We start from the raw sequence: 72,089 nt of genomic DNA on the forward strand, positions 1-72,089 counted from the left end.
GGATATATGTTACAATTATGTGTGGTTACTATTGATCATATACACTCTGTGATTTAGTGCATGGATTAACGTGTGATTGATAACTAATAACTGCACTTCCCAGTGCTGGGATGTGTTCAGGCATCAATGAGAACAGTGGTTCTCAAAAGTGCGGTACTAGTAACACTAGCGGTCCTCGGGCTCTCTTTAGTGGTATGCAGAGGAATCACTAAATTAATTTAAATTAATGTTAACACAATGACTGTGCAATGACATGACTATCTGTCATGTCGTCGTCACGTGGTCGTAGTCACGTGTTTGCAAAGGGTCTTTCTTTAGAAAAAAATATCTTATTTTTTATTCAACATCTAATTTATTAACAAACAAACAAACTATGGAACATAAAAGCATACAATACAGATATGTTTCAATGTTTCTTAAAGCAAAATACAAACTGCTTTTACACCATATTTTTCACTTAAAAAAAAAAAAAAAATTAATTTAAATGTCATGTAGTGTCATTGTGGACGACAACCGATGCCACATCTGCTATGCTTCATACCCCACCACAGAAAGACAGCCATGTTTAATTTTTTCCATCATCCATGAGTTTAAAAAAAACCTTCTCGTCTCATAACTTCGCATCCCCACTCTTACCAAAGGTGTTGCACAGAATCAAGCTGAGTACTGGCACCTAGTCTTGGGTACTTTTGAATGACGAGAACATCATCAGAACGAGTACAAGAACTGGACTCTGACTCCTGACAGACCGATCTTCTTCCTAGAGGATTCTAACTTCAGTCTTCATCTTCAAGATTGACAAGGTACAGATAGGATCCATGATCACTGAGCTCCTGCTGATTGCGTGGAGCTCACATCTCAGAAATCATCAAAACACATTTTTAAATAGGTGCTGTCTTTATAAATAAACCACAGATTGTTTTAATTATATTCGAATTTAAAATGCATAATTTCAGTTAAGGTGAATATAAGCTTTTTGCTTCTATCCTGATGCCACAACAGGGCGCATCGAACAAAATATTACTAATGCACGTTTAATAAATGCATTAGAATACACGACTATTAATTGAATAATATTTAAAATTATATATTTATAAACCAATTATAATTTAGTTGCTTAAACAACTATAAACAAAACAGCATCATGTATACAGTGGGATGGGAAAAACCCACCATAAGTTCTCCAGATAAGTTTTTAAAAAGTTAATATTAATTTTACATGGCTTTCTAAACATCCGGCTGTCATGTGAGAGACACGAGTGTGTGAAATGCGTTCTATGTGAACAGCTTGATTTAGGTTTTGATGTAAACAACGTCTTCTCCACATTGTTGTTCTTTTTTCCGCAATATTTTGAAAGAACATCGCTGCAGCACTGCATCTAGTGGCTTTAACTGGAAAGGCTAAATTAAAGAAATTAAATTAGAAAATTAAAATGCAATGAAACTTACATGGTCATTGCATCTCGAGCTGCACTGATAAAGGCCAAAATATACTTGGGCCATCCGCATCCACGCTGCAATATGTCATTTTCATCATCAAGAGGGCTCGGGGGCAGCTGCACACCCCGCCCGTGTGCAGGCAATTTATGAGACGTACAACAGTGCATGCACGAGGTGAATGATGAGACAGAAGTGGTACTGCGTGTCGAGCTCATCCGCCTTTGGAAAGCCTGGAATGTGAAGTATACCCGGGCAGGGCCTTAAAGCAGCCTCCTTAACGAACACCTAAAAATGTGGAGATTTATATTTAAAATTCGACGAATATTCGAAAATCTTTTTTTTTGACAGTCCTAATGTTACTAGGCATTTCCAGATACTGTTTTTATGATAAAGTTATGTAAAATAACTGCTCAGTGCTGCTGCAACAAACAACTCTGCTAATGCTAACTTAATTCTACAGTATATAACAGCATAGGCCTATTAGTTACTAGCTTAAACTGGACGGAGACAAGAAGCACCCTGTAATTCACTGACCTGCCAGCGTTCACAATTCACACGGTTCAGATGGGAGGGAGAACGGCTGACTACACAGTTTATGGGACTAAATTGTTTATTTCCTCACAATTGTCACAAAAAAACTAACTAAACTGTCTGTCTACCATGGTCTCTGCGAGTTGCTTTGAGAGATCATGCGGCGCAATTTTTTTCCTCACTGCTGCACGAGTCTGCGTGAGAATATGGGGGTGTGGCATGAGAGCGTGAGAATTGGGTCGATTGCATGAGTCTCACGCTGAATGCGTGAGAGTTGGCAGCTATGCCCTTAACTAAGTGTTTATACTAAGCGTTTCAGAGTAGTTTCTGACAACATACGGCAAAGATCGCTGCGGTTGCTATAGTTACTACCTCTAATGGTAAACAGAACATAAAGAACCACAAAGACAAACCCTTGCTAAAATCACACTTGTATTAATATATTAGTGCTATGGAGAGTACAAACATAACAGAAAACAAAAAACGTAAACCAAACTGGACAGAAGACGAAAAGGCCATTCTTGTAGAAGTATTCACAAAAAGAAAAAACATTCTCCAAAGCCGCTATAACCCATCAGTCACTCATTCACACAAATCGAAAGCCTGGCAGGAGATAACAGAAAAAATTAATTCAAGAAATCTTGCTGTCAAGCGAACAGTAAAAGAAGTTATGAAAACATAGTGGTGAGTTCAAGAAAAGAAATAGCCAATAATAAAAAGAAACTGGAAAGACCGGTGAGTAACGTTCATGAGCCTCGTGCCTGATAAATTGTATCAAAAAGGTATCGCACTTGGTATGGAACAATGTTATTGTTTTATTGTGTAAAGGAGGAGGGCCACCGCTACAAGACCTATCCGACACAGCGAAATTGCGAAAAAGCCCCTGTGTGATCCATTCTCACTGCGATAAATGTTACTCTCTGATAACACGCATGCGTCATGGGTACTCCCAGGCCACTCAGCGGTAACATTTCTTATTCTGCAGTCTGGATCACATATTAGCTGGACATTTATGGAATGGAAGTTTTTGCGGTTAACAAATTGATCTTCATATTGGTGAAGGGCCTGAATTTGGACGTGTGTTCCATCTATTACTCCGCAAATGCGTGGGAATCCAGCGACTGCAAAAAAAACGCTCCGCTATTGCATCCTCCTCGTCTTTGGAAGGAAATTGTATGTATTTGTCAATTTGGCGACACAGAGCTAAGGCCACACGATGTACAGTTCTGCAGACAGTAGATTTGTGTACTTTTAAGACGTCGGCGATGACCGAATGAAGAGTACCGCAAGCAAAAAACCGCAAGGCAATTAAAACTTGTAGAAGTGCTGGAATTGCGCAACTTCGACGGGTTTGGTGCTCAATGTCATGTTCAAGCGTCACAGTGAGACGAAGGATTGACTGGCGGTCAAACCGATACTCTCTCGATAACTGCGTATCATTCATCGTCTCCAAGGGATTATTACGATCTTTAAAAACAAGCATTGGTATTTCCTCCTCTTCAATTAACACTAAATCAGCCATCGTATTTTGAGTTTGAGTTGACTTAAGGGAGCTATTTTGGTCCCTAAAATTTATTAAGGTGAAATGGTCACTAAGGACTTTGTAGCAATGCTTAAGGGAACACTTAGATAATTAAGGGGAAAAAACTTAACAACAGCCTTAAGTTCCTTAAGGAAACCCTTAGGGTTTTTTTCTTGCAACCCAAGTTTCACTAAGGGTACCCTTAACCTTATGTCTAAGGGGATTTCTTAGCTTAAGGAGTTTCATGCAACCGGGCACTGGACTTTTATATTTGTGTTCCTGATCTCCTGTCTTTTGTTCCTTTGACCTAGTTTTCCCGAGTTGCCCTGATTATTTCATTCGGTTCCACCTGTTTTTCTTAATTATTTCATCTGTCTCCTATTCTTTAATCCCGGTTTTGTCCTTGCTCCTTAGTTACAATATGAATTTGTGTTTATTTCCTGCGTTTCTTCGGCCTCTGGATTGATTAAAGGGCTAGCTTGTTTATTTCTATTCCCGTGTGCTTTCCATAGATACATGTGACAACTACGTTATGAGGAATAATCTTCCCGAAGATATCCTCATGAGACCCCACAGACCATCAAGTAATGTTTTATGCTGAAGAGAGGAGTTGAAGATGGGCATAAAAAAAAAAAAAAAAGACTTTTGCAGAGCACCATTTAAAATGCCCAAATCTAAGATCCACAGGACAGTCCCAGATAACAACACTAAGGAAACATACCTCAAATGATCAGATTGTGGCTATTATTAAATCTGCTCATTACAGAATTTGACTCTGCGACCCCATCAGAGATTATGTGGAGAAGTGATTGTGGCGTTACATTAATTGTAAGATAACGCTCGACCAGGATTTACTGAATCTTGCACATGCAACTGAATCTTATTGTGAGAAAATCTTTTGATGACATCTGCAGCTTTTTCAAGCTAATCTAATGTAGGAAACTTGTTACCTATTTCCGAACCAGCATTACAGCAGATAAACATCAAATTTTCATTTCTGGGTGAACTATCCCTTTAACTGTACATTTAATAATTCTTACAATAAACTTAGCAATTTCTACGTCTTGAAAATATTTTCTGTACTTATTTATTAGGAAAGAAATAGACTAGACTACTGCACATGACATGCCCTAATTAAGAAGTTGTTAAACTTTTATTTTTTATTAGTTCCGTAATTTTAGTGAAAATGTGAGCACATTGTATTATTTCTTTCCCATTATTAAACGAGAAATGAATGAATAGAACCTGGCCACGAATTTGGCCAAAAGACATTTTATTAATGTCCAGTATTTATAGTTTCATTATTTTCAATTTAAACTCACAAATTCTCTCAACAAAGAATTATAAAACAAAATAGTATTTTGACATGTAATAAAGGGGTACTAAATGGTTTAATTTAAATATGGGCAATTCCAGCTTACGGATATTTGCAGTCAAAACCTAGAATATAAATGCTTATAAAATGTATTCATTGTCAATATACTGAACCATCTCTTTATATTTTCCTAAAACCCTGAGAATAGGGAGCTGATATCTTAAGAGTTTTTAAGAGAGAACATATTTTGTAGATTTGCTGTAATTTACATTGCACAAACCAGAAGCAACAATATTTGCCAAATGGAGAAGGGTTGGCAATATACTAATGCTTTAAAAACTTTAAAATAGATGTCTAGTGGGTATTTATTAGGTCTGCCCCCCACTAAAGATTTTTTAGTTAACTAGGAGTTGCTCGTTGAAGCCATTATTCAACTAGTCGCACATTTATATTAAATCAACTACTAATCCATTATGAGCTCTAATATATTCCGAGCTCAAGCACACACATTACGTTTGCCATAAAGCACAGGCAAAGTTAACAATGCAGTCTTTTTATTATTGCGATTATGTTTTTACTTTTCATGGAGCAGATAAATTACAGAAATAACTTAAATCTTGTCTGGACATTACAGGGACAGATGAGCACACGTGTGCTAATATGGTGGAGAGGGGCTAATGAAGCCCTCTTTACCAGAAAGAGAAATTGGGGCAAAAAAAAAAAAAAGATTTCAGCGATCAAAGGATTTGAGTCAGTATACAAAGAGTTATTACAGCACTTCTCTAATTCTCTAATTCTTGATTTCTGTGTCTTCAAAGAGCTGGATGGAGAGCCCACAGCAGCGTCCTGGAGATGGTATAGTGCCATGGATGAGACCCTCCATCACTCCACCTGTCCTTGTTGTCTCATCTGGTCCGGATGTTGCTGTGGCCTCTTCTTCCTCAGTGAGCCCAGCCCCAGCAAGAAAAAGAACAAGGAAAATGGAGGATTTGATGAAATAGATGGTGGAGAGGGAAGCAGAAAGCAGCTGAGAGGGAGGAGGAAAGAAGATGGAGAGAAATGGAGGAGAAAGAATACCGTCGAGAACGAGAAAGACAAGAGAAAGAGGCGCGATGAGAAAGAGTATCCAGAGAAAGAGAAGACCGATGGCGACAGGAAATGCGTGAGAGAGAGGAAAGATTTCTTCGCCTCTTTGAAATGAAACATATGTTACTATGCCAAAATTTCTTTCTCGCAATGCATTAATACAAATCAGACTCAGTGTGCAAGTTCTCTGTGAGTGACAAATGTTTCGGATCAGGAATTTGAAAAAATGCACGCAAAAATTTTGGACTCAAATTTTGGTGTGCAAAGGCCTTTAGTCTCAAAAAGGCATGAGTAACGCTGTTTGGCTTGCGCGTCTTGAGAGTTTGGCACCGACAGGAGTTTGGCCATCTAGGCAGGGGAATAGACCTTCCGACAAAAAAGATGAATTAGTTGTATCAGGAGGTAAGTTTTGCAGCTAGATTCATGGGTGAACTAATACAGTCGTACGATAATACATTGTGCTATTTTTATTTATGTGTATGAATAAGTAATTATTTACCATGTAAATACAATCTTATATTGATAGAATTATGATGATTTATGGTTGTTTTGAGATACCGTGTCAGAGCTATAATTCATGTTCACAGATAGAAAAGCAAATGAGGCGGCAGACCACCCTTCTGAAGGAAGCTCAGAAATGTATTTGTGGATTTTTTAAGGTAACTTCAATTATCCTAGATCAAGTTGCATAAATAGATAGAATGCAACTTTGCACTTTGTGCATGCGTCACAGGTCACCAGTCATAGTGGATGCATCACAGAGCACCCCAGCCCAAAGCACACCCTCAGTGATGTGTCAAGTCCTGCAAAGAAAAATTTTGAGCAGTTTGAAAAGGGTTTGGAGGCTAACATGTGGCAAAACGAAACCAAAATTTGAGCGCCCAGAGGAAAACCTTTGAGGTTAATATAGAAGACATCAAGACTTTAATAATGACATCATCACTTTATCACTACATCATTTTTATTTAATTAAAAACATGCCAATCCCCTTAGATTAATCATGTTTGACTCCACAGACGTTAGTGCACTCTCTGATCCTCGTCCTCCTCCATCACCCAAACCATCATCCCCCAACAGTCCTTCTGTTCCTTCATCCACCTCTTTCTCTTTCTGAGACTGCTGTTGTGAGGAGCCCAGTAAAATGTAGATCGAAAAATATATACACGCCTTTGTCATTTAGTGCTCTCTTGGCTTTTATTTAAACCAGTATTTTTGATAATATCAGCAACTCAGGTGGAGATGGATCAACAGATTACAACATGGAGACAGAGACCCTGATCTGCACCAGGTGTGGAACCAGCTTCCTGTCCTGGAGTCATGCTGGACCTGGCCCATCGATCTGAATTCAGGGTCATCCTCACACGCAAGTCATTATTTTGCAGACATGTTCACTCAGGTGCTAACTTTTTTCATAAATATTTTCTACAATAATTAGGTACCTGATTATAAGATAAGTATGAGATGGGTCAGGTGCTTACTGCCAATGAAAGGGGTTGGGTTAGACCTCATGGCTGCAGGGCTCACTGATACCAAAAGGCTGGTGTTGATCTTCCCACTGTCATTTATGTGGACTGTGACTATTGCAAGAAAGTGTAAGGTGGCGCCTAGACATTTGGCATTTTATATGAGATATGGCAGTAGGGTCCACCACTGACGGCCACCAGTTGTACCCTACTTTTACGGCTAGGCTGTCATCTTGTATTTTTGAGTGGGACGCAGGGGATCTCACTCTGCTGAGAGGGAGCATCTCACCCAACAGGGCTGACCTGTACTGACAGAAGCAGAGCTGGACCATCACTTCATAAAGGATGAGCTGCTCCAGCACTGCAGGAGGAGAACACGAGGAGAGGAAACCACTATCCGCCTCCATGATATGCTCATCAGAGAGCTCATGGGTGGCAAGGGGAATGATATCCACTGCTTGACGGTGTGAGAATGCAGCACATCACCTGTATCCAGGACCCTCCAAATGTGCTGTTCTACACAGAAACTTGGACAATAAACAAGGGGTGATTCTGGAAACGTATCGGTGTGCCAGAGTCTCCACATCCCTGGGATCATTTCACTGACACCTAAGCAGATTTATTCCAGGTTTTCATGTCAGAATATACCACATCTTGCCACTAATTCCTGTTTATTTAGATATTTGCTGATAACAGATAATGTTTTCTCTTTTGCATTTTCTCAAAACAATATTTGGCTGTAGTCAAGCCACTGGGAGCCGCTGTTGTACCTACGATGATGTGCAGGATTTCCCTTTAAATACGCACAACAGGATGTTTTATGGTGTCTCCTTTATCTATACACCTTTTACCTGTTTATTTATTATTCTCAGGTAGGTAAGGAAAGTCGACCCTGGACAAAACTATAAGCATTTCAAAAATACTTACAACGTGCTCAGTAGACTTCCCTGTGGTCAGTTCTTACTTACGGCTCTTAAATTATTACTCTTGCAGACCATAATTTGTCATTAATAAAATACAAGTTTTATTAAAGTTAACAAAAGTTATATCAAAGTACAATAGTAAAGTTAAGAAAATCAAGGTACAATCAGCTGGTATCAGGCGTCGAGGGATACTGCGCTATTCAGTATCCGTCCGTCAAGTCTCTCTCTCAGTCTTTTATACGTAGACGTCAAATGCTGGTTCTACTGATGTTATCACCTGGAGTGCTGCCAACTCCTCTGCCGAGGCTTTCAGTTGTTTACTTCGCATTACTTTAGCCCTTTTCTTCTTTTTCCTCTTAACCGTCGGTGAAATACACATGAACTACTATATTGTCCATTTATCATAAAAACTATTTCTAATACATAATTGTTTCTACTCTAAATCAGTCACTTCATACATTTCATGCAAGTAAGCAGTTTTCTTAATGTTAGTGAAGTTACACAATACATTTTCCATATAGCATTAATCACAGGGTTACATCTTTGTACTTAAGCAAAAGCATTATTACTACTTAGGTTACAGTACATCTGTTTATAGCAAATTAAGCATTAATCAAGACAGTATAATTGCAAAATCATCATCTCCATTAACACCCACTGCTTTGCAATTTTGCTGGCTGATTTCATCCTAACATCTTCAAGCTAAAGTACTGTTCAACATGTTTTTAAAACTTGTTATATTTTGCAAGAATCATATACACAGTGCCATCATGCATCAGTAATCTGGTTTGAAACACATCCATATAGTTTTCAACCCAAACTCCAGCATTTTTTCTTTCCCCTTGCACTCTTATTTTAATCTCATTTCCAGATACAGTTGTATCAGGTGACCAAATCTTTATGCTCCGCTTGACAATGCTAAGATAGTGTCCAAATCTTGCTCTCAACAATCTTCCGTTCGTAATTTCATGTACACAGGCCCCAATAAGACGCCCCCAGGGGTCCTCACTCAGAAACGTGCAGCTCTTCCCCTCTCTCCCACATCCTCTTCAGAAGCCAAGAGGGGATCTGGCATTCCAGGCATACCTTCTGGTGTGCGAGCCGCTTGTTTGATTCTTATCACCTTGGGACGTGAAGGCGGGCTGCGTCGGAGTTAAATCCTCCTTCTCCAGGAACTCCACAAATTTCTCTGCCTATAATAAAAAGCAGTTAATCAAGTTTGACCACTTTTACAACTTCAGCTGTAAATTTATTATGCAAGCAGTGCACAAGAATCTAATCCCCTGATCTCCAATCTGTACCAGTCTTTACGTTTAAAAAGATTGTAAGTTTTCTTTTCCCCCCAAATGTCTACATGCACTCCAGTCATTAATTCATAAGATCCAACATTATATTCTGCCTCATCATAGTCATTAATCCATATAATGAATGTATTCTTGCAGAAACATTCCTGGCATAAATCCCCCATTACAAAATTACATACAATTATCTTGCCCAATAACAATCCAGTAATTACATTTTCTTGTCAATAATTCTCCACCTGGGGCTCTCCTTAATTCCTATATGAGTATTAAAATAATTTTTTTTTTATTAAATTGTGAAAATTTGAAAAAAAACACGGCCGCCTTTCGTTAATAATTATAATTACGTTTTACTATGATATCGAACAAGTTAGAGAACTGCATTTGAAGCTACTTTATTCAGCTAGATATAGAACAGACGTAGATTTACATGAGAGCTAGTCCATCAGCGTTTTACACAAGACATCATATCGTTTCACAAAATATACGGATAAATAAAGATAGCTGAATGGATGCATACCTGTTTATCACAATGTAAGCGAGTTCGGCATCTCTCTGTAGTTTCAGCTTGTCACGAAGCTCTCTCTATCTTGGAAATGCAACTCCAATATTTACCCGTGTCTTGTTGCTTCTCTTGTCCCAAAACCATCTCGTGTCATTTATTTCACCCGTGCGTTTGCGCTTCACGGAACGTGCAGGCAAAGCATAATCATGATCCATAACTTAGTTATTGATTGAGGTTTAAATACGAATATAAACAATATAAATATAAAATATAATAGTCTCGATCAAGGCTACTACTTTTTCTTCTTCGTCTCGTCTTTGTTTCTGTTCACCTTTGTATTTGGCGGTTCCTCAGGAAGTTAGATAAACTAGAGGGGTCAAAGTTTATATGACGCCATAGACGGGCGACAAAACGGAAATAAAGAAACGTGCGTCTTTTAATTAAACTATAATTTTCTCCGGATTTGAAAGTTCGTGGAAACTGTCGAGATGATGTAAGTACACAACTAAAAATATATATATAACATAGATATAGTGATTTCTGCTATTTTTAAAGCAGAAAAATTACATATTGCGCCTTTAAATTAAGTAAAAAAATAATAAAAATAGAAAATAAATACTTAAAAACATATGTATGTAACCCCTCTTTTTTATTTTAATTGATATTATTATTGTTTATAATTCATGGTATAAAGAATATAATTCATGGTTTATAAATCATGGTATAAAGGGTTTTCGCCAGCATTGTATTTTCCTAGCCCATTTCTCTCTCTCATCTCCGTCTTGTAATTTCATCATTCCTGAGAGAAAAATAAAAATAATAATAACACAATAATTCAAACCACCCCCCTTCTGAACCTTTTGTCAATTTACTCACTACTTAATCGTGTGCCAATTCAATGTCAACCGCACATGCTAGAATTTGTGGTTCAGAAGTGGTGGTCATATTTACAACAACTTTAAACATTAGTTTAATTTAGACAAGACTACGGTAACCCCTCCATAATTGGCTTCTTGCCCGGAGATAATACAGCAGCTTGCTGGCTGTTCTGTCCCCATAATGCAATCGGGACACACAGAACTCTGCTTCTTTTCACTGTTAGTGTATTTGGACATGTTTCTTCATCTTATTGTCCAAATTGGCAACGCACATTGCTGTTTGAGTCATCGGATTCTCCATGTCTCAGAAAATCAATTCTAGGTGCCATTATTCACTCCCCTATATTACTTTCTAATAGCGTTTTAGCAATGGTGCCTACGGACCAGATAATTCCAGTTCCCTTATCTGGCCGGCAAAGCAAGTTTTCAAGCACTCCAGCTCCGTTCCCAGACCTTTGGGGTCAACTAGGAGCCATTTACTTTGAATGTCATCCATATTTCTCTTAATACGGTATGACCATAGATAATCGACGCCTGAATTTTCCAGCTGTTGTTGATAAGTCATGTTATCAACGTGCAATCTTGAACCTTCAATTTTGCCTTTACTAGATAAATCACCAAAGGTCTTGTTCCAAGACCGAACTTTATGTCTGCCATGTACCAGCAATTTACGGTGTTTAATGTCATTGAGACATACATCGCATTTAATCACATATTCCCTGTCCACAAACAATCACAAACGGTTTACTTTACTACAAGCCGCTGTGTCATTATTACTTTAACTTTAGGGAAAGTAATTCTACATTCTTGGCAGTGAACACACAAAGCTGCTTTTATTCCTCCAGGAGTTTTGTAATATTGATCTCTCTGTATGTTCGGCATAGTTAGAGGTTTACTATTTTTTTTAATTCCTCCCTGGATTTGGGCTTGCTTATCGCTGGTGCTTCCCACCACAGGTATTCTCTAAAACTACCGCAAATAGCACACATTCCCCCAGAATATGCTATATCACATGTCAGTTTAACAGGTTTATGCAATCTACCTGTCTGTCTGGCTTTTTCATGCTTAATATCCTTTGCTATATAATTAGCGTCACATCTTGTCATTAGATTAGTTTCAATTCTAATCACACCTCTCTGGTAATTAATCTCAACCAATTTAACGAGCTCATCCTTATCTCATTGATAATATTCCTGTTTGAATTAAATTTTCTTGTCCTTGGTTTTTAACCAAGACCAAATTCCTCTTACTCCAGAGGCCATTATCTGCTAATTCCACATTGTTTATCAACTGTTTTAATTATTTGATCATTCTTACGTGATTAAATCTTTAAACGGTTTATTTTTATGTTTATTGTCTATCCTGATCCAGATGTGGTCTCCTACTCGGCAAGAGTCTTTCTGGCTGGTCTTTTGAAGTTTTATCTCTGTAAGATTAATATAAAACATTACATTTTCCATATATTCATCCCATCTATCATGATTACAATTGGCCCGTTTCCAGCTTTTTAGAATATAGGTCTCTCAGCTATTGCGTTTGACTCTGGGAAATATCTTATAGATTTAATTTAACTGATATGTTTACACAGTATTAAGAATCAAGTGAATGTAAACTTTTGAACAGGGCCATTTTTATAAATTCAACTATTATTTTCTCTTATGGACTATATGTCAAGTCAAGTCACCTTTATTTATATGGCACTTAACAATAGATTGTGTCAAAGCTGCTTTACAGTGTTAAATAGGGAAAACTGTGCAATAATGCAAAAATATGTAAACATCTTAATGTAAAATATCGTATTCAGGTCAGTACTAAATAAAAAAACAACATGCCTTCTGTATGATCTCTCTTATTTTGTTAATATTATTAACATTTTGCAGATTCTGCCATAGTTTCAGGACCGAAATTGCTAGAAGTCATACTTGCAGGAATGTAATCTAAAACAACAATACAGGAGCAACCATAAGTAATAAAAACATCTGCAGACCAAGAAAGATGATTTGGCCTTTTTCACCAGTGAGCTCAGCTCATAGTCGATGTTCAACCCTCTTCACTATATCAGTGAGGACATTAACACCTCATATGTATAGTCAAACATATATACACACATTCCTGTTACCCAGTTTCATTCCTGTTACTAAGTAGTTTTTCTGAATACATTTAAACCGCTATTTTTTATTTAATTTGTTACATCATTTATCCCATTGTTTAAACAATTGCATCATTGAAAACTGATAAACTTAAGGTTTGAGATGCCCTTAAAATTAAATTAAAAAAGGGTTTGTGTACCTTTAGAAAAATACACCATGTTGTAAATAAATAGTGCTTTTTTATGATAACTAATATTTTACCATGAAACCAACAATTTCTTTAAAATAAAACTTGTTGAAATATTTTTAAAACATGTTATTTTTTAAGAGTTTTGATAACAGGACTGAGAAAAAAAAATGCACCTATCTTTCACCTAAAAACGTTTTGCGAGATTTGGGATCAAATGGCACCCATCCGGGTAGAATGGCCAATGTAAACTTTTGACTTCAGCTGTATTAACTGTATATATGTCTACAAATGTTCGTGTTTAAACCTAGCATTTGCTGTCCCATATATCAAGAATCAGGGATGTTTAATAATTAATAAAAGAGCCTTAAACGATTGGGGATTTGTTGTCCGTTTATGGTTTTTACAGTAAACCAGTAAGTAAATGTAAAAAATTATTAGGGGCGTGTCTCTTTGTCGGCCTGTGACGTCACCGCTGTCCCCTCACTTCTTCATTCAGCGTCGAGTCTGAGGAGAGGCGAGCAGCTCAGGTATTTATCATATTTTTTTCTGTATTTCAGCGCTACTTGTGCGTGTCTTTACCGAAATAAACATTTAATGAGGCAGCAGCAGCGGGCATGTGAGGAAAACAGTGTTGAACTCATTCAGAGCACGCTTTTGTGTTCATTTGTGTGATTGTTTCGATGTTTACAGTGATGACTGTTACTGAAGGGCGAGTGAAAAGTCAAAGTTTGAGATCTGTGAGGGGAATTGACGGTCAAATGTTGCTGCTGTGATTTTTATTTCTAATTTCTAGATGTCTTTGCCAGATCAAACTTGTTAGTTAACTTTTCTTTATTAAAACATGTAACAGAAAAGGCTAGATACTTCACATTGAGCCAATAATGAGCCACCGGAGACATTTTCAACCTCTAAATGAGTAACGTGAAGTTTTAACAATGGAAGCATTAACTATAGCTTTGCAGTGTCCTTTATTTTGAAATGATTTATGAACATTGTTCTTTCTGATCTAATTTCATTATTGTAATTATGTAGCTATATGTGTTTGCATTAATGGTTTCATATTTTGAGAAATAACAGGATTTTCTTTCAGTAGAGCAGTTTAATAGGCTTTTATCTTATATCCTGACTTGTATAATTTCGTTTTTAATAGCAGATTAAAATTTAATATCCTTCCTTAATGTCAGTATTTTTCCTGTTATGACCTCACTTATGATGCTGATGTCTTCAGATCTCTTGTTAATCTCCACTTAAAGCTCATTTCTTTGATATCAACAGATGGAGAGTATTTGTCACTAAACTACATTTATTTATGATTTTATGCTTTCAGCTGGTTTTCACACCATTATTTATACTTGAAAGAACTGGCATCACATTATTGTCTTTTCCAAGTTTCTAGATAATCTGCATTTATTTTAATGAAGCAGCAGAATGATGTTAGGACTAGTGTTAGGAATAAAAATATTTAGTGAATTAGTGTCAGTTACTTTATGGTAGACTGATTGAAACACAAATGCTTACATGTGACAATTAGTATATAAACAAACCCAGTAAGGTTTTTTTTATTATTATTTTGGCAGAACAGCTCTTCCAACAACAATCATGTCATCGGTGAAGCATTTCCTACAGTGAACACGTTTTCAAGGAAGCTTCTACCAGTAATATTCATTATACATATATATTATATATATTATACAATATACAGTAATATTTAATTTAGATTTAATTTAATACTCCCTTCAGCCTACAAGTATAGACTAGCATCAAAGCATCAGGAGGAGTGGAGTAAAAGAAAGAAGATGGGAGATCCAGAACCCTGCAGAATGAAACACGCTGAAGATAATCAAGAACAAACAGGTTGGTGTTTATTCTTCATATTTTAGAAGTATAAGGGGTTGAGTTAAATATGTAGGACACTGATAATGGTAATAAACTGCAATGATTGTGATTAGTGGTCGACCGATTATCGCTGCCGATATTAAGCACTTTATCGGATTATTGGTTATTTTCACAACTGATTTGCAGATAGAATTATTTAATTTTGAGATATGTTATTTGGCTCTGATGCACTCTCACACTGAAAGCGAATGTTAACTGGAGCTGCTTCATTGATCACACATCAGTTGTCTCTCAAAGGCAGCAGCAGACGTTGCTGAAGTTGCAATAAATCACAATCCACTACACTGAAGTTTCAAAACACCTCAATATTATCTATTTATGGTTGGGGTGATGGGTAAAACAGACTGAATTGCGGAATCCAGTCATATAAATGGAATTTACATGGAATGTCACGAAATTTGTCAAAGTTTGGTTTAGGGACGCCTATATAGCTTTAATCAATTAATTGTCGATAAGAGATGAAATCGATTAAAGATATCAGTGGTCAATTAAGCTATTTAATTTTGGGATGCGTGCAGCTCAAGTGCAAAAACGTTTGAGCGGCTGTGAGTGACGGGATATAAATGAATCATTCATTCATAATTTACAAATTAAGCTTCTAATGTGATTTAAAACTTTAAAATTACATTACAATAAAAACAACACAAAGTTATTCAACATAGAAAGCAATATTATTGTAGCAACTTAAGTAATTTCCCTAGATAAATCTTTCATATCGGGCTCTGTGCTTTGCAGGGACAGGACAGATAGACTAGATTCATTCCTACAACTTGTTAATTTTTTCTCACGACTTATGAGTTAAAGAAAAATACAAGGACCTTCGTTTTACAACATCTTCCAACATAACTCACCACCCGGGCGCCGCCATGGCGGCAACATCCTGGCGTGAATAAGAATTATAACACCTTGGAGACTATCCAGAGATACAAGAGCGAACTTCAAAGGAAAGACAAACACCCGCCCTTTTCCACAGAACAGACACATACACATTCACAAACAGGCACGAGCATTTTTGACTAGCACATGGACCTTTTACCATAAAAACTACCTCTAAATGTATTTTAATGTCTCTCTTTATGTGCTCAAATGTATGTATGTGGCTCTGTATACTTGATTTGCAAAATCATAGTTTTTGGTGTCTGTATAATCGTAAAAACACGACTGTAACGAATCTTGATGGCAAATTACAAAAAGATGCATTGTTTCAGAGGAACAATCTTGCTTAGGAAAAATGTTTAATTTTGTCATCGCCATAAATTAGACCAGTGGGCTGAAATCGGCAAACAAAGATTTGCAAAGCCTCAGTTTCTTACACTTAATTGGTTCATAAGGAAAGATAGGTGTAAACCTATTGTTACATAAAAACAAAGGGGAACCCGTGTTCTTGGCATTCCGCCAGAGAAAGAGGGGGTTCTCAGCTTCGCAACCGGACTTCAAGAAGTTTCTCCGTTTGTTCTTCTTTACTTTTTGTTTTAGTTTATTGTCTTCTGATATTTGACTTCGTTCAATTGTCTTCATGAGGCAAACGAACTTAAGTCTAGTCATCTTTTGGCAAAGTTTACATTCGCGTGAACCATGGAGCTCGTGCATCATCTGCTTTGGAAAGAACCACGCTGAAGCCGCACTGACGGACATTTTGAACTCAGTTACACACAAGAGTCAGATCAAAGCAATAACTTTCTTATATCACAACTAAAATTGCTGTTTAAGGTTGTCTAGGCTATTGCATGTTTGTGAAATTATTCAATGACTTGGGGTCTCTTGCAAAGTTAACTGTTTGAAAATTGTCACGCTGTCTCATTACTATTCTTGTTCGTTTATCTTTTTTAAATTGTACTGTTCATTTTGCTATATACTCATATTTACTCCGTATGAATTGTAGTTATGTAATATTTAGTCTGTTTTTATTAAATACCATAATTTGCTTGAATTTAATTGTTTTATTGCAATCGAGATTGAAGTCCCTGAATCGTGTGATCTAAGCTATAAGCTTTGTTTTCTTTGTATTAATTTCAGTAATCTAAGTAGTACAGACAAAGAAAATATTGTTTTTTCCTGATCAGAAGATGAATATTTCTTGGAGTTTGTAAGAAGGGTATTTTTATTGAATTTTGATAAGGAAGTCTAGCTTCCAGTTCGCGAGACGAACAGATTGTCTAGATTAACTTAAATTAATTCCTGTAAAGGTTACCTTTAAATGATTAAATATTCCCTCTTTTGGTAATTTAATATTTGTAAGCAATAAGCACGTTATATTCATAGACTCATGAATATTCATTTCATTTGAGTTAATCCCCAGAAAGTGATTGTTGCTACACACGGAACCAGATTTACTGACTAGATGCGCATGATCATATCGGTCGATATACCAGCCCTAAATAAAAAAATTCTAATACACAAAGTTTTTATACCACACTTGTCATAATCAGAGTTAATCATTTGTAAATAGTTGCTGGATTCAGAACAGCAATTGAAGGCGCTTTGACCCACATTGATAAAGCATTGAATGATGTCACTAAATGGTGATGCCAAAATAAGAGAATCGTTTCTGTTTCTCTGCACCTAACTAGCCTAGGGCACAGGTTGTCTAGCCCTGGGATATTTAAGGAAAATGTACAGCCTATGTAAGTAATGAGTTAAAATAAAAACTAAAAGTTAAATACATCTGACTTAATTAAGCTAACATTTAAAACAAATGTGACATGGCGCTCCATAAACAAGTTCACAGAAAGGAAGGGATGACGACGCAAATTCTGTTTGTTTGCTTTATTTTACGAAAGCAAAAAACTTGTTTTTATTGTGAGTGTGCAATAATAAAATAAACTCTATTGCGGATTATATCTTACTTCAAAAACGTATTATTATTTTTTTTTTGATTCAGCTGTTTGATCGCGCTGGCACCTCGCATGCGCACACCCCACATATTCTAGAAATGTAAATTTAGCCCTGAAAAACACACATTGGTTGACTCCTAATCGTGATATGACATCAGTTAGTGCATCTTTTTTTAAAAACATAAATTCAACATTAGGGTCAACGTCGTGGAAATTGGTTTAATCTCCAACACATGTACCAACTGTAACTTTTTAAAAATATAAGTTATTTGTAATTTTTCTTTCATTCAAAACATCATGTGGTGTGACCGTCCGTTGTAAAAACTGTTGTTTTGGAAACATCTTTGAAATTACCCTAAATTGATTCAGATTAATTTTCTGCATTGTTTGGCACGATTCCCAGATTGTTTTGTAATCCTGTATAAAATTGCAAAGCATTTGCATTTATATTTGCATTTACATGTTATTTTGAGTGCACACAAAAAAGAAAACCCTTTACAGTTACTAATGATTTATTACTCTTATGAGCAAAAATGATAATTTTGATAAGCTGTTGGACATGGGCTGGGCTAGGGCCTGAGCGTCTCGGACCAGGGCCAGGCTAGGGCCTAAATTTGAGGCCCTTGCAAGAAAGTCATTTTTAATTTAATACTTGCAGTTTCTGTGCCATGGTGTGTGCTACAGAGTGATAATTGTGTTCATCAGTCGTTGATGCAATGTAGGAAACACTACTTAAACCTTAAATATTTTTTCTTAATCCAATGGTCAAATTATATCGCCACCTGAATAATGACTGATCATCTCTGTGTGAATGTCCACAAAACTGGATTTTCTGAATGTTTATAAGCAGTAGGCTGGAAAAGAGGAATTATGGAGAATCCATAAATTATTAGTATTTTGTAAATAACACGCAATCATGTAATCCGTAAAGTAACTGTAGTCTGATTATGAGTGTTTTAAAATGTAATAATGTAAATGTAAAACATACTGTAGATAATTAACTAATAAAAGTTCATCATAATGATCACTATTTTAAGGCTCATGTTTCTGTCTACTCACTTTGTTTCTCTCTATAGATGTTCATGTACTAAAAATGAAATTCAACAATGTTTCTTAAATTTCAGAGGTAATGGAAGAGAATGAGGAGAGTGAAGAACTGAGCGAAGTGGAGGAGAAACATGTCAAACCTGGAGAAAAACATCTTGGTCACTCAAAGACTACAAAGACATTTGTAAAGAAAAGAAAAGCCAAACAATCTTTAATCTGCACTCAGTGTGGAAAGAGTTTCACATTCAAACAAAGTCTTAAGCGTCACATGAAGATTCATACAGGAGAGAGACCATTCAAATGTGATCAGTGCGATAAGAGCTTCTCAAGAAAAGAGTGTCTTGAGATTCACTTTAGGATCCACACTGGAGAGAATCCCTTCACCTGTGATCAGTGTGGAAAGGGTTTCCCACAAAAGCCAAGTCTTCAGATGCACATGAGTGTTCATAGAGGAGAGAAGCCATTCAGGTGTGACCAGTGCGGGAAGAGCTTCACACAAAAACCACATCTCAGGAAGCACATGATGACCCACACTGGAGAGAAGCCATACGCATGTGATCAATGTTGGAAGACTTTCAGACGATCATCACACCTTAAAGAACACATTAAGATCCACAGTGAAGGGAAGCCGTTCTCATGTGACCAATGTGGAAAGAGTTTCAGAGAAAAACCAAGTCTGGAGCTTCACATGAGGATTCACACCGGAGAGAAGCCATTCATATGTGGTCAGTGTGAAAAGAGATTCTCACACAAAAAAAGTCTTCACGTTCATATAAGGATGCACACCGGAGAGAAGCTGTGCACATGTGATCAGTGTGGGAAGAAATTCACAAACAAAACAGCGCTTCAAAAGCACATAAGGATCCACACGGAAGAAAGGCCGTACGCATGTGATCAATGTGGAAAGAGTTTCAAATTGTCATCATGCCTTAATTCACACATGAGAATCCATACTGGAGTGAGGCCATTCACATGTGATCAGTGTGGGAAGAGTTTCGCAAAAAAATCAAGCCTTAGGGAACACAATAGGGTTCACACTGGAGAGAAGCCATTCATGTGTGATCACTGTGAAAAGAGATTCACAGACAAAAAAAATCTGGTCATTCACACGAGAGTTCACACCGGAGAGGAGCCGTTCATGTGCGATCAGTGTAAGAAGCGATTCTCAAACAAAAAGAAACTGGAGCTTCATATGACGATCCACACTGGAGAGAAGCCGTTCACGTGTGATCAGTGTGGCCAGAGTTTCACGCTATCACAATACCTTAAAAGACACATGAAAGTCCACACGGGAGAGAAACCACACACATGTGGTCAGTGCGGAAAGAGTTTCTCGCAATTGTCAAACCTTAATGTTCACATGAAGATGCACACGGGAGAAAAGCCATTCAAGTGTGATCAGTGTGGAAAAACTTTTCTTGCAGCATCAAAGCTGAAGATACACCTGAAAGTTCATACAAAGGAGAAGCCGCATTCATGTTCTGAATGTGGAAGGAGTTTCTCACTGCTGCAAAATTTAAAATTACATCAGAAAATACATACTGGTGTGAGAAATCATATGTGCTTTGAGTGTGATAAGACTTTTCTTTCAGCAAGCCATTTAAAAAGTCACCAGAAAATTCACACTGGCGAAAAGCCTCAAAAGTGTTCATACAAAAGATTCAGTCGGTCAACAAATCTGAAAACACATGAGAGGATCCACAGCAGAGAAAAGCCGCACACATGTGATCAGTGTGGAAAGAGTTTCGCTATAAAAAGTCACCTGAAGCTCCACATGAGGATCCATGCAGTGGAGAAACCAAGTCACCGCAGTCTGAGGTCACGGTAAGTAGAGAGAAGTCTCTTCTGTGTACGGTGTTTAAAGCTAAATCAATCAAACTGGGCTGCTGCTGGAAGCGGTGTAAGTGAGTCACTTTGAATCTAAAGGCCTAAGTGTACTTAGTTTTTGTACATGCATGCAAACAATAAAACGCTTAGCTTTTCAATGTATACTCCCATTTTAAGTTATGCTCGAACGCGTGCGGTAGACACATGGGCTCTAGAAAGCTTAATCCACGTTCGGTGTCTCCTCTATTTTTCTCCATTAAAGGGTTAGTTCATGTTAATCTGCTTATCCCCAGGGCATTCAAGATGTAAGTGACTGTTTCTTCAGTAGAACACAAACAACGATTTTTAATTCAAACTGTTGCAGTCTGTTATTCATATAATGTAAGTGGATGGGAATCACAGCTTTTTAGAGTAAAAAATAATAAACAAATCCAAATTAAACCCTACGGCTCGTGACGATAAATTGATGTGTAATGACTCAAAATGATCGGTTTGCGCAAGAAACTGAACAGTATTTATATAATCTTTTACCTCTGATTTATGCAATGTCTGAACTATCCTGAGCACGTTCTCAACAGCCTAGTTGAGACGGTCCTAATTGAATATAATGTGCTTAAGTGCGCAATCCTCCGTAAAGCAAGAAGAAGCGTCATGTGCTGACTGTTGAGAACATGCTCAGGACAGTAAGAACATTGCGGTAAATCAGAGGTAAAAAAAACGGTAAATACTGTTCAGCTTCTTGCACAGACCGATTGTTTTATGTCTTTACACATAAATATATTGTCACCAGCCGCAGGGTTTAATTTGGTTTTGTTTGTTCTTTTTTACTCTCAAAGCCGTGATTCCCATCCACTTCCATTATTTGACTGACAGACTGCAACGGTTTGAATTGATGGTTTGTGTCCTACTGAAGAAACAAAGTCACTTAAATCTTGGATGTCCTAAGTGTAAACATAAACATCACATTTTAAAATTTTTGGGTGAACTATCTCTTGAATGGAGAAAAATAGAGCAGACACTGAACATTTATTAAGCTTTCTAGACCCCATGTGTCTAACACATGAAGTCCTCATGAAGAGTGGGACTGTATTCCAGGTATCTTAGCCTAAAATTGGGTGAGGAGAGAGCTCTGGGTGTAAAGTAGTATAGCTCTATAAATTCATAATTCATTCACTAATTTCTAAACAACATCACTGAGTTACAGGACATTTTGTTGGATGATCTCATATTCTGTCTGTTGAAAATTTATCCGTTTTTTTTTTTATTGTTGGTAGAAATTCTACAAAGCTATTGGAAGGAGATGACGAAGAGAACTTGAGTTATCCAGAAACCTGCAGAAAGAAATAGTGAAAAGTGAAAGTCATGATATTTGCCAAGTTTGGTAACCCATACTCAGAATTGGTGTTCTGCATTTAACCCATCCGAGTGCACACACACACAGCAGTGAGAAGTGAACACACCGTCAACACACCCGTAGCAGTGGGCAGCAACTGGGGGTTCAGTGCCTTGTTCAAGGGCACTTCAGTCATGGGTATTGAGGGTGGAAGAGAGCGCTGTTCATTCCTCATTCATAGTCCTGAAGAACATGCTGATGCTCACAAGATTTAAATTGTTTCATGACCAAACTAGTTATTCCTAGTGTTGTCAAAATGAGCAAGTTTACACAGGCAATATACTTTTTTGTTTGTTTTTACACGTTAAATATATTTAATGCAGTTAACGCAGGAGTGGGGCTAGGGTTGACATCCTCACTCACAATTGCTGACTTTTTAAAAAAATATATTTGAATGAGTTTTTCTGTGCTGAACACACTACTTCTGGGTTCGTTCAAGTGTAGAAAGAAGTTATTTTTAGATCATGGGTCTTCATGATGTCATGGGCACTTCACACATCGACCAGAGCAAGAGCAAGAACACACACACACACATCAATGTGCTTCGTTCAGCAGCACTGCACAGGACTTTCTCCAGAAATGTCTCAAAAGAAGTGTGTTATTGGTTGTGAGGGAAAGATTATCTTGTTTAGCTAAATCTGATTAAACTAAATACTTTTTGAAGATATGATGGATGCAATACTACTCTATAGGTACTGAAGATTAACATGAGATTGGGCAAAACTCTGTATTATGCCTACTAAAGAAAATTAGACAAATTGATGTCAGTGTCAGCAACAGGAGCCAGGGAGGAGATGGGATGAAAACCTCAGCAGAAGACACAGGACGCAAACCTATGGCAGAGTCAAGTCGCCTTTATTTATTTACAGATCACTTAGCTTTACAGTATTAAATATGAAAATAGTGTAGGATGGTAATGCAGAAGGACAATGGTAAACCATGCTGTAGTAAAGTCACATTGTGCAGAGGACTCATATGGTTCCTGTGGTCTTGTCCCAATGGCTGTCTAGGTCTTGACTGTGGATCTGTCTCTGGGGCTCATCTACAGTAGGTGGCCAACCAAAATGAAGTTTCTACCGCCGCTGTAAAGTGCATTTACAGCTTTTGAACGCTGAGTGGCGATTTAATCACAAGTTATCAAACAAGCGCATCAAAGCACATTTTCACAAATAGCCATCAGTTTTGTCTAGCCGATGTGTTACATTTGACGGCTTCAGTCAGGGAAAATGAAAGAGAAACACTGTAGGCTAGTTAAAATATTTAATATTCACAGATGAAAGTTTAGCCCTTATGAAGTTATGTACGTTTCTTATAATGAATTCAAGCAGGATAAATGTCAAGCATATGGCCCTGTACACCATATTTTAGATTTGACACATTTAATAGGTGTGCAGTATTATTTATATAATATGAGTTGTGTTTTGTTATTCAAAATAAATTGTGGTTTACTTTTGCATTGGAGCATTAAAAGTGGTACCCTATTTTAGTGAGCTAGGCTTGCGATTTTTTTTCTAAATTTTATTTTAGTAAAACGTGAGCCACCGTATAATTTTGCTTCCATTATTTAGGCCCAATTTAAAACAAGAAACGAATAAATTAAACCAGCATTATTTAAACTCTAAAGAATGGATGGATTAATAAAACGTCTTCATGTTTAAACTCTCATTATAATCAACAAAATGCACACTTTGTAAAAATAGCTTTATTAATTGACAGCTTCAATGATTTTAAAGGGTCTTCTTTACTTGCTTTCATATCATTTAAGTAAAGTAAGAAAAATATATATATTGCAGCCGCATTTAAATGCATGTGTGTATCATATTCCTTAAAATATCAGTGCCAGATTTGAGCAGCATTTAAAAAAAAGTGACATGACATTCAGCCAAGTATGGTGATCCAGTCTCAGAGTTCGTGCTCTGCATTTAACCCATCCAAAGGGCACACACAGAGCAGTGAACACAGACACACACACACTGTGAACACACACCCGGAGCAGTGTTCATCATTGATGCTGCAGCGCCCAGGGAGCAGTTGGGGGTTCAGTGCCTTGCTCAAGGGCACCTCAGTCGTGGTATTGCCGGCCCAAGATTCCAACCCACAACCCTAGGGTTAGGAGTCCTACTCTCTAACCACTAGGCCACGACTTCCACACAAATTTATTCTTATCTATCTACATATTTTATCATCATTACAAATTTTGTTTGGTTTTATTTTGGATAATTGCATGTACTTTGTAATGCATATGCAAATTGTGAATTATTATTATTCATATGCAAGTGTTCGGAAATTATTAATGCGCATTCATGGCAGGGACGCACTCTCTCAATCACTTGATATCTCGATCACTCTCGATCCTGATAATGAAATAACTTAAAATTTGGGTGTCTCACATAGATGAGAAATATATCTAGAGAAAGCTTGAAATGTCTTTTAAACGAATCAATTCAAAATGAAAGCATTATGTAATCTGTGAAGGATGCATTTCTCTCTAAAGGCTCGTCCATATGGATTGAGTCAGCACTGTGAATTTCATCTCGCAGCTGGCAAGAAAACATTTGTTTATTAATAAATAATTAAAATGTCTCCTTTTTCACAATTATTGGGATACTTCTGATTGAGATTTATGGAAAACTAAATGCATGTGCTTGAGCGAGGAATGTAATAAACCTGCAATTAGTTGAATACTGACAAATGAACGGCTAGTAACTAGAAAACTCTTACGTGGTGGCAGAACTATTAAATACCTTCTAGACATCTCTGGAAGTTTTTAACACATTTAACCCTTGTGTTATGTTGTGGGTCAATTTCACCCGTTTAGATTTTCTAGTTGTTGGAAATACTGGTTAACCTATGTTTTTTTTTCTTGATATTACGTGACTTTTTCTCATTTATCATCATGAACATGCATGCAAAGTTTCAACATGCTGGTGTTTTTTGACATATACAAACAAAGTTACTATTACGTTCATGATGTTCGCGGGTCAATTTGACCCACATATTTTAATGCTCTATGGAAACTGTACTGAACCAAAATAATAACATTTATTAGTTATATTTTGTTATTTTATTATTTTACTACTTTATGAAGCTAAAAAAATGAGGATTTCCACACTTGACCCACATATTTTAACGCTCTATGGAAACTGTACTGAACCAAAATAATAACATTTATTGGTTATATTTTGTTATTTTATTATTTTACTACTTTATGAAGCTAAAAAAATGAGGATTTCCACACTTATTTCAATACATAAAAATATTTTTGTAAGCCACAGATGGTAAAAATTACCTATCATTTATTTTTTCAAGCTACCTGAAATAATATTAAACCTTTTTTCATTTATAGATATTTTGTGACTTTTTCTCATTTATCATCATGGATATGCATGCAAAGTTTCAACATGCTGGTGTTTTTTACATATACACGCAAAATTAATATTACATGTGTGATGTTCGTGGGTCAGTTTGACCCTCATAAACAGCCATTCAAAAGAAACTGTACAGACACAAGATACATTTTTTTTTTTTTTTATCTGTCTGGCATCAGCTCCAGTTCTAAAGTGTACGTCTATCTAAAAGTGCTCTAACCCTAACCAAACACACTTCAAAAAGCTAAATCATGGTGTTCAAAGTTAATGGCAAATTACAAATGACAAACCTGAGCTACCCAAAGAGATTCTGAACATGGAGGGCAGAAATGTGCATCTGGAATCAGACCCACAGAAAATAAAGGAGTGAACACAGATGATGGGAGAAAAAAAAATGTAAAAGATGTGAGGTGTGCCCATTCAAGCGCAACAGCAAAACCAGCACCATATGTGTGAAGTGCGAGAAATTCATATGCCAAAAGCACACACTTGCTGTGTGCTCATCATGTCAAAAGTAACTTCATGACTTTATGAAATGAGTTTACAAAACAGACAACTGAAGAAAATAAATATTTTCATTATACAGCTACATTCAATTGTTCAGTTATGATGTTCTGAGAAAAAAAACCCAAAACAAATGTATATGCAAAACAAGTCAGCATACTGTTTATTTTCAAATTTTGTCAAAACAAAATATCTTTAAAAATGGTTAAAAAACATTTTCATTAAATCATACCTTCAGATATATTTTTGGGGGACTATTTGACAAATGTTGATAATAAAAGTTTTCAGTTTGTACCTGAATCTTTGTTGTTTTTCATAGTGTGATTTTTGAGGAATTGTATTGAATCCAATTAGGGTCAATTTGAACCGCTCCATAAAGGGTGTACACAGAAATCGAACAGTGCACAAGGGTTAATACTTGTTTGCATATATTTTTCTTTCAGAATGGTAATGGAGAAATGCCTTAACACAGGTTTTTCCTCTGAAACACAAAAATGAAAATTTAAATAAAAAATAATTTATGTTTTGAGAATGGCCAACCCTCCTCTGCAGATGTTGCTTCTGGTTTGTGCATTGTACATCAGAGAAAGTCTACAAAATATAATGTCTCCCAAAACATGTTTTTTGTCTTGTTTTTTGTTTGGGATTTAGAAAAACATAAAGAGATGGTTCAGTATACAGTATTGGTAATGAATTGGCTACATACTGTGATAATTTATATTTCATCACTCTAAAAAATATAGTATGGATGCAACAAAATAAAATGAATGCAACAGTTTGCATCTTTTTTGTGAGTTAAGGCAACTTCCTCTGTAATTAAGTTTTAATAACTTATAAACTTTATGCGCTATACGGTCGTCAACATTTGAAGTGGATCAAATCTTTAAAGTTGTCCTTAAACCAAAATGTCCTATAACCTGCTCTGCAAGTTTGAAACCATAAGACACTGTCCATATGAAAGAGCAACCCCTCCAGCTGTACCAAATTCGGTCTGTTTTCATGTTATTGGGTTGAAACATGCTGTCTGCACTCTTTTTATTCATTATTTTCTCACAGCCCATATTATTATTTTCACAAGACCATAATAATAGCACATTATGAATTAATAATTAATCATCATTTTTGTGAAAATCATTATTATTTGTGATCGTGGGTGTGTGAGGAAGGCAATAAAACCAAGTGGAATCCTCCTTCAGCTGCTCTGCTTCATAGCGAGTGCGAGCGCTAACTGACCCAACATTTAGCAAGACAGGAAAACATTCAGTCTACCTGAAGGAAGATGTATTTATTTGAGCTAATGATGTTGAATAGAGTAAAAAAAAACTACTGTAGGTTATTCTTAAACTTGGAGCTCATTATATTGAAGTACAAAAGTACAGAAGCAACCTACACGGTCTTAAGTGTTCATTCATTGAAAAGTATGCATTTTTTTTATTCACAGGCTATAACGTTGAAATAACATTATTTTAATTGAAAACTTCAAGTGCCATTGTTTAAAAAAATGCTTTATTGACTAATGTTTCATGGACCTCAGGTTGTTATGCTTATTTTTACAATAATTTAGCAGTCATTTATTATATTCTTTAATATAATATTACAACAACATCTGCTTATTTTGTGCATCAACCATCATTTCTACTTCAATACACTTGCGCAAAACATTTCTAGTTCAGTTTTCAATTTGATCAAGTCTTTACATGTTCTATTAAATTGATTAGAAAAGATTTATACCACCCTTTTTAAAGGTTTGAGCATTTTTATTTCAATTGATTTGTTTACATGGAACATATTATCCAGATTCACACAGCTCTAACTTAAGTTATTAAAACTGGTTATTCAAATAAGGTTATTAAATTTTTTGCAATCCTTAGTCCTGACATTAAATATTTTAATTTAAAAAAAATATGTTTACAGTGAAAATATGCAGAGACATATTGTGGCCTTGATTACATTTTTTTTATAAAATCTTTTCTGGAACCAGCATACCTCAAGTAAGCAAGGTTTGGGTCAACTGACTGAGAGAGTATATGTGACAGTAAGTGAACCTTGCTTTCTGGAAAACCCCTAGACCTTCTGTGAAGTTCACAAGAAAAAGTATTTAATGTGCCATTGAAGAAGATTCAATAAAGACAAAAACACTTGATGTGCCAATTCAACCAAAATTTTTATTAAAAGATTTATAAAACGCCTGTTGTGCCAAATCCCACCCTATACATTTTGCACTAGCTCAAGTATAAATATTATTTTAACTTCATATTAAAATTATCGAATTATGAAAATAAAAAACAAATATCTTACTGTTGCAATAATAAAAAATTTAAAATCAAGTTTCTATAAGTTCCTTGTGCGTGTTGCATTTAAAGCCATTAAAAAATACTCAATTACCGTCCATGATTCCGTCTATTACTGCACAAGTGTTTATAAAGGGCATAAGCCCTGTGATTTCAGAAAACAACAACACCCCTTAGCAGTTCTGAAAGCACTGCTAATCACAGCATCACAGGGCTTACTGCTTTACCGTAAGTGATTAAGCCATAACATGATTTCACTTTTATTGGTTTAAATTTCTATGATTTAACAAAAATAAATATGAATTGAGTCGCAAACTGAGAGGGGCACAGGTTTTGACACAACACCCCCAGTTAGCAAGCCAGTGGCGACGGTGGCAAGGAAAAAACTCTTTGAGATAAAAAACCTTGAGAGGAACCAGACTCATCAGGGGGAACCCATCCTCCTCGGGCATGGCGTACACATTGTAAAAACATTCTTATTCAAGCTAATATATGAAAAAGTAAACTGAGACCAATTATTTAATATAATAAGATAATAAAAATTTTTTTATTAAAATTAATTAATCAATCATCTAATGATTAATGACTATCGGGTATAATGAAGGATCTCCCGCCATCTAGCCGCTGGATCTGACATGGCAAACAGGCTGGACACCCTGAGATAGAGGAGGTAAAACAGATATGATCATTTTAGTGAATTGAATTGAATTTTTTCATTCTGCAAGACTTACAGAGAATAAACTTTCAGCTCAGATGTATGTCTTGTAAGAGACATTTCTGCTCTCTCACTTCTGAGAACCATCATACACTTTAAAATCTAAGCGTTCACATCAAAGCACATGCCTCTGAACAAACACACTGTATGATAAAATGCACTGAAACACTAGACCTTTCCAGTATTAGGCAAACTTTACCTCATTGCTTTAATGTGCTTCTTCCGTTGCTTCTTTGGTCTTCAGCATTGCCTTCAACTCCAAACACATCTGGTCCCGTCCTCTGGCAATGAAATTCATAAATGAATAACAGGATCACTGCATACACATTTACTAATAAACTAAAAAGTAATCACAATCATTATTAAGTAAACTAAAACTTACTGAAAGAAATTAGCACATAAGCTGGTATCCAGCTCATCATCATCAGTGGAGAAGCACACTTGATCTTCTAAGACATTCTGACTCGCCGGTTCCTGAAAAACATCAAAATCAAAATTAGATTAAAATGTTCCTTTAAATGTGGTTATCACATGCAGTAGCACAGTGACTGAAGTGACATCTTTTAACACTTACCTTTAGATGGTATATTGCACACTCATATCCAGTGTTGCACAGGACGGCTATGGTCTCCAAAATCTTCCTGCAACTTTACAGAAGAGCACATATCAATATTAGAATAGCAGAGGACTGCAAATAATACATCCAGTACACATTGTACAGATTTAACACAAAATCATTTGAAACAAATGTTACGTTCAAAATGTTAGGTCAAAATCAAATACATCACAACAGCGTCTTACTACTTCTCACTTAACCTTACTGTCTTTTATGACTTACTGCTGCTGTTGCTCTCACTGTCTGTGTCTTCCCTGGAGTTATCACACTAATCCTGACTGCATCCTGTATACTGCTGCCTTCACTTCCTGTCCTGCCTGGAGCTGCCACACTACTCCTTCGTCCTTCCTGCTGCTGTACTCTAGTTAACTCAGGGACACAACACCTTTACATTACCACAGACAACACAATAAAAGCACAACGTCACGGTCGTCGATGGAGGAGGTTAAATGGAACCTCAGTTCCATATGGCTTAAGGCCAAGACACCACTCATACAGAAGCCACTGGGGAACTAAGGCTGTTGTTGCCCCACTGTTGTCGTTAATGCTGATTCAGTGGCCCCAGTGACCTGGTATAGCGGGCAATTCACCTATGGAAAAAATATCGCAATACACAGTACACAGGATTGTGGTTACTGTGGTAGGTCTGTAACACGCCTGATTGATGGCAGAAGTCCGGATTTGAAACGTAGATGTTGTCAAGTAGTGTGTGCTTTTCCGTTGTTGCTGATGTAATCAGTTGCGTGTATCCTTGAGATTGAAACAACTCCAGAATAGGTTATTTTCCAGGGTGTAGGAGGTCCTTGTTGAAGTCTCCACAGAAGATGACGAGATCGTTGTGTGCAAGGTCCAGATAATCCAGCATACTGTTCAGGTTGGTCAAGAAATCTCCAATACTGTATTGTGGTGGCCTATACACAGCTACGACTGCTGCTTTTATTGGGGAATCTAATTTGATTACAACAAACTCCAGATCAGTCACATTTTGTATATATTGCCTGGGCTGAGTTGGAATGTGCTCCTTGCAATACATTGCGACTCCACCTCCATTTTTCCTTCCAAGTTCTTGATGTGTGGAGTAGGAGACATGCCTGTTGCGTGTGAACAAGTTGTATCCTTCCAGTTGGAGATCTGAAGGAGACGATCCAGTCAGTTGTGTTTCTGTTAAACACAGAACATCGGCGAGTTTGTAGCTCATGATGGCATCTGATATCCTCCATGTGAGATGCCAGTCCTTCCGTGTTGTGATGGATGATGGTGAGTGTCTGTTCCTGCCTATTTTCCTTTACGTGCTGCAGAACTGGCATGATTTCTTCAACTCTTGCTCTTCTCATGCTTTGCAAAGAGGTTGTGATTTCAGGATCAGCATATATCTTCTTGTCATCGAAATCTGTAATGTGTAATCCTTGTAGGAATGTTGTTCTGCTGAGGGCAACGTAGGCCATTCCCGGCTCAAAAATCTTCTTCAATGACACTACTGCAGAGTGCATTGTCATGCCTTTTTTTATTGGCTGTGCAGGCGTAAGCTAGTTTGATGGGAAATTGTCGACGAACGGCTCCTTTCCTCAGACTTTCTTCACATCTCTCAATGTAAACCAAGACGTTTTCTTCACCACGTACCTTTTTGCGATGTTTCTGACCAGAATTCGGGTTGTCGAGTTGAAGTCCTAGCATTTGTACTGTGGCAATTCCATCTTTTGTTTTGGTGACGATGTTTGCAATCGTGCCAAAACATCCATTGACAATTCCGTCTTCTACATCCAGATTCCTGGTTACCATAACACGAACTCCCACTGCAACTTGCATCGTGTCCAGCAAGTTGTCCTTTTTTCCGGTGACAGGTTTGTTTAATCTCTTCATCCTTCCTGTTCTTGGGTTTTTCCTGTAGTTTTCGGCATCAATTGTTATGATGTCAGTGAAAAGGGCCTGTACAATCTCGGTATTGTACTTGTCAACTTCTTTGTTAGTGGCAAATATGTGCAGAGCATCAAGCGGGCAGTCTTCGGGCTTCTTCAAAGCCTGGAATAACAAAGCTCTATCATCTGCCCTGAGAGCTTCAGTCTTCTGCCTCACTCGTAGTCGGTTCAACAGTTGAGCGAAAGCGAGGTCTTCTTTCTGGCGCATGATCTCTGTGAGGGTGACGATTTGAAAATGGTCCTTCCAGAAGTCCAGCACATCCTCTTCATACACACAGAGCGGTTTGGCTTTACCAAGCGGTGGCAGTTGATAATAATCCCCTACGACGAGGCAAGATATTCCTCCAAAAGGTTTCTTGCTGCCTTTGATCTGCTGAAATCTCCAGTTTACGTATGTAAACAGATCCTTTGAAACCATGGATATTTTGTCGATGATAAGAATCTCCACGTCACGTAATCCTGCTCTCACTTCATCAAGGGCGTTCCCAAGCCCTTGATAAGGTGGCTTCAGACTCCTTGGCAGTTTTAAAAGGTAATGCAGCGATTTACCAGAGATGTCGAGTGCTGCAGTTCCATTAAACGCAGACAACAGCACCGTGGGCACGGAGAGATCCCCTTCTTCCCGGAGTCAAATGAGTTGTCGCAGAATCTTAGTTGCTTCTGAGTGTATGCTCTTGATGACGTGCGATTTCCCACAACCTGCACCGCCTGACAAAAAGTTAAAAAACTGCTCTGGATTGTGACCCCACACACGCTTCTGACACCACTGGCGGACAGTGTAAAAAATTGCTGCCTGCGTCTCATTTAGACTCCTAAACATCTTCCTCAGATATTCATAAGTCATCTGTGGTGCCTCAATCTGTGGTACGACTCCGTCTCCATCTTCATGACGAATCTTGTATTCTGGAACATCATCCTGTTCATCTTCTTCTGGATGGACGTGGATGTTGTTCTGCAATACCCTCCATCCGATCAACGTCGATTTCAGGTGCAAAAGCACACCAAGCATTCTCAGATGGTCCTTCCCGCTGCAGCTGATCATGCTTCGTCCACTTTTTTGCCATGCTTTTCAAACTTCTTCTGTTGTACTTTAACTAAGCCACGGACAGGGAATCAGAGATTGGGGTGTGACGGGAGTTTCTCAAGTCCTCTTCTGTAAAACTCCTGATATGTTGGAAATCGTTGAGGTTTCAGCTGTTCGTTGACACGATGTGGCACGTAAAGTTTTACCATTGTTCCGCAAAACTTCTCTGGTTGCTTCTCCTCCGAAAACCGAGCATACCTGATAATTGCAGCCTTACCAACAGTTCTCTTCTGAATGAATCCCATATCGTTGAGGAGTGGGAGGACATTCTTTTCTTTAGTTTGCCGACCATATACAACACAGTAATTTGACACAAAATCTGCAAGGCACATCTTTTCAAACTCCAGTGTTTGAGGCCTTGCTCTGTATTTATCTATGATACCTGACATCCAGACATCCTCTGAATCAGGATCTTTGCTGTGTAGGACACTACGGGGCAAACTCATCCTCAGGGCATCATCATCCGTCGGTATAAACACAACATTTCTTGAACACTTCTTCAGTGGTAAGCTGCATGTTCGTGCCACAGACTCCTGAGCACTGACTTGCCGGTGTTTTGAGTAGGCCTGCATTATCTGCTTCATTTCGTCCTCTTCGTTTACGTTGGTTTCACGAACACCCTTGTTCATTTCATGTTCTGGCTTGGAAATGTAGGACAACATATACATGATGCAGCTGAAAGAGTCAAGAACGAACTGAATGTCCATGTTGGCGTTCCATGCCCTCAGCAAATCTGGGTTGTATCCCTTCACCCAAGCCTCCTTTGGATCACACTTCAGCAAAATCATGTTTGAAGTGGACAGTGCCTCAGCGTATTTACAGTAATCATCCATGGACCGATTACATTTGGTCAGCAAGTCTGACAAGTTGTCAAAAGAGGCCTGGGGATCGTTTAGCAAGTCCCACACTGGCTTGAGTTTAGTCCTGGCTTCGTTCATTGCTTTTCGAGCAGCGTCCTGTCTTCTCTTCTTTCTCTCTTGGTGGTGTTGGTCTTCGTTTTCATCTTTCTCAGGACTTTATGGTCGTGGACGGGTGATGGTGGTGCTTGACATGGGAAGTTTAGGGAACCCATATCTACACAACACATTTCCTTTCTTGCAAGATTTGGAGTGCTTCCTACTGTGAAGCTGAACTTCTGTCACAATTTTATGAAGCTCGGGATCGGTGGTAGGGTCTGGCAAATGGCAGGTTATGTAACGGTCAATAAAGTCACACACTACTTGGTCAGACTGATTTTCGAATTCGGGTGCCCCCTTTACCCAGGCCAGCAGATGAATATGTGGGCTTCCTCTGGCTTGAAACTCCACGCGATAAAAGTAATCCTCGACTTGGCCGATGGGTTGACCAGGTGACAAAAGCAGATGATTCATTAACGCATCCACTCATTTCTCAAACATCCGCATGACGGTGACGGGGTTACTTGGGAGGATTTCACATTTAGTCATCCAGTCAAGCTCTGAAAAGGTGACCTCTTCAACTTGCTGAGCCTTGATTGCCGTTATCACTTCTGGCCATCGCATTTCGGCTGCAATGAATGTGCAAAAAAAAGTAGGATTCCCTAACTGCCTGATCATGGCCTGTAGATCTCTCAACGTTTTCTCCCAATAAGATGGAGTGCCTCTTAAGGGTTGCATAAACCTTGTGGTGTCACGGCTGTGGACCAGTCTTTCAACCTCAAGATCATCCTGAAGAAGCTTGTTGGAGTTTCTACATCCATCTTTTGTAACAGGCTTTCCTTTTCGCAAATGGATAGACATGCTGTTTCTAGCCATGTGTGTTTCAGTTACAAACTGCGCAAAGAAGAGATAACTCTGGTCTTTGGCAAAACGAGTGTTCACGCAAAACAGTCTAGCATTGAAATACATGCTTGGTGATTATGCAACTTGTCGTGCCTCATCAATTGTGTTCTGTCCAGTGGTAAACTGTACGGGGAAGGCCTTGGCTCCTATTTTGGGAACCTTGAAAAATCCGACTGGCTTTTTCCCTTGAGCAGGCGCAATGCTGAAGGTTCCCTCGCCGAACGACAGCAAGTCCTGTCCGATGTCGAGTGGCTGCATGCATGTGTCCAGAGTGAGCCCAAGCCTGAGCTCATCCTTTTCTTCTGTGCTGACATTCTGGTCATCCTGCTCAGAGACAACAACTTCCTGTTTCTCCTCTGTGGCATCCAGCTCATCATCAGGGAGAAATTCAAATGTGGTAGCGTCACTAATCGAGATGTCCCTGTATTCTGAATGCATCGCTTTCAGTTTTGTTAACGCTGCTAGCACATTGTGCATATTCACTGGTATGGAAGTGTTGGTATCCTCTGAACTAGATGTGTCTTTTCAGCTTCACCTGTAGGAGCTGGGACTCACTGTTAGGCCTTGGGAGACAGTTGACTGTTTTCTCCACCTCAGACGGCACACACACAACAGCACCATACACTGATCGCTGCTGTCCTTTGGGCAATGCAACTATTTTTGCGAAAGGAACAATTTTGGCGATAAGCTGACGTTCAAGAACGTTCAGCTCAAGCAGTTCTGCAGGGATGGGAGGCAATTCAAGTCTGTTTGCCGCTGCAATAGAAGGCATGGATCCTCTCTTCAGATGGCTGTCACAGGTGTGGCAGATCCACTCCTGTCTTCGCTCTTCTGGAACTGCACAAGAAACTGAGCAGGCACTGTCACAAGCATGAACATATTTCCCCGTTAAGCAAGAAGCTGTAATATGAACATTTTTGACGTATCGTCTTCTATTACACATCTTGACTTGATTTGGAAAAAGGGTCCTGTGACAGACTGTGCAGATGTAAGTTGGACCATGCAGAATTTGATGCCGAAATACAGATATGGCCTTTTGAATCAAGCTGTTAGACACAGGCTTGTTTGTCGCATCAGAATTGGGTGTATTCTGACTGAAACGAATGTACGGCTTGTATTTTCTCTTGACCTTTAATGCACATCTCAATTTGTGAAGAATGTGGAATCCAGGATCAATGAGACACTTCTGTTTCTTCTGGAGTGTATAACGTAGAATGTGATGTGACCTAAACTCTGAATCACTTGCCGTTCTTCTGGCCATGTAGTCCTTCATCTTATTCTGGAAAAGATCATCAGTGTTGTACCTCCTGACCATGTAGTCCTTCATCTTCTTCTGGAAAAGATCATCAGTGTTGTACCTCCTGACCATGTAGTCCTTCATCTTCTTCTGGAAAAGATCATCAGTGTTGTACCTCCTGACCATGTAGTCCTTCATCTTCTTCTGGAAAAGATCATCAGTGTGGTACCTCCTCATCATGTAGTCCTTCATCTTATTCTGGAAAAGATCATCAGTGTTGTACCTCCTCACCATGTAGTCCTTCATCTTCTTCTGGAAAAGATCATCAGTGTTGTACCTCCTCACCATGTAGTCCTTCATCTTCTTCTGGAAAAGATCATCAGTGTTGTACCTCCTGACCATGTAGTCCTTCATCTTCTTCTGGAAAAGATCATCAGTGTTGTACCTCCTGACCATGTAGTCCTTCATCTTCTTCTGGAAAAGATCATCAGTGTGGTACCTCCTCACCATGTAGTCCTTCATCTTCTTCTGGAAAAGATCATCAGTGTTGTACCTCCTCACCATGTAGTCCTTCATCTTCTTCTGGAAAAGATCATCAGTGTTGTACCTCCTGACCATGTAGTCCTTCATCTTCTTCTGGAAAAGATCATCAGTGTTGTACCTCCTGACCATGTAGTCCTTCATCTTCTTCTGGAAAAGATCATCAGTGTTGTACCTCCTGACCATGTAGTCCTTCATCTTCTTCTGGAAAAGATCATCAGTGTGGTACCTCCTCATCATGTAGTCCTTCATCTTATTCTGGAAAAGATCATCAGTGTTGTACCTCCTCACCATGTAGTCCTTCATCTTATTCTGGAAAAGATCATCAGTGTTGTACCTCCTCACCATGTAGTCCTTCATCTTCTTCTGGAAAAGATCATCAGTGTTGTACCTCCTGACCATGTAGTCCTTCATCTTCTTCTGGAAAAGATCATCAGTGTTGTACCTCCTGACCATGTAGTCCTTCATCTTCTTCTGGAAAAGATCATCAGTGTGGTACCTCCTCACCATGTAGTCCTTCATCTTCTTCTGGAAAAGATCATCAGTGTGGTACCTCCTCACCATGTAGTCCTTCATCTTCTTCTGGAAAAGATCATCAGTGTTGTACCTCCTGACCATGTAGTCCTTCATCTTCTTCTGGAAAAGATCATCAGTGTTGTACCTCCTGACCATGTTGTCCTTCTTTTTCTTCTGGAAAGGATCATCTATCTTGTACCTCCTGACCATTTAGTTTTTCTTCTTCTTCTGGAAAAAAGCATCAGTTTGGTACTTCTTGACCATGTTTTCCTTAATTTTCTTCTGGAAAATAGCATCAGTTTGGTACCTCCTGACAAATTACTCCCTCTTTTTGTTTCTGACAAAAGGATCTTGATTAAACTTCTTGGAGACATCCCTTTCAACCGGCAAGAAGCTGCGAGGGAACTCTCAGGAGGACTGAGGGTGTCCAGATCGCACAAATGTATGTCTGCAGTGTAAGCAGTACTGAGAAATGTATAGTTATTGCTGCTTCTAACTGTGCCTGTTTTTTGTTTTTTTTACTTTAACAGTTACATTGGTTGTGACAATTAGGTATCAGAAAATACCTTAATATGATGGGTAGTTTCAATAAAATTGAAATTTTAAGAGATTTCAGTCTCACTGTGTGCTCTATTGCTTTAAAAAAAATTCAGGTAGGCATTAAGCATATTGTCTTGTTGGGCCCACCCAAACACCCAGATAGGTTTTGCATAATATCCCCCCAATTGGCCCCCACCCAGTGGCTGCTCCAGACAGATTTGATTGGGGGGCAATGGGGGGGGGGGGACCAAGAACAAAATGCAGTGGACACGGCTAATAACTGCATATTACTGCTACTAAACAAAAATGAATAAAAACCTCACAATATCGGCTAATACAGTTTTAAATTTGTGGCATTTTAGCTCAATAGCAGGTCAAAATTAAACCTTTGTTGTTCACTCATGGAAGTGTTAGATTAACTTTTACTGTACCCCAAATTACCTTGTTTTCCTTGTTGCAGGAGATGAAGAAAAACTATATATTTAAAAATCTACACATGATTTTTATAGAAATTATACAATATTTACAAGCTTATTTGTTAATGTACTTTTGAATGGTTACAAATTTCATTCAACTTCAGTTTACATCAGTGGCGTAGCCACGGGTGTGCCAGGGTGTGCCTGTGCCACCCAGAGTGGCAGCTGGCACACCTAAAAATAGATGCAGAATTATTTTTTATAGTCTCAATAAAAAATGTTTACTAAACTTGGACTATTGTTGTTTACTTAGAAAATAAATATATACTTTAAATCAACGTGTTTTTTTTTTGTAATTTAACGCGTAAATTACAAATATTTTAACTGACCCCTTGTTTCCATGGCAACGCGTCATTGTCACGTGACACGCCGCGGCCACTAACAGATGTATCGGTATTCGGTTTTAGTTTTTCATTTTTTATTAAAATGTATACACAAACTTGCTTACCATGTCAACTATCTGATATTCAGATTCTTCGTTTAAAAACCTTTATAAATTATCTTGCTCTATAACGAGATGAGCGCTGCAGTTCAGAGTCCTGTCAGCCGGATTTAACACACAGCACTTGAATTCCCCAGTTTCTCCCGAAGTACATGAAAGTAAGTGGCTGTTGAACTGGACGAAGAATAGAGTAAACTTTATTTTTCTGCTGTGTCTGATATATGAATAAAACACGTCTGCAAATTACTTTTGATTAGATAGTTTTTGCTGCTTCCATAGACATCAGTGTGTATTTTACAAACTACCAATGTGTTGTTTTACTAGTGATTATGTATATTTAAATGTATGAAACCTAAAATAAACATTATGTGGTTGAAAACACTGATATATGACAAGCGCTGAGCGCGTCCGTCTCTGGCTCAGTGCCAGCCAACGCTCGAAAGCTGTTTGAATCTGGCAGTTCTGTGACGCCACTGAACATTCTAAATCATACTCTCGGGCACAGAAACAAGAATCCAATATATGGCGCAATAATGCTCAAAATGTTAAAAATTTTAAAATGTAATTTACATTTTGAATTATTTTTGTTAAAATATATCTGCCGACATTTGGATATGATCTATGATCTAATAGATCTTTGGATCTATGATATAAACAGATAATTTTTGATTGCACGTTGCTAGCTAGCAATATGTCGCAGAGCTCCTTTCTTAATTTTTTTTTTTTGCAAAAAACCTTGGCTTGATGAACAGCCGGACACAAGGCCTTAACGTTACACCTGATGAGGATGTTTTTCCCTCCCCGGGCCCAACATCAACAGACAGTGTTGCCAGATTGGAAATGTCCAAGTATCGTACCAGAAGTTCAGAATTATTGTATTTGGAAGAAAATTATTACATTTAACAATTAACTACATGTTGGCACGACCTGCAAATTACCACTAGGAGTATGGTTGGACGGAAGCAGTGTGACAAAAATACTATCCCATAATTTTGCACAGTAATATGGCAATAAATGTGGCACACTCAGATATTCATATGCACACCCAGAGTCTCTTTTCTGTCTACGCTATTGGTTTAAATATTAACATATCAACTTCAGGTTACATATAAGCTAATGCTTATTTTTACATTTACAAATGTTGTGAAAAAATAGCTTATAGGCACTTCACAAACTGTTCATTCAATACATTCATTAGTTCATTATCACAGTCTGTGAAGATCATATATTTGGTCTTTTATTGTTGTGTTGACTTCTACTATTTGCACATCTAAAATAATTTACTAATTATATGTTAATGTTTTTGCTGTACCCAATCTAAATTGGAAGCTAATCATTGATGGTAAATGTTTATAAACATTTATTAATCATTAGTACCTTTTCTTGAGCAGTCGTTTTGATGGCAAGAAGTGTCCCAAATGACCCGGAATTCACCCTATTTTCACATCTTTACAAATCATTTATTAATCATGTTAATGTTTTTGCTGTACCCAATCTAAAGTGGAGGCTATTCATCTTTAGAAAATGTTCATAAACATTTACAAGTTTTAGTGTCTTTATCGGCACTGGACTTTTATACATGCAAACATCAACAGGAGGGAAAACTATTTTTCAAGAAAATTCATTCATGAAAACAATGCAATATAAACAGATTGATTTGTGTTCCCTGATAGAAATTAAATTGACCCCTGTACTGTTGTTGACCTCTTACCCAACCATAAACCTACACATACCACCAAACCTGAGCTAACCTTATCCATATCACACTTCAACAGCAGCAAAAGGGGTTGTGCACCAAGCTTTGCTTTTTGGGGGGCTGCAAATGTACGTAACTGGCTGCTGTCCCGTTCTTATTGTATTTTTGAGGAGCACTTGGGTCTGGGCTAAACGACGAGCTCGGACCCCTCTCCCCGGCCAGCAACCCCGAATACACAAAACCCTATATTACATTTACACGCCTGACCAAACAGTGGCTATTATCAAACCAAACCTGTAAGCACTGAATGTATTATTATTATTATTATCACTTTTAATGAGAGTACACTATTCTGTACAATAATAATAGCCTTTATTTCTGTTATTTCAAGATATACTTTTATTTTGACAGGGTGCTGTGAATTTATTTTCCTGTCTGTATTTGATACGACAAATGTTGATAGTTTTATGAAATTAAACAGTGACAAACTTGTGGAGTATAGATCAGCTCTTCAGATGAAGTTTATGTTTAGAGGTTGACCCTTTATACTGTACTTCAATCTGTGTTTTCTGCGTCGCTGAAATCATCTGTCTCTACATGGTGTTTGTAACAGAGCCCATCTATAGTCACTGTGTGAGTTAATCGGTTCTCTCCTCTACCATCTTCTGAAGGCTCAGTACTTGATGACGGCCAGCTTTTTTCCTGCTGGTCCATGATATGTTTTTAAGCACTGCAGGTGTAGGGGCGTTATCCCGACTCGAACACTGTGCTTTCTATGTTTTCCAGATTTTGCAAGTATAGGGCCCTTGGGAGTGTGGACTCTAATTGCTTGGCCAAAATATCCCTTTCGTCAGCTTGCACGTGTCGTCTTCTCAGTTCTTCTACACTGTGACACACTTCATCACCTTGAAATGTGACGATTGCTTTCAGGGTACTTTCATGTGTTATTGTGACTTCAACACAGACAGGGCAGTCTGCAAACGTACAGTACCCCAAGCCGTGGAAAAGGGGTCCCTTTCGTTTAGATCCCTTGATCTTCACATGGTGTCTTTTGAAGGCAATACTGCAGTAGGGGTTTACTAATGCCTTTTGAAATGACATTTGTCCACTGAAGATCTGTGAATTGACACTGCTTTTGCCTTTTACTTAGGTCTCTCCAGATTTCTCTGTTCAGAAAAACAAAAACAAGGATGCCTTGGCCATTTGTGTCGGAAAAAGAGGTCATCATTGCTGACATTACTTTCTTCCGATGTTGAGTCAGTATGTGTGCCCATGTCCTGTGAAAGAAAAGTTCAATTTTCATTAAAAAAATTTAATTGAAAAAAAAAAAAAGTATACCGTATTTTCTTGACTATTATTATTTTCCGGAGTATTATAATATGACAGATGTAGACTGTGAGTGAGTGTTAGATTCATGAAGTGGAGAGTGTTTTTATGATCTGAGTGGAGTAATGCTTCCATGTATAATAATGTAAATATTTTATGAACTTTTGTAAATGTAACATCTCTCTAGGGACAGTGGGTGGAAATTAGCTTTTTTTTTTTTGGCTATAACCTGGCACATGACATCTCTCCTTTCTAGACTAATGTTTTTTGTGCATTGTCCCTGATTAAATAAACTGATTCATTCATTCATTCAACCCTTTACTCAGTTTATTATATGTAAGTGTGAACTGCAAAGTTTACGACCGTAGTAAAAGCCATATATTTGCAATGTGTCGGTGTAGATACAAACCACATGTGAAACTGATGCAGTGTGTTATGTTTGGCAGAAGTGTGCATTTCATGGATATCATCTACATGCCTCAGCTAAAGTGATCATGTTTATTACACACCTCTGGTTCCTCATCACAATAGACCGAAAACTTTTTCTACCATGACAAACTATTTTTTTGTTTTTTTTTTTGTTTTTTTGCCTAGTAAAACAAACTACTTTTTATATTTTGAGTTAGGTTGGAAGATATATAATTATCTGTAGATAAAAGAAACAATAGGAGTCTGTATAATATTCCCCTTTAGATAGCTTGTGTGTGTGTGTGTGTGTGTGTGTGTGAGAGAGAGAGAGAGAGAACCTAAAACACAGAGACGCCGATTGATGTGTCTGCATCGTCTGCACTCGAGCATTTCAGTGGGCTTAAACAGATCACTCTTTACAGCGGATTTAGTTCCCAAACAACTGACAATTTTGACCTAAATATGATTTTCAGTTACAATAATTAATCCTAAATTTCGATATTAATAACTTTTAGCCACATCAGACGCACGCGCGCTCACAAGATCTCCCGGTTCTTACTGACTCGCACTAAACGATTCATTTGAATCAGTGAGTGGTCGACTCCAGAACAGCTGCAATCGGATCATTCTAATTCGTAAACTAATCGTTTGGTGCGATTCGCGATCCGATTTAAAAGTATATTTTGAAAAGACTCAGTTTGTTCATGATTAATCAGACACCGCTTCTGCGTGTCGGAGCACGTGATATATTATAGGGAGTAACGATATGTTTTATGAAATGTAGTGAAGTTAAAAGTACGATCTTATGCTTTGGAATGTAGTGAAGTAAAAGTAAAAGTTACTCAAAATAAAACTTCTCCAGTAAAGTACAGATACTTGAAAAATGTACTTAAGTACAGTAACGAAGTAAAGCAACTCCGTTACTGTCCACCACTGTATGTGATACAACACGTTTACGTCACCCACAAAACAGAATATATGTCATTGCACACATCAAATCACTATATGGACTTATATCTGTAAATATTAAGCCGGAACAGTCTATTTAAATATGAACCCTGCATGTTCTGCGTGTCTCTGTTAATGAATGGAGCAGAAGAGCTTCTTCGGTTATTTACAAACACTGAAGCACGAGTGATGCTTGCGGTAATTTCAGCGTCTGCTGTCTCACTAAATAAGACGTGAACACATGAACAACATCTCCAGAACTGCTCTAACAGTAACTTTATGAGCATTTGACCGTTTGATTTGAGTAAAACTAGCGTCACATCACATACACAAAACTGTAAAGGTACATCAACCCATCAAAATAAAAGTCTGGTTAAAGACTATTGTTCAGCAGAATGTACATAGCCTACTACAAAAAAAAAAAAAAAAAAAAACATTATTTTTTTTAAGGTTTAATCCCACAGCATTTCTTTCATGTTTTATTTTCAATAGTAAACCCCCTTTGTTTACCAAAAATTACATTTTCAATAATTAAAAGATAATTAATGTTTTATGTGTTTAATGTTTAATGTGCATCTCAGAAAATGCTTTATTTAAAACCCCAACTGAATGGCACTTAAATGCACTTAATTAATCTGTCAACTTTGTTGTCATTGTTCACAGTACAAATACAGACAGAGATTTTGGATGTATGCATTGCATTCTATGCATTTAAAAAATACAGTTTTTTTTTTTCTAAAAAAGAAAACTTAGTTGTTCATTTTAAGAGACCCAGGAGTCTTATTTTCTCTTGCATAATTAATATTGCACTTTAAGCAAAAACACATTTTATCCGATTAATCGATGGAATTTTTGGTAGAATACTCGATTACTAAAATATTCGATAGCTACAGCCCTAGTTACAACAATTGACTATGTCACCGTCCATTAGCAGGTGTTGCAAAAAGTAAGTTTTAGGCCCTGTTTATGTCTCATGGGCATCAACAAGTCTTTGATAACACACACCACATGACTCACACATACATTGAATAAGCACCGATTTGTCCCCATGTAGTGGTTCTTGTGTTTCCGCTAGTTTCGTCTAATTCTTTTTGTTTATCTTTCCTTAAATGATTCTGCTTGTTAACAGCATGTATCACCACTAATAATCAATTATCACTTAATTAATCACTTCATTATCTCATTAAATGTTGCATTGCTTCAGTGTTCACTGTAGTGTGGACACTGAGCAGCGTTGCTGTGTATTTTATACATTTCTGAAAATGTTTATTTTTAAACATTTATTGAATTTTTCTGGAAACATCTTACTGAGGCCATCATTAAAAATATTTTGGTTTGCAGTAACAGTATTTTTTATTTTTTTTAAAGGGTCTGTAGGTTGGTCTATATTTTTTTTTTTCGGGCGTATCATTGCAAACCTCATTTTGATGCAGGCTATATAGACCACAAACAACTTTAAATCTTTGTCAAAAACATGTTTATTGCATGAATTTCAGGTGAGAAAAAAAGAGGTACTGTTTTACTTGCATCCACTGCTATGTATCAATGCAACCTATAAATGAGAGTATGTTTACTTTGCTCTTTTGGGTTGTCACTTTTGTGAAAAAAAAATCCTGTTTGATTCGAGTGACGAGTGTTCATTGAATCGATTGTAAAATCGATTTTGCATGTCGAAAGTTTTATACGGCAAATAACACCAAATATAGGTAAATCCACGGACAACAGGCAGGAGGAATGTAAAGATTCAATATATTGGTAAAGACCAATATTTCTGATGATTTATTGGCGTGAAGTTACTTGCACAATGACAAATAGGAGTGCAACATTTTCGAAAAACAATAAGCAGAGTGGACTGCCATAATGTATAACATTTACTGCCGGCTTTAACATTTACGATTAAATTTCAACAACAACCACAAAAAAAAAAATCGCATAGCCGATTTTCCTAGGCTGTCAAAAAAAATCTTTTTTCGAATACTCGTTGAATTTAAAATAAAAATCCACATTCGAATGCGCATTCAAATTTTAGGTGCACATTAAGGAAGTTGCCTTATGAGCCCCGGTACGAGTTCAATTCCATCTCGCCGTGCACACAGCTGTGTCTACAAAACTTTCAAAGGCGGATGAGCTCGACACGCAATATCTGCTTTCTCATCTTTCACCTTGTGTACGTGCACGAGATGCGATGAGGATGTATGTGGCATTGCATTAAAAGGTTATGTTAGCCTATCCAGTTGAAGCCACGTAAAAAAAAAGAACATCAATGTGGAGAAGATCTTGTTTACATCAAAACTGAAACCAAGCCGTTATCACAGAACGCATATTTTGCGCATTTTCTAGATGGACAATGTTGGACTCGCGTCTCGCACAAGAGAGCCGCATGTGTAGAAAGACATGTTAAAATAATGTATTAATTTAATTTTCTAAAAATATCTCGAGACTTTATTTTGGGTTTTTGTTCCCCATCCCACTGCATCTCATGTTTTTAAATGAAAAAATGTATCCTGTGTGACTGGTTTTCCGCCCTTTTTATTTATTTAACAATGCATGCATACATGATGCTGTTTTGTTTATAGTATCTATCTTGAGCCTCAGAAGAGAAGCAAAAAGCTTTTCTTCACCTTAACTGAAATTATGCATTTAAAATTCTAATACAATTCGAAAAAATTTGAATTTAGTTTTTCAGCTATTTTGACAGCCCTAGGCGATTCAAGCCCGAAACTGAATCAGACTGAATACCGGCAGAATTCACATTTCTGTTGTAAAAAGAGAAACATTGTGCAGAAGTATTATTTGCTGTTATGCCTGTTTGTCCGAAGCTGCAGTTGCTGTGTGACGCCTGTTCAAAAAAAAAAAAAAAACCTGGACGCACTCCGAGAGAATGTCGTTAAAATCATTTTCTTATTTTCGTTTTCTAAACTTGTGTTGGTTGATTCCTGCTTGATTCGAACAGATTTTCGAACATGAAGTGACAGTCGACACGGTCACGGTTTTCGACTAGATGGGAGAAGGGATGGGAAAAGATTTTGACTTGAACAGTGACCGCGAACATTTAGTTTACTGCAGCCGCAGCCATCATTACCAAGCGCGAACCATTGACTCTGACAGCGAGTGAGAATATGAGACGAAGCGAACACACAGGTCACAGTGTGACATCCGTGTAAACACAGATGACGTCAAGGGTTTTTATTTTTTGAATGAAAGAAGATAGCCTTCATTTATATGTAGGCCAAGGCAATTTAGCTATATATTTACAATACTTAAATATAATTAATAGTATTTTATTGCATTTGTATTAGTTGTTTGAAGAGTAATAAAAAAAATTGGTCGGTCTTAACTCAAATTTACAATAGGCAAGTTGGTCGGACTAAAAACAAAAAAAAAGAATTTGAGTCGGTGCTAAATTAACAGGGTCGGTCGGGTTACGGCAAACAAGAATATTTTTAAGGATGGCCTAAAATATTATCTGATTGCAGTGAAGTTTTTTTTTGTCTGTTTGATGGCCGGTTGACCCAAGAACAGTCCAATTCAAGAATGAATTGATAGAAATTAATCATTCAGTGCAATTTGTGAATCTGTTCAACAGGTTCATTGTGAACAATCAGCTCGCTCATGACTAAAGCTGGCCACAAACTAGGTGATTTTTTTGCCCGATTTGCATCACTGATGCACCACAATCCTGATTCATGGCTTGTTGCAAGCTATTATTTTTTTGTCCAAAAAATCCCCTGAACTCAAATGGTAAATATCAAACATGTTTGATATTCAGGATCTTGATCGGGCTGCCTCTGAGGTGATCTCTGCAATAGCCAATGAGAGCGAGCAAGCATTACTAAATGGATGTTGTGTGCTTTTGTGGCTGGAACTTGTATTATTATTATTTTTTTATATGTTGCTTTTCACTGTGAAATAGAACACACACTGGGAGAGCCAGCTGACAACGTTGATTGTCCTCTATTTGTTTTTCTTCTCTAGTCACGTTTCTCGTGTCACTGTGAAATTGTTCCAACAAGTGTGTGGTCTCATGGTCTGCTTGAATCATCTAGTGTGTGCATTCAAAGGATTATAAGCAGGGGTGCACATAAGTGGTCCCCAGGTCTGCATGCATGAACAACAATAAGAGATTTGTACTGTGTAAATTAATGCACATTTGTGAACCGACATGGTTGACAGCTTTTAATGCACAATTACCATTTTAGATTGACAAACTGTACTGTATAAGATTTCTATTCAAACTGAGAGCAAGAATCTAGGCTAACGTTGTGGCAAGGGGGGGCGTGGTTTAGCGAACCCTGCAGCAGGGGAGAGCATCAGGAGACACGTGGTGAGTGAGTGGGTTAAGTGCAAATAACGAACACCTGTCTCTTGTTGCAGTAATTGGCGTGGAGAGAGTATAAAACACCAGGAGAAACAGGAGTGGGGTGAGAGAAGGACTGCTGGCTGCTACACTTCTACTGAGTTGACATTGATTGTTTTGTCTTTTTTTTTTTGGTGCCTGTTTTGCACACTTTTTGTTTTGAATTATAAATAAAGCAGTCAGTAGTAACAGCCGACCCTGCTTTCTTCCCTCCTACACAACAAACATTGTCAAAAAAGTTTTCAAAGAACAATAAGAAACTGTGACATTTAATTCACTCTGCAGTCCTGAAACCAGAAGCGCATATACTTACTCTTTCTGATAACCCCGCCAAAATAAAAGCTTGCTGATTTTCAGTTTGAAAATGATGAAAGTTCAAATTAAAATAATAATAATAAAAATATTAACATTTTATTTTTAAGTTTACTACAATATATTTGTATTTGATATATTTAGATTGTCATTTTGCAGATGCTTTTAACAAAAGCGACTTATAATTAGAATTGTTCCGATTCCAACAACAAATTCTGGCATCGGCGAGTACCTGAACCAATATACCGATCCGATACCATTTTCTTAAAAAAGACCTAGTCATGACCGCTAGCTTTGCCTAACCCCTTCACGGTTCTTCTTCGCTGCTCAGCATGCATTGCAAACACAGGAAGTTGCTCCTCGCGCTCTAAACTGCCAACAGACAGTGAAGCCGCTTCTATATTATAGATCAGTGGTTAGCAGTATGTCCGCTGTTTAGCAGTATTTCAGACTGGACCAACCAGACAGTAAAACGGCGACTAGGGATGCCACAAGTACTGCCACTTCACTACTAAGTCAGTGGTGAAAATTAAAAAATGTGATGATTCCAGCGTCTCTGTAGTATTGTTAGTAAGTTCGAGTATATTCGGTACCCGCAGCTGCGTTCAGTCGCTTCAGTGTTAGTCAAAGCGCAGGGCTCCAGACTGTAGCCGAATATCTACTAGTGTCTGTGAATATTAAACTGCAAAATACTATTTAAATGTTACTCCTGCAAATTCTACATCTCTGTGGGTGACGGGCGCAGATGTGCGGGAGCTCGCTGTTTTGTAGTCTCTGCCGTGTGTCACTATATGAGAACATGAACGCATAAACCTTCACTTCATGAGAATTTACTGTTTCTTTTGAGAAAACTGTCATATCATGAACACGGACACTCAAAGATCTTCATGGCAACCCATCAAAATAAATGTTCGGTTTAACATGAGTAAATTGACAATATATTAAGTTTAATATATAACTTTTTAAAAATTCCTAGACTTATTTGTTGCAGTTTTTATACAGTTATATTGTAAAACTAAAATACCTTTTTTAGTTTGCAGTGTTAGATTTTTGGCTGCATTTGAAGTTCTTTTTCACTTAAGAAAATAAATAATATTACTGCCAAATTCGTGTCAAATAATAAAAATACTGTAATAAATACAGTAGTTCACCATGTATTTGTTCATGTTTTATTAAGGGATAAGTCTGAAGCACACCATAAAATAATTCTAGCAATGTACACAGGGCTAGTAGTAAATACAGCTGTATATACAGATTTGAAAATTTCCTATAGTGTGCAGCCAGCTTGAGACATTTGCAGTGGCAATTTCTTCAGTTAAAACAACCCTGAGCTACGTTAGCATTTTTTAGCTAAGCATGCTAATCTGGCCAAAATGCTAATTGGAGCTTCTGAGAAATCATTCTCACAGTTTAAACTCACTTCTGTGGCCTGTCAAATGTGCATCAACTAATGTGGCTCACTCTGCTAAGGCACTGGTTCTGAACCTCCGAGGTCATGGGTTCGAATCCAGGGAGGTTAATGTTGCTTCTGTTCCAGATGTTAGAATTTCTGTGTGTCTTGAATAAGTAATGGTCATTTTCATATGATCTTCTCAATTCTGAACTTCTCTACTTTTGAAATTAGCTGGTTTTTTTATGTACATTCCTTTTCTGCTGTACTTGCTCTTCTTGCTCTGCACTACATTTCATGAATATTCTTGCTTAGCATGCAAGTCAGTGCTTGCTCTGTGTTCCTTTTCATATTAAAAAATATCTTAATCATTATAGTGACTGTGTGCTGTATGTGTCACAATGTGATAATCCTGCCCTCACATTTAAGGGCCAGATGTGGCCCTTCTCATTTGCCATGTATTATTTGGCTACCTCTGACCTCTGGAACACTTTCCTCCATAGCATATAAAGAAAAAACTAAAGTTAAAATAGGCTTATCAGCACTAGAGCATAAGTGTCATCTAAATTATATATAACTTGTTACAAAAATAGAACACCTTCCGTATTTAGCTTATTGTTTCAGATATACTGTATAGCAAGATCATTAATAGAATTTAAGATCCTTCAATAATATTACTCTACACCCATCCCAAGGCAAAAACAAAAAAAAACCCTGTATGGCACATTTACTCCAAATAAACATGGAGTTCAGCTGACAAGCCACCAACTTTAGTTTACCAAATAAAAATGAAAAAGAACCCAGATTCTCTGAATGGGTCACAGCATAAGTATTAATATCTATACCTTTTTTTGGCTTAATTTGTCAAGTGCAAAGGTCAAATATGCTCTTCAAATTACATTTACACAAGTGTCAAACCTACATTGAAGTTAAACAAGTGATTGTTGCAAGCTTCACTGAGAAGTCAAACTCAGGAAATTGAGCTCAAACAGTCTTTATTAAAGTAGTATTTAAAGCATACATCATTCATCTAAAAAAGATAAGGGCACAAAAATAAAAAGCCCACTAGAAGGACACAACACATGTCAGCCATAAAGAAAAAACGGGGGTAGCTAAGAAAATTAAAAAGCATAATTCAACAACTCAACAGCCCCCCTTAAATCACATACCAGCAAGACAACTTCTTGGTCTTCAGTGAAAAGAAAATCAAGCCCTTCTGATTCTGCATCAGACACCATTTTGTCCATGGCTGCATTTGAAGTAGGGAAGGCTTGGACCAGGGGAGGCACTGCTACTTTTACTGGTCTGAACAAACTGTGCCTTTACAACTACACGGTCCATCATTTGGACAATTAGCCAGTCGTGACTTAAAACTTTAGATGCCAGGTCATCGGTGGTATCTTTTGAAGTTTTCTGACAAATCCAAGACCTCACGGAGATGGCCATCATCCATGATGATTTTCTGGTGAACTGCATTTACCTCGTTTGAGATATGGCCATTTAAAATGGACTTGATCTTTGTGGTTTTACAGGAGGAGTCACATTTAATACAACGATTCATTAATGTGGTGGTGTTTACTGCATCCATTTTGTGTAATTTTGGATACAAGTGACTCACTTTGATATCAGTATCAACCATGTCTCCCTCAATGGTGGTAACTTCATCTTCCTCACTTTGAAAGCAGTTACCCAAGTCCTGCAGAACCTTGATTTTAGTCGTCAAAGTGGTTGAAAGGCATGGTTTCATATCAAACTGCCGGACCGAAACGTTCTGCAACTCGTACCACTTTCCAACATCAACATGTCTATCACCCCACACGCTTAGAGCCATGCTTAAAGTCTTGTCAGCAACTTGATAGGTCTTCCTCATGACTTGCTTGTGACTACGGGTCAGTGTCTGTTTCTCAAAGCAGAGAGAGTATTTTGACCTGGATTGTTACCTGTGACAAATAAAACACAGTTTTAAATCCTCATTCCTCAACACGGACCTCACTAAATTCAGGGATAAACCTCATATCCCCTACTTTCTGAACTAACATCTGCAAACTTTAAACTTTTCGGCATGAAAAATAAATAAATTACCCTCTGATATTCCCTGACATCACTGGCAATTTCCATTAGTGTTTTGGTTTCACTAATGGCTCTCAAACCATCATGGAAAGCAAATGATAACTGTCGAATAATGAAAACATTGCTGTAGCCGTTTACAATTATATCGTCTCTTCCTGAATGTTGAAAGGATGGCTTTAATGTGACTCCAGTTATTTTCACAGGACTCCTGTAAGAAAAAAAAAAAAAAAAAACAAGTTGCAATTTCACTTGACACAACCATTACGGATTAATAACAAATTCTACTATAACACTAAAGTCTGTCATGACGAAGAATGTGACAAAGTTAATGCTAGTTCTTGGCACATTAGAAGTGCTATGCTGCTGCAGAACAGGTCTGGATTAGCTACAGCCAATACATACACAAATACTACTGGGAGCAAGAATGACATGCTGCTGTCGTAAAACAGCATGTATTAGTATTAGCATGTACTAGTGTTCCTGTGGCTCAAGTGGTAGAGCATTGCTTTAGCAGCGCAAGGTTGTTGGTTCGATTCCCAGATAACACAAGTTAGGTAAAAAAATGTCAGCCATTCAAGGCCCCAATCAGCTCGTCAGGAGCAGCTGGGGTTAGGTGTCTTGCTCAAGGACACCTCAACACTTGGTCAGGTGGAGCCGGGGATTGAAACACCAACCTTCCGGTTTGTAGACAACCTACATGAACCACTGAGCCACTGCCGCCCCTAAGTGGTATCAGTATCAACAATGCCGGTACTCCCAACATATCACTTATTCTTTTTCTTCATGTTTAATGATAAATCTAAAAGAATTGTCACTTGCCGGTCTTTCTCCACACACTCAAAGACATTGTGGTGCTGTACGTCAAACACCACCACACGAGTGTTGCGGTCACACTCCTGCAGTAAAGCAGTGAAATATTTGGCCTTTACGGACTGTAGCACAGGGGACACTTGATGAAGGTATCCTTCAACCTCACAGCAGGGTCGCTTTGATGATGTGGTCATGTGGGAAAATACTGCATAAAGAAAAATAAAAACATTATAGTACCCTGAACCAAATGAGATCTATATTACAAACAAGTCATCAAACAATGTATACTGTTCTAAAAGCAGCAAACTACGTACAAACGTGGATGGTTTGACAATAGAATCCAAGATATGCTCACAAGCAACGAAAGCAAGCATGTCAAACTTAATTCCCAAAGGGCCACAACCCTGTAGAGTTTAGAGCCATCCCTGCTAATTAATTTCATTATGCTGTGTACACTAAATACAAATATTTAAAAAATTTTCTCCCCAAATTCAGGTTTATATCCAAAGCGACTTAAATTGAATTCAGGCTAACAATTTTCTCCTAAGATGTGTTTCCTGGGATTCGAACTCCCCACCTTACATGCACTCGGCAGCACTACTCTTTTTGTTCATTATTTTCTCACAGCCCATATTATTATTTTCACAAGACCATAATAATAACACATTATGAATTAATAATTAATCATCATTTTTGTGAAAATCATTGTTATTTGTGATCGTGGGTGTGTGAGGAAGGCTATAAAACCAAGTGGAATCCTCCTTCAGCTGCTCCGCTTCATAGCGAGTGCGAGCGCTAACTGACCCAACATTTAGCAAGACAGGAAAACATTCAGTCTACCTGAAGGAAGATGTATTTATTTGAGCTAATGATGTTGAATAGAGTAAAAAAAAACTACTGTAGGTTATTCTTAAACTTGGAGCTCATTATATTGAAGTACAAAAGTACAGAAGCAACCTACACAAGTGTTCATTCATTGAAAAGTATGTAAAAGTATTTATTCACGGGCTGTATCGTAGAAATAACATTATTTTAATTGAAAACAAGTGCCATTGTTTAAATAAATGCTTTATTGACTAATTTTTCATAGCCCTCAGGTTGTTATGCTTATTTTTAGAATAATTGTAGCCTACATAAATGGGTGAATCAAAACTTCACTTTAAACTTTTTAACTGCAGGCAGATATAGGCCTATATTATTGTACATTACAAATATTTGGATGGCCCCTTAGAATAAACATTATAAATAAAGAACCTCAATTAGCCCTTATTCTCCATTTCTGAAATTAATTGGCAACTATTGATGTTTATCTTTTGACTCCCCTGACAGTGGCACCTTGCTCAACACCCCCCCCCCCCCCCTTTGGAGATATGGGAGCGAATAATAGATAAAAAAAAAAAAAAACGGAAAAAGTGGGTGCTTGGTTTCCGAAAATGGAAAATGAATACAGCTCGTAAAAATGATACAATGGAAAAAAGTTTTGATAGGTTTTAATTGCTTAAATTATTTTTTTTAAAGGTCCCCTTCTTCGTGGTTCCATGTTTTAAACTTTAGTTAGTGTGTAATGTTGTTGTTGTTAGAGTATAAATAATATCTGTAAAATTCTAAAGCTCAAAGTTCAATGCCAAGCGAGATATTTGATTTAACAGAATTCGCCAACAAAAAACGACCCGTTTGGACTACAGCCCTCTAGTTCCTGCAGTAATAACGTCACTAAAACAGTTCTTTTGACTAACCACCGCCCACATGAATTCACAAACAGGGGGCGTGGCCTTGTTGCGCTCCGACGGAGAAGAAGGAAGAGCTGACTGTGTTTGTCGCCATGTTGTTGAAACGCTGTTTTTTTTAAAAAATCTCTCTGAGTCCAATCATCTTTGTTTGGGCTTCCCAGGAACACTGTACTTTGAGATTAATGGTTACAATTTATGTTTAACTCGGTTCCCGAAAATTATAATGCACATGTAAAACTATGTGCAGCTCATTTTGCTGAGGACAGCTTGCTGAGGACAACTTTCTCAATCAGTTTAATGCTGGATTTGCACAAAGATTATTCTTGAGAAATGGAGCAGTTCCCTCTTTGTCTGGAGAAGGCGTTGTTTATGGACCACAACCAGTAAGTGTATTTTATTATTTAAGTTGGTGCGTTTAACAGTTTCTGTAACTTATTACACAAAGGGCAACGCTGTTTAGATTTGTTAACTAGATGTTAGGGCTGTGCAAAAAAAACAAATGTGGTTTTCATGCGCATCTCGTCAGTAAAAACGCTCCTGTGATTATAAATACATCTCCAGCACGTGCGTTCTAGCCCAATAACGTTACCAGGAGGGCAGCCTGCTCTCAGCTGGTGTCGAATCACTACACCGGTACCGCTGGCCCAATCAGAACCCGTTGCGTATTTCTGAAGGAGGGACTTCATAGAACAAGGAAGACATTAGTCCGTTTTTGTGACCGTGAAAACAGCAGTATAAAGATAGGTGAATTGTGTGAAAAATACTGTGTTTTTTTACACGCGAAACATGAACACGTTATATTGCACATTGTGTAAACAATCAAAGCTTAAAAAAAGCGCGTAAAACGGGACCTTTAATACTAGATTCATCTTGAATTTCAAAACTATTAAACTAACTTTAAAATCTTTTAATAATCTTATATTTTATAAGTTGAAGTGGTAAAATGTCACAGTGCATGTTAAATAGCCTAAATGTATAGTATCTGAAGACCTTGATTGCATGTTAGCATAAAACTAACAATATATTTTGACTTTCATTTTTTTTTTTCTAATAAACAATTCATGTATAAAATGTGACCGCAACCTTTAAAGGCCATGTTGCAGGTTAACCACCACTTTCGATTAATGGGTACATAAATCACACAAGATATGTATATCATTTTTAAAATGTCTCAAAAATGGTCTTTAAGACCTATTTTTTTAGTTTTTTTGGTTTTAGGCATTAACATTTTTTTTACACAACTCGGTGATGACGTCACGTTGGGGAGAAGTCGAAGAAAGGTAGCCTCAGCCTAGTATGATGCCGCGTTCCAGGCAACCCGTAACCAGTGTTTTCCCAACCTTAAACCCTTGAAAGTGCACTGGAACGACAGTCAAACCCGTGACTTCCCACCTGTGAACTCGTGTCTCGTACTAGATCGATGTACTCCGAGTTCAGAGGTCACACAGCACGCGAAACAACGATGACAGCCCCTACGAATAATACTGCCTGCGGATGCAGTGTTTATGCAAGTGGTACACGTTGAAAAAACGATTTTAGGTCAATGTAACGTTGCAATAAAATAAATAATCTAGTTACAATTCCTTGCGCTCACAAAGTTTGGTGTAACTTGCCTGGAACGGACAAAGTCGTTAGTAGTGATATGAAATAGTGATTACGAGCTAAAAAACCTGCCTGGAACGCAGCATCAGAACTATAGTGAATGACTGGGATGAGGAAGAGGTGGTAAGAGCCAACATGTATGATGGCCTGCAGCCGTGTAATTTCGATCAAACCAGCCGTGAGAGGGCAAATGAGGAATTGCCAAGAACTCATGTCCGTCAAAGCCTATGCATGGTCCAAGGAGAATGAGTGGAGAGTTGGTGAAGTGTCCTGGTGAGTTGCTATCATTTAGCAACGCAGCAGTGCACAATAAGGACACACACACAGACACACACACACACGCTATATTTGCAAGAATGCTCAAAGCGCTCGGTCACGTGTCGCACCAGAACCGTTTTCAGAACTGAAACTTAGAAATTGCTCACGTTTGTGCCTTTTTTTTTTTTTTTTTTTTTTTTTTTTTTAAAGAACAGAACCGGTTCTAAATAAGAACCTGTTCTCGATTCCCAACCCTACTTCACTGTCACTTCTGGTCTGGATTCACCCACCTTTTGTGATATGTGAGTTTTTTATTTTATTTTACAAAATGTAATAATTTTACTTAATTAGATTTTACTTAATTCACCTAAAGGGACAGTTCACCCCAAAATGAAAGTTTTTCCAAACCTGTATGAATTTATTCTGTTTAAGACAAAAATATATTTTGAAGAATGGTGATAACCAAACAGTTCATAGTAGCTATTGAATCTTTCATGATCAGTAAATGATGACGAATTTTTATTTTTGAGTTAGCTATCCCTTTAATACAATGTGTAATTATGAATTAAGTGTAATGTTTCTCTAAAAATGTTATACGAGATATACAGAGATGCATATATTATCAGAAATTAGAACAGCATGATTAATCGTTAAAAGATCCTAATCTAGATCCGAATCCCATTTACTCTATTCCTAAATGATAATGATTGTTGTTATCGAATACTGCTGGGGATTTATCATGTCGTGCCACCTCCAGTGTATTCAGAGTCACTGATTATAATAGGCTCTCTTGTATTTAGTTGCACTGTCCTGAGCCTGAGTCACACAATGCTGCTTGCGTCTGGTGTCGACATGGTGTACAAATCTATTTGTTTTAAACAGCAAACTTAACATTTGTCTCTTTTTTACGTTTAATTAGGAGATGACGAGCGCTGTGCTGGTCACACTAGCCAGCAATAAAAACCCCTTCCCAAGCTTAAAAAAAGATTTCTGCAGACCAGAGTCCAAAGCAGTCACTCGTGGGACAACATTGTCCTGCACCACTTCACAGTCGATAAGTAGAAAGGTGAATTTAGTAGTCATTTATTATATTCTTTAATATAATATTACAACAACATTTGCTTATTTTGTGCATCAAACATCATTTCTACTTCAATACACATGCGCAAAACATTTCTAGTTCAGTTTCAATTTGATCAAGTGTTTACATGTTCCTATTAAATGGATTAGAACAGATTTATACCACCCTCTTTAAAGGCTTGAGCATTTTTATTTCAGTTGATTTGTTTACATGGAGCGCATCCAGATTCATATAGCTTTAACTTAAGTTATTAAAACTGTGACTTTTAAAGAAATAGTTGACAAACACAAAAAATCTGTATTAATTTACTCAGAGTAAGCTCAGACAAAAGTAAAGAATCTTTCCCTTACTCCACCCATGCACGATTACATCGTCGATATGTACCATCGACCTCACGTGCTGACAATGACAATTCGACAACGACCACATCGCTGATTCATGGCACCGATTCGGGGTACACTGGCACAGGAAATCCAATTTATTTTTGCACGCTAAATTTCGAATACAATGACTGCACCAAGATTTTTTTGACTCGTTATCGTAAGCAACTCATTGGATTTGCTAAACAATTATTCAAATTTAATAAATAAATAAATGAATAAATAAAAAAAAATAAAAAAACAGGATCTTTCACCAGATCCTATGGCCGGCAAGACTTCTCTCTTCGATGCCAGGAGCTCGAGCTCCCATTAGATGCCGACTAGAGCCTCCCAGCCAGACAACCTCACCTTTTCCATTCCGCGGCCAGCAAGGCTTACCCGTTCGTTGCCAGGAGCTCACGCTCCCCTCGGACGTAGGTGAAATCCCCCAGCTACCCTTTTTGCCATTCTGTCTTACGTACGGAGGTTTACCCATCCAATGCATGGAGTCGGGTCTCCCATTGGATGTAGGTGAGAGCCTCCCGACTCAGTTGAATCAGGTGCTCATGGACCCTCCAGAGTCAGGGTTAGTCACTGTTGACCTTCCAGAGTCGATAAAGGTGCCCGTTGAATTTCCAGAGTTGAGTCAGGTTCCGGTTGACCGTCCAAAGTCGAGTCAGATGCTCATGGACCCTCCAGAGTTAGGGTTAGTCACCGTCGACCTTCCAGAGTCAGGGCTAGTCACCATCGACTTTCCAGAGTCAGGGTCAGTCACTGTTCACCCTCCAGAGTCAGGGCTAGTTCCTCTGGACCCTCCAGAGTCGAGCCAGGTGCTCGTGGACCCTCTGGAGTCAGGGTTAGTCACCTTTAACCTTCCAGAGTCAGGACTGGTCACCGTTGACCTTCCAGAGTTAAGTCAAATCACTGGTGATCTTCAAGGACAGAGTCCAGTAACCGGTGATCTTCAAGGACCAAGTCAAGTCACCGGGGTTCTTCATGGGAAAATTCAAGTAACCATTGATCTTCATGAACAAGGAAACACCATGGGAGTACCAGTCTCTCGTCATTTCTCTGTGGAACTACCAGAGCCTCCCCACGTTTCTGCTGAACTATCAGAGCCTCTCCATGTCTCTGATGAACTACCAGAGTATCTCCTCGCTTCTGTGGAACTTCCAGAGCCTCGTCACGTCTCAGTTGAACTCTGAGCACCAGACAGATCCTGCTTTGGCCACGAAGGCTACCCTTAACTTTTCCATGTTTTTTGTTTCAGACTTGCCCAATCAGACTTATCCTCCTGTTTATTCGGCCACATGGAGGTGGTGGTCTTTGGCTCCGCCCTGGGGGGGCGTCTGGTTCAGCCGCACAGATGTGGTGGTTTTCTGCTCCGCCCTGGGGGGCGTCTGATTCGGACGCACGGATGTGGTGGTCTTCTGTTCCGCCCTGGGGGGGTGTCTGCTTTGGCCGCACGGATGTGGTAGTCTTCTGTTTTTTTTTTGTTCTACTGTCTGTTTTCCTCCTATGGACCTGGCCCTCCGTCCCTCCCCCTGATCCTCCGCCGGTCCACCACCCTCCTGGACTCCTTGTTTTGTGTTGTACTTCTCTTGTCTCGGTTTCCCCATTTTACCTGGTCCTCTTGTCTGTTTTACCATTTTACTTGGCCCTCCGTCCCTCCGATTCTTCGTAGTCTGCACGTCCTCCGAGTCCTCTCATTTTCCGAGTTCCCTTTCCTGTCCCTTTCCCTTGTTTGTTTATTTTGGACTGTCTTTTTAGTTTTGACCTTTGCTTGTTTTTGACCATGATTTGGATTATCCCTGAATAAAGACATCTGCTATTGGATCTCTCTCGCTCCCTGTGTCTCTCTGGGTACACGATCGTCACAGCTTTAAACATTGTATCAACGTTGTTTCAACGTTGAAACAACAACTGTCATTATTTCAACCATATTTCAACGTTGAAGGTTCGTCATGTGCTGGAAGTTGGAAGTTTTTCTACTGTTCAGCTTTAAATGTTGTATCAACATTGAAGGCCGGTCATGTGCTGGCCAGGTCAGCCAGAAATTTTTTATACCAGCCACGAACCTGAATTATTAATCAGTGTTCATTGTCTTCATAATATTTTTGAGTTTTATTTACTTATTTATTTTGTTCCTAAAAGAAGGAATTGTTGAGATTCTTGTCCTTTGGCATGTTTTCAGCATGCCGGCAACGGAGCAGGCCATCGTGTCAGAGTCAGAAATGTAATTCCTATAAAGTCATGCAGTGTGTACCCTCCTGTCGCAACTGAATGCTACCCCAGAAGTGTGAACTTGGCACAAGGCTTGTTCAAGATGAACTACACTAGCCTGCCACCAGCAGAGATCTGCCGGGAGGAGTGAAGAGAAGGAGGTCGGACACTTTGTGCTTTCTGATGTGTGGTGAACCAACAACATTCATTTTCCAAATATAAGCAATAGGTTAACCAGAACATTATGTCTTCTAAACTTTTACTGTAAAATAAGAATATTTACTAATTACTCATCTTAATTTTTGTTAATATTTTGTGTGTACTGTTTGAATGTCAGATATTCAATTTCAAGATTGGTTAAAAACAGGAACTTGTCTAAGAAAAAAACATGCAACGCATGCCGTCCTTGTCATCACAGAATCTGACCAATGAAATTAAAGTGTGTAGTCATCAAGGCTTTTGCAGCTGGTTTTGATCAAATGCATGTTCCCGGCCTTAAAAGAGTATTTTTTATTTGCACACTTTAGTGGTTAAATCTGGTTAAATCACTGGTTGCCCTCTGGCTTCCTTAAAACAACTTTACACTTCACGCTGCCTTAGAAGGGCAGCAAACATTTAAATGGATCCTCCCCATGCCGGACATCAACTGTTTGAATAGACTCAAGAACATCTTTTATCCCAGTGTCTGTCACAGTGTCTAGTTTGTGTATCTCTGGGTGTCCACTAATGTCTCACTTCCCCATATCATCACTCCACTTCAGTACGGCATTTCACACAAGCCTTTATCTGTACTAATCACTTCATTCCACACACATTGTTTGCACCTGTCTATATATACCCTGTTTGTTTGAGTCCTGTGTAATGTCACCCTGCTTTTTCATGTTCCCTGGTTTATGTTCGTGTTACTTGTTTTGGACCGATTACCTGGATTTATGATTCTGGATTTACCCAAATAAAAACTGCTTTTGGATCACCTGTTTGTGTGTGCGTATCGTGTCAGTGTCATACGGGACCTGAAATGTTTAATTGGCTTATTCTCGAAATGTTCACACTTTATATTATTCAGTTCTCTTGTATTTACCTCTTCAAAGTGTGCAATATTGTGTCTATTGTGCAACATTCCTGTGCAATATTTGTCCACTCCCTGGACCCTTTACAATGCAAACTATGCAGTTATGTGTGCAATATGATATTTAATAAGGATTAAATTCGTTTGTACCGCCTTTGTATTGTATTGTTAGATAGCATATGGTTTATCGCTGACTGTATTGCAGACAAGGCTTAACTTTGCACTATTGCCAGTCTGTATTGGTTTGTGTATTGTCTGTCTAGTATTGTATAGTTATAACATACTTTTTTTTTCTGTATTACAGATGTTTAAGTTACATGGGACTGCACTGTAAGGATTGCTCAAACTTCACTATACTTGAAAAGTTAAACAATAAAGAATCTTGAATCTTAAAACAAAAACTGTGTCTGTCTTCATTTCGGACAGCAAACAACAAAATGGGATTATTTTAAAGGGAGGGTGATTCTTTTCTATAGCCACTGTATTTGTGGAACTAACATTAACCATTTTTGTTGCAAATTCTGCTAATTTATATACCAATATAACAAATGTAATGTTATCTAACTGGCTAAGAAAAAAAAATGAGTTTTAATTTCAAGACTTTGTTAAAAAAAATAAAAAAAATAAAAAATGGACCCAGTGGAAATGTTGGAGTGCAAGTAAAAAAAAAACCTGCTGTTGTTGTTGAATGGTAAAAGATGTTTTGCCCATGCCTGATTGACTTTTGGACAATTCTGCGATTATTTACTCACCTTCATGTTGTCCAAACTCATAAAACAACAAAAGGTTTATTGCAATTCTTTATTATTTAATGCTTGAATGCTCTGTTATTGAATTAACACATCTGGAATATTATTTGTAAAGCATTTGTTTAAAATTCTAAATTACTCAGATTGAAGCAACAAGAACATACATTTTTTGATAAACCCATGGGGAGAAAAGTAAATAGTGAAAAATCTTAGGTATTGAATTTGATGATCATATCAATCAAGTCAAAATTTGGAAAGTCCATGGCTATGATCCCAAAACAAGGCTTAGGATTCTTATTAGATAGATTTTTAAGATGTTCATTTAACCAAGGATTGATTTCCTCTGCCACTGCATTTGGCAATAAACAAAAACCCTTATATGTACCTAAGCTTGTGCCACTTGAATAGACCAGACTCATTTTTTCTTTAATTTCAGATTTACATTGTTTATCAGCTTCTTCCAGATGCTTTATAATCTTGTTCTTCTTTTTTTCAATTTTAGTTACTTTATAATCACCTTTACTGTCTGTTTCAGACAAACTGATACCCAGCTTAAATCTGTTTTTCTGAACTAAAACAATCTTTCCTCTTACTTCACCAACCGTTGGAATTTTAGACTCTTTCCAGACATTATCATTTCCAATCAAATTTTCAACTAAATTCTGAACACTTCCCTTGGAAGGAAAAACTGGCTTAATTCTGACAAGCACAAACTCATTTTTTGATTTTTCTAAAAACTTCCTGATTGTGGTGAGAACTTCTGAGAATGATGTACGTTGGTAAACAATTCCATGCATAATTTTTAATTTAAAGCCAGACACTCTGAGGTCCAAGTAGCGTATCCCAGCCTTCAGCTGGTTTTCTAGTGACCATGACTGGCATTTTGCCATTGATCCTCCATAGAGGGCCATGGTGTCATGGGTACCAGGAATAGTGATGTCAGAAACTAACTTATTATTGTCCAGTTTTGCCATCCAGTTTTCTTGGCCAGGAGACCTGGGTCCCACATTTTCAAACACTGTTCTTATTTCTTCTTCTGTTAATTCATCTTCATCTGGTGTGTGTTATCATCCTCATCTCCTTGTCCTGCTTGCTCACTACTCTTGAGCAGTCTGTGGAACAAAACCAGAATATCAGGTCAACAATGTCCTCGATAAAAGGGTAATTTCTTCATAATTCATACCAAATTACCCAACTATCAGAATGACTGCATTTACTTTTCTAAATAATGTTTTAGGCACAATGCAAATGACAAAATGAGAAAGTATATATAATTATTTAATTTTATATCATAACATGATCACTCACCTGCTCTTCAGGTGAGTACATGCCACATTCAATATTAAACCTTTTAATTTACATGTGACAGAAATGCCACATCCTCAGATAATATTTAATGATATTCTTTAATCAGTTTGGGAGGAGTGCCAGCGGTCAACCCATTTTTATATTTGGAATGATAATGTGACATATTCATGTACTATACTGAAAAAAAGGGAAAAGAAAACCCCAATTCTTGTTTTTGACCAGAAATTTTAGTTGTCAGTAAAAATAAAGATTGAGTTCACAATTTTTTAATGTAGAAAATTTTCATTACTAAAACATCTTATTGCCAAATTTCCAGTGTCCTACCTATAATTAATTTGGCTGCACAAATAAAAAACTTTTTTTTAAGTCATTGTTCTTAGTTTCACAAGAAAAATGTTTTCTTAGTTTGATACAATACGTGTCATAAATGGTCAAATTTTCACGATGACAAAGTAGACAGTCAGAAGTTTCGATATAACTTTTCTTAATTAGAATTTTTTTATTTAGAAAAATATACATAAAGTATATTTGTTAAAAAAAAACATTTACTCTGAAAATTTTATATATATATATATCAACAAGTCATGAAGGACACCCATTTTTTCTTACTCACAGCAGCACCAGGATAAACAGAGTTTTCCCAGTAATCATCTTCATCTGTACCTGTGATTAGCAGAGAATAAAACAATACATTAAAAAAGAAAAAAAAAACTCTTATAATCTAATGTGAAATATTGATTTATTTAACTGATTTTGCCACCTTATTTACCTCAATGCAATATTGAATATTGAGTTACAATATTGAAAGGAGCTAACAGTTACTAATTACAGTAAAAATGTTAGGGAAAAAATTGTCAAACAAAATAGAGAAAACTTACTCTCCTAGCTGGATAACAGCAAGCACTTTGAACTTGTCCTGTTGGGCACAGCACCTGATACTGATACAGCTCTGCAAAGGACTTATAGAACCTGTTAATTTTATGCTAACATTAGGACATGCCATTGGCTGTTTTCTTAATGTGTATTTGCATATATCTGCATATTTATTGCACAGTAATACATGATTAAATGGTTGCTCCATTATTAAGTTAGCTTGAAAAAAACCAACATTCCCATAATGTATATAAACTTGTGTTGGTTTGACCATAAAGTAGGTTAGGGTTTATGAAATATCTGGCTCGAGTCCAGCAGGGGCGTCTATAAGAACAGATAGTTTATTGAAACAATTTGTTCCCTTGGAATTATAAGGTTCTATCTGCGTTCTGAGTAGTTTTGAGATATTGAGCTTTAAAATTTTTGTGTTCCATAGACTTCTGTAGATAGAACCTTTTTATTTTTTCAATAAAAAATCCCAAAATGTACACAACTTAAAATAAAACATCACATAATGTTAATAAATTGTAACAGAATAAGAATATGTGAATAACTCAATTTTGACAAAAATGTCAGATAGAACCTTATAATTCCAAGGGGACAAATTGCATATGACCACTTTATTCGTCTATCAAAGCAGGTAGCGCAAAGATGAGCAGGGATCTCATTCATAAAACTCTCTGCAGAAGTGTACGTAGACACAAAAGCTAGATTTTGTATACGGACAACATTTTTCTGATTTATAAAACCATGTGTACACCATAACCTGCGCAAAAATCCCTTTATAATTCCCAGTCAGGGGAAGATATGTGCATCTCTACCCTGACTCCTCTCAGAAATAACCACATACTGTATATGGAGCTTACAACACCTAGTTTTACTATACGTTAACCTTATCTGCATATCATTTCCATGCATGTTCCCATCCACGTGAAACCATATTTAACACCGTTTAGGGTACAAGACATTAAGTAAATATGAGATATACGGTAGACTATAAATGCCACAAATTTTTTATTGCAAAAAATTATCCAGTATCCTTGTCATGTTTTAGCATAAATATATAACAATAAAATCCCTAAAAGCAAAACTGTTTAAAACAGTTCTCAGATAAATATTTTTTACAATATAGTTTGTCTCAGTCCTTTCCACTGGCCGAATAGTATTTCAATTGTTTTAAACAATTAAAATCAAATTTAATTTATGCAGTTTTACTGATAAGGTGAACATATTTTTGTAATTTTTTTAGCCTATATTTATTGCAGTGTAAATAAAATGGTCTGACTCGAAAAATCACTGACAAAGTAGACTATTTTAAAAAGAAAACATGCATATTACAATTTCCTTCAAATTGTATCCTTCAGATAAAGTGGGTTTTTTTTTCATAATGTTGTAGAGATGCCTTCACATGACATTTTTTTTTTTTATTAATCCCGATATGTGCGTACAAAATTGAATATTGCCTATTTTGTGCATACGCAACCTTTATAAATGAGACCCCAGAGTGCAGAGACACTCAGAACCAGACATTCAAATGAACTGTATTCTAAGTATAAACTTAAGTGATATATTTTAAAAAGTGCTCTGATCAAAATTAGAGCAAACTCTGCAGTGACCAAACTTCCCATCAGTAGAGAGAATCAAAAGCCTAGACTTGTTGTGTGGACAGAGGAGAACTGGCCCAAAGTTCACTTTAGTGATGGGCGCAAGTTTAATTTATTTGGGTCTGATGGAAAACATTTTGCTTTGTGTCAAACTGCGGATCTCAACTGTATATAATTGCATTAATATCAGTACAGTAAATATTTTAAATGACACCTTTGGAAACTTTGTAGTAATTAACATTTTATCTAAGTTATTGTAGTCCACAGCAGGGTTTTTGCACTAAACTATTGAGAGCCACAACGGTCCAACTGTATCATTACACCAGCCTTCTCCAAGATAAAAGGAATGATAAAAGCAATAACTGACTATCCACCTGCTCTTTAGATGATTACATGCAAAATTTAAAACAGCCACATGGGCCATTAAAAGGCATTTGCATTTGCAGCCCTTTTCTTTCAAAAATTAAGAAGCTCTGGATCCTCCACCAACTGAAAAACTACAACTACAACTACATGAATACGCACTGTAAAAAAGCAACTGCATAATTTTACAGGGTACAGAACATTTTGATTCTCAAATATGAAGAAATGCATTTCTTTTTCGATACTTACCTCATACTGCATCACTTAAGATGCTAGGAGGCAAAACTCCTTTTTCTTTGAGACTGAAGCCTTTTCAATAATGCAGTGTTACTGCAATGCCATTGGTTTGGGCAGTTTAATAAAATGAACCAATGGCATGGCAGTGGTGCTGGACGAGCCTATGGCCATGAAACCCGCCAAAGCCCACCAATATGGGCGTTAGTGTTGCCAAAAGACCCAGTTACATTTAGTTATATTTTATGAAAAGGCATAATTAATAAATATTTATAAACAAATGACAGCATGAACTATGTTCCGACAGGCTGCATTAAGCACATTTAACACAAAGGCAGCGCAGTTCATGTAATGATAAAAGCCACAATAGGCCAATGTTGTAAATATTGTTTTACAATAGTTTTGTTTTCTGTAGGAATCCTGTTAGCACTTTATTTTTCATTGATATTAAACAGATGTAATTATTTCGTTCAGATCAAAATGTAATGGCATTGTGTGTCACAATTGTAAACTTAAACTGTGAACATTTCAAGCAAAGTCTAAAGATATATATGGTCTTTTTATAAAATATATTTTATACATATTATACATTTAACTAAAAAATACTGCAAGCACTTTTCCCCTTTACTCATACTGCACAAAAGGTGGTTCAATAATGTTAAAAGTTACAGGGACTGATTATTATAAATGCAGATCCCACTGTGTTCTGGTTAAACAATTTTTATTTATTTATTTATTGTTAAGGGTTGCATATGGTGGTGTGTTCATAATGACAGCTTTCCTTACAATATATACTATTCATAAAATAAGAAACATCCCCATATATCACCTTGCTTACAGTATCGCAATGTATCACAACATACCATATCACAACCCTGGTATCGTGATATGTATCGTATCGCAAGGTTCTTGGCAATACACAGCCCTACCGTTCACACTACAAGCGACTAGCAACAGCAAAGTGACACGGTCCCATTCATGTCAATAGAGAGCTTGCAGAATCCTTAAACTTTGTGAAAATGAAGAGCGACTTTCGGGAGAGACAGCCAATAGGAAAGAAGACTAGAGCTCATGTGATTGTTCTCATCTCAGCCGTAGATAAACATATGTAATGGAAAAAGTAGACTGTTTCTCATTCATTTTTGTTTGTATGTACAGATTTAATTTAGATTATATTTAGTATTTTGACTCCAAAGTGTTTGTACTTAGTGGCAAGAAAACTGATTCGCTGTGAAGCCAACCAGTAGCATCTGGCGACATGCAACGACAAAAGTCACTGCTAGTGTGAACTTGAAACGTGACTTTTTTTTCAGACAGTTTATCAGTAATCACTCTTGTAGGGCTACATGAAGTGATTTCTCAGCATTTTTTTGAACACTGAGCAGTTGCAAATGTGATTTTTATTTACAGCAATTACATAAGAAGTTAATATCGTCAACAACACACAGACAAAAAAAAAAAAAAAAAAAAACATTTGCAAATAAATAAGTATATAAACACTTGCTATGAATGATTAATGAGGTAGATTGCCTGGGGGAAGAAACTGTTCTTGTGCCTGACTGTTCTGGTATTTGGCCAGATGGCAAAAGTTAAAAGATGGGGTAACTTGGATGTGAGAGATCCAGAGTTATTTTCTGAACCTTTTCCTCACTCTGGATGTATACAGTTCTTGAAGGGTGGGCAGGGGAGCACCAATAATCCTTTCAGCAGTCTGAACAGTTCTCTGTAGTCTTCTGATGTCCGATTTTGTTGCTGAGCCGAACCAGACAGTTATTGAAGTACACAGTACAGACTCAATGACGGCTGAGTAGAACTGTTTCAGCAGCTCCTGTGGCAGGTTAAACTTCCTCAGCTGGCGAAGGAAATACAACCTTTGCTGGGCCTTTTTCACAATGGAGTCAATGTGAATGTCCCACTTCAGGTCCTGAGAGATGCTGTTCATGATGGTGAGTGGGGAAAGTGCAGGGGGGTTTCTCCTAAAGTCCACGATCATCTCCACTGTTTTGAGCGTGTTCAGCTCCAGGTTGTTAAGACTGCACCAGACAGCCAGCTCTTTAACCTCTTATACATATTATTACATTTAGAGGTGCAGTCATTGGTGTACAGGGAGAAGAGTAGCTTAGCTAAATTGTATATGTGAAAATATTACCTATAAAGCCACAGAAGAACTGTTCTGCGTCTCCTAATAAAATACAAAAGGTGTTCGACTTGAAGCAGCAGTGCACAGACCATTCTCTGTGTGACATTACCGGGAGAGCAATGACTTATTTTTTTTGATGTCGAATAAGTCATGGTGTTTTGCTTTTTTGTTAAAGCAGTGCTGCTGTTGTAAAGTTATACAGCTACAGTTGTGTTGCAGTGTTTTAAAGAAGTTCTTGCTTATCACTCTATTTACAGGGTTTCACTACGCATAGATGTATCCAGAGCTGTGTGAGATCACTACCATCCTGCTTTTTTAAGGGGGTGGGTAGTAGGAGTGTTAAATAATATTTTTGTTGTTGTTGTTGTTGTATTGTTTTTTCCCCATAGGTTTTTAACATCTAAAAATCTCTTTATTCCAAAGATACTACAAGCTCGTCAGTGTAACGTATTCTAAGTTGCTTCAGAAGTATTGCAAGTATTAAGTACAACAATAAAAATGTGCACTGACATAAAAAAGGAAACTTACCTTTGGGACTTAAGTGTTTTTAAAAGCAAGTACTTCTGTACTTTGACTTAAGTAAAAATATGTATTTACAACTTTTTCCTGTAATGGAGAAATATTTGTAATATTACTTTCACTCAAGTAATGAAGTACTTTGTCTTCCTCTGTGAAAGGCTGTGATAGGCCATGCTAGGCAGCAACGATACATTGGTGAGAAAGATTCTGATTTTATTTCTTTCAGTGTAAACGGTGACTAATAACAGATTATGTATCAAGGTCGTGTCAGTTGAGGCTCGTGCAGTCTGTCTGACTCAGAGAAATCAACACTATAAATCCAACAGCACAAACAAAGAAACCAACATAGAAAATAGAAAAAATACAAAAAAAAATATTAATATTCTATACAATATATGCAACATCACACAACCAGGAGTGATGTTCTCCCTACTTTCAGCTTGATTGCAATTGATTTTGATTTTATACAACTTTAGTTAAATAAATGTAAGTCAGTTAATATTACTTGTTTAAGACACATTAAGGATAGTTTTTGCTCCATTTCACTAACAGAAATAGTTCAAAGCAACAGCAGAACAGTCTTTCGTTACTAAATAATTCAGCATTTTTTAATAATCAGTGATTCAGTTTTCACGTTTACATGCACCCAAATACTCCTTTTGTAATCAGATTGACGGCTCAGTCGGACTGAAAAACATTCATATAAACATCCAATTGAGCTTGATCCGAATGAAATTTCAATCGGATTGAAGGGGGTGGTTTATTCCTTTTCTAATACAATTGAGAGTGCATGTAAACACTCGATCTGATTGAACCACAAAACTGAAAGGATTGCACACGTGCAAGGATGCAGAAATAACGTAATGACATATGACGCACAGAAGGAGAGGCTCTTCTTTTTGAATAAAGTGTTGTATAAATGTGTGCCCATCATTATAAATCTCTCCTTTCTCTCGGCAACTGTGAAGTGGAGCAGGACAACCTTGTTTTGGAGACTCATCCACAGGCAACCTGTTTTGGGCGCTGGGAGGGACTTTTTTTTCCGTGATAAATATGCAGCACAGCGTTTTATATGTATATTTATCCATAAAAACAAAGAAACCGTGTAGGTCAGTGGTTATTATGTGCATAGAGTGAGAAACTCTATATTATCTATGTCACTTTCACTTTTAGTATTTGTGCAGTGTGCACAAGTCTAAAAATCTAATCTGATTTGAAGCAAACGGATCACATGCTTGCTGGCATTGTTTATGTACTTTTTGACTAATTGGGTATAAAAAAACACTAAAAAATTCTGACTTTTTTTCTGCCTTTCTCAGATAACAGCAATTATTATATTTATAGCATTACAAAAAGCTTACTTCTGTTACTAAAAAGTTTAAGCATATATGCATGTTTGTTTGTTTTCTAATAATGTATTACTGTGCATTTAAAGGGGGGGTGAAATGCTATTTCATGCATACTGAGTTTTTTACACTGTTAAAGAGTTGGATTCATGCTAAACAGGGACAAAGTTAAAAAAAAATAAGTTGTACATTTGAAGGAGTATTTCTGTTCCAAAAATACCTCTTCCGGTTTGTCACAAGTTTCGGAAAGTTTTTTTCGAGTATGGCTCTGTGTGACGTTAGATGGAGCGGAATTTCCTTATATGGGTCTTAAAGGGGGGGTGAAATGCTCGTTTTCACTCAATATCCTGTTAATCTTGAGTACCTATAGAATCAGAATGAGCTTTATTGCCAGGTATGTTTACACATACGAGGAATTTGTTTTCGTGACAGAAGCTCCGCAGTACAACAGAATGACAGCGACAGAACATAAAACACATAAAAGAATAAAAAATACAAATAAGTAGATAGTGAATGACAATATACAAATGACAATTGTAGGCAGGTATATTACAAAATGCAGTTATGTATGTACATATATATTGTGTGCAAAATTTAAGTGTATACTAAGTATGTGTGTTAGATAAATAAAGTGTATGTGTATATAAATATAAAGTGTAGTGTGTTCGCCATTATTGTCAGCTGTTCATAAGATGGATTGCCTGAGGGAAGAAACTGGTCCTGTGTCTGGTCGTTCTGGTGTTCAGAGCTCTGTAGCGTCGACCAGATGGCAACAGTTCAAAGAGGGAGTGTGCTGGATGTGAGGGGTCCAGAGTGATTTTGACAGCCCTTTTTCTCGCTCTGGATAAGTACAGTTCTTGAATAGATGGGAGAGTTGAACCGATGATTCGCTCAGCAGTCCGGACTACCCTCTGTAGTCTCCTGAGGTCAGATTTAGAAGCTGAGCTGAACCAGACAGTTACTTAAGTGCAGAGGATGGATTCAATGATGGTGGAGTAGAACTGTTTCAGCAGCTCCTGTGGCAGGTTAAACTTCCTCAGCTGGCGAAGGAAGTACAACCTCTGCTGGGCCTTTTTTACGATGGAGTCAATGTGAATGTCCCACTTCAGGTCCTGAGAGATGGTGGTTCCCAGGAACCTGAATGACTCCACTGCAGTCACAGTGCTGTTCATGATGGTGAGTGGGGGGAGTGCAGGGGGGTTTCTCCTGAAGTCCACGATCATCTCCACTGTTTTGAGCGTGTTAAGCTCCAGGTTGTTGAGACTGCACCAAACAGCCAGCTCTTTTACCTCCTGTCTGTAAGCAGACTCATCACCGTCCTGAATGAGGCCGATGAGTGTGGTGTCGTCTGCAAACTTCAGGAGCTTGACAGAGGGGTCCTTAGATGTGCAATCGTTAGTGTACAGGGAGAAGAGCAGTGGGGAGAGAACGCAGCCCTGGGGAGCTCCGGTGCTGATTGTACGGGTGCTGGATGTGTATTTTCCCAGCCTCACTAGCTGCTGCCTGTCTGTCAGGAAGCTGTTGATCCACTGACAGACGGAGGTGGGCACGGAGAGCTGATTTAGTTTGGGCAGGAGGAGGTTTGGGATGATCGTGTTGAAGGCCGAGCTGAAGTCCACAAACAGGATCCTCACATAAGTCCCTGGTCTGTCTAGGTGTTGCAGAACATAATGCAGTCCAATATTTACTGCATCGTCCACAGACCTGTTTGCTCTGTAGGCAAACTGAAGAGGATCCAGCAAGGGCCCAGTGATATCCTTCAGGTGGGCCAGCACCAGTTTTTCAAATGACTTCATGACTACAGACGTTAGAGCCACAGGCCTGTAGTCATTTAGTCCTGTAATTTTGGGTTTCTTAGGGATGGGGATTATGGTGGAGCGTTTGAAGCATGAAGGGACTTCACACAGCTCCAGCGATCTGTTGAAGATCTGTGTGAAGATGGGGGCCAGCTGGTCAGCACAGGATTTTAGACAGGCTGGTGTAACACAATCTGGGCCTGGTGCTTTTTTCCTTTTCTGCTTCCGGAAGACCTGGCGCACCGCATCCTCGCTGATCTGAATTGCAGGTGCCCCACCTGAGAGGGGGGATGCAGGAGGTGTGAATGGTGAGAGTGCTTAATTGGAGGTGTGTTCAGGATGGGTTGCAGGAGCTGTTAATGGTGTGAACGGTAGTTTGGAGAGGCATTCAGGGCTGGTTGCAGGAGTTGTGAAGGGTGTGAATGTTTTTGTGGGGAGGCGTTCAGGGCAGGTGATGGGTGTTCTTTCAAACCTGCAGTAAAACTCGTTCAGATCGTCTGCCAGTCGTTGATTCTCTACAGTGCTGGGGGGTGGTGTCTTGTAATTGGTGATCTTCTTTAGACTTTTCCACACTGATGCGGAGTCGTTGGAAGTGAACTGAGTCCTTATTTTTTCAGAATAATTCCTCTTTGCCACTTTGATCTCCTTTTCCAATGTGTATTTAGCCTGTTTATACAAGACATTGTCCCCCTTCACATAAGCATCTTCTTTGGCCTGACGGAGCTGTCTGAGTTTTGCAGTGAACCACGGTTTGTCATTATTGTAGATTAGTTGAGTCTTTGTAGGAATACACATATCCTCACAGAAACTGATATATGATGTTACGGTCTCTGTGAGTTCATCCAGATCGGTGGCAGCAGCTTCAAAAACACTCCAGTCAGTGAGGTCAAAACAAGATTGTAAATCCTGCTCTGCTTCATTAGTCCATCTTTTTACAGTCCTTGATACAGGTTTAGCTGATTTTAGTTTCTGCCTGTAGGATGGTATAAGATGAACCAGAAAGTGATCAGAACGTCCCAAAGCTGCTCGTGGAACAGAGTGATATGCATCCTTTATTGTGGTGTAACAGTGATCCAATATATTACTGTCTCTTGTGGGACATGTAACATGCTGTCTGTATTTTGGCAGTTCACGGGACAGATTGGCTTTATTAAAGTCCCCGAGAATGATTAAAACAGAGTCCGGGTGTTGTTGTTCTGTGTCTGTGATCTGATCAGCGAGTTTCTGTAAAGC

The 72,089-nt window shown here is 37.8% G+C and overlaps 2 protein-coding genes and 1 long non-coding RNA gene across 6 annotated transcripts; 1 reads left to right on the forward strand and 2 right to left on the reverse strand.

Moving 5' to 3' along the window:
* Positions 1 to 13,730: 13,730 nt before the first annotated feature.
* LOC113047067 (gastrula zinc finger protein XlCGF57.1-like) lies at positions 13,731 to 24,208 on the forward strand. 4 transcript variants are annotated; one of them, XM_026208320.1, is made up of 5 exons: positions 13,731 to 13,771; positions 14,822 to 14,899; positions 14,985 to 15,098; positions 19,099 to 20,845; positions 22,123 to 24,208. In XM_026208320.1, exons 3-5 carry the CDS (start codon positions 15,041 to 15,043, stop codon positions 22,193 to 22,195), a joined length of 1,878 nt encoding a protein of 625 aa, XP_026064105.1. In that variant the 5' UTR covers positions 13,731 to 13,771; positions 14,822 to 14,899; positions 14,985 to 15,040; the 3' UTR covers positions 22,196 to 24,208. The 4 variants fall into 4 exon arrangements, with proteins under 4 accessions (XP_026064105.1, XP_026064108.1, XP_026064107.1 ...); XM_026208323.1 differs by having other exon boundaries at positions 14,827 to 14,899; XM_026208322.1 differs by having other exon boundaries at positions 13,749 to 13,771; positions 14,572 to 14,899.
* Positions 24,209 to 28,997: 4,789 nt separating this feature from the next.
* Positions 28,998 to 29,835, reverse strand: LOC113047085 (uncharacterized). Its single transcript, XR_003276199.1, has 4 exons — positions 29,694 to 29,835; positions 29,502 to 29,593; positions 29,319 to 29,400; positions 28,998 to 29,060 (listed from the first exon to the last, which is right to left on the reverse strand). It is a non-coding gene; the product is annotated as an uncharacterized LOC113047085 (long non-coding RNA).
* A 31,047-nt stretch (positions 29,836 to 60,882) lies between these two features.
* Positions 60,883 to 61,830, reverse strand: LOC113047372 (1-phosphatidylinositol phosphodiesterase-like). Its single transcript, XM_026208729.1, has one exon. It carries the CDS (start codon positions 61,645 to 61,647, stop codon positions 60,883 to 60,885), a length of 765 nt encoding a protein of 254 aa, XP_026064514.1. The 5' UTR covers positions 61,648 to 61,830.
* Between the last annotated feature and the right edge of the window lie 10,259 nt (positions 61,831 to 72,089).

The sequence above is a fragment of the Carassius auratus genome, chromosome 28 (assembly GCF_003368295.1).
Source record: "Carassius auratus strain Wakin chromosome 28, ASM336829v1, whole genome shotgun sequence".
Lineage (NCBI taxonomy): Eukaryota > Metazoa > Chordata > Actinopteri > Cypriniformes > Cyprinidae > Carassius > Carassius auratus.

What these genes read in the sequence shown, in the direction of transcription:
- LOC113047067 (XM_026208320.1), top strand. Translation starts at nt 15,041, where the DNA reads ATGGGAGATCCAGAACCCTGCAGAATGAAACACGCTGAAGATAATCAA. An exon ending in AGATAATCAAGAACAAACAG is followed by an intron (nt 15,099 to 19,098) that starts GTTGGTGTTTAT and finishes CTTAAATTTCAG; the next exon opens with AGGTAATGGAAGAGAATGAG. An exon ending in CACCGCAGTCTGAGGTCACG is followed by an intron (nt 20,846 to 22,122) that starts GTAAGTAGAGAG and finishes TATTGTTGGTAG; the next exon opens with AAATTCTACAAAGCTATTGG.
- LOC113047372 (XM_026208729.1), bottom strand. Translation starts at nt 61,647, where the DNA reads ATGGCAAAACTGGACAATAATAAGTTAGTTTCTGACATCACTATTCCT.